The following is a 56,095-nucleotide window of genomic DNA, read 5'->3' as shown; positions in this document are numbered from 1 at the left end:
ACGCGCTATCTCAGAGTGAGGATGCCGTGGGGAGCTGGGGGGCGCTGGCGGGGGGTTGTGGAGGATGCCGTGGGGAGCTGGGGGGCGCTGGCGGGGAGTTGTGGGGGTGTCACGGCACGTGGAGAGTTACGGGGGATGCTGTGGGGCGCTGGCGGGGGGTTGTGGGGGATGCCGTGGGGAGCTGGGGGGCGCTGGCGGGGGGTTGTTGGGGTGTCACGGCACGTGGAGAGTTATGGGGGATGCTGTGGGGCACTGGCAGGGGGTTGTGGAAGATGCCGTGGGGAGCTGGGGGGCGCTGGCGGGGGGTTTTTGGGGTGTCACAGCACGTGGAGAGTTATGGGGGACGCTGTGGGGCGCTGCCGGGGGGTTGTGGGGGATGCCGTGGGGAGCTGGGGGGCGCTGGCGGGGGGTTGTGGGGGTGTCACGGCACGTGGAGAGTTATGGGGGATGCTGTGGGGCGCTGGCGGGGGGTTGTGGAGGATGCCGTGGGGAGCTGGGGGGCGCTGGCTGGGGGTTGTGGGGGATGCCGTGGGGAGCTGGGGGGCGCTGGCGGGGGGTTGTTGGGGTGTCACGGCACGTGGAGAGTTATGGGGGATGCTGTGGGGCGCTGGCGGGGGGTTGTGGAGGATGCCGTGGGGAGCTGGGGGGCGCTGGCGGGGGGTTGTGGGGGATGCCGTGGGGAGCTGGGGGGCGCTGCCGGGGGGTTGTTGGGGTGTCACGGCACGTGGAGAGTTATGGGGGATGCTGTGGGGCGCTGGCGGGGGGTTGTGGAGGATGCCGTGGGGCGCTGGCGGGGGGTTGTGGGGGATGCCGTGGGGAGCTGGGGGGCGCTGGCGGGGGGTTGTTGGGGTGTCACGGCACGTGGAGAGTTATGGGGGATGCTGTGGGGCACTGGCGGGGGGTTGTGGGGGATGCCGTGGGGAGCTGGGGGGCGCTGGCGGGGGGTTGTTGGGGATGCCGTGGGGAACTGGGGGGCGCTGGCGGGGGGTTGTGGAGGATGCTGTGGGGAGCTGGGGGGCGCTGTGGGGGGTTGTGGGGGATGCCGTGGGGAGCTGGGGGGCGCTGGGTGGGGGGTTGTGGGGGATGCTGTGGGGAGCTGGGGGGCGCTGGCGGGGGGTTGTTGGGGTGTCACGGCACGTGGAGAGTTATGGGGGATGCTGTGGGGCGCTGGTAGGGGGTTGTGGAGGATGCTGTGGGGAGCTGGGGGGCGCTGGCGGGGGGTTGTGGAGGATGCCGTGGGGAGCTGGGGGGCGCTGGTGGGGGGTTGTGGGGGATGCTGTGGGGAGCTGGGGGGCGCTGGCGGGGGGTTGTTGGGGTGTCACGGCACGTGGAGAGTTATGGGGGATGCTGTGGGGCGCTGGTAGGGGGTTGTGGAGGATGCTGTGGGGAGCTGGGGGGCGCTGGCGGGGGGTTGTGGGGGATGCCGTGGGGAACTGGGGGGCGCTGGCGGGGGGTTGTGGGGGATGCCGTGGGGAGCTGGGGGGCGCTGCCGGGGGTTGTGGAGGATGCCGTGGGGAGCTGGGGGGCGCTGGTGGGGGGTTGTGGGGGATGCCGTGGGGAGCTGGGGGGCGCTGCCGGGGGGTTGTTGGGGTGTCACGGCACGTGGAGAGTTATGGGGGGATGCTGTGGGGCGCTGGTAGGGGGGTTGTGGGGGATGCTGTGGGGAGCTGGGGGGCGCTGGCGGGGGGTTGTGGGGGATGCCGTGGGGAACTGGGGGGCGCTGGCGGGGGGTTGTGGAGGATGCCGTGGGGAGCTGGGGGGCGCTGGTGGGGGGTTGTGGGGGATGCCGTGGGGAGCTGGGGGGCGCTGCCGGGGGGTTGTTGGGGTGTCACGGCACGTGGAGAGTTATGGGGGATGCTGTGGGGCGCTGGTAGGGGGTTGTGGAGGATGCCGTGGGGAGCTGGGGGGCGCTGGCGGGGGGTTGTGGGGGATGCTGTGGGGAACTGGGGGGCGCTGGCGGGGGGTTGTGGAGGATGCCGTGGGGAGCTGGGGGGCGCTGGTGGGGGGTTGTGGGGGATGCCGTGGGGAGCTGGGGGGCGCTGGCGGGGGGTTGTGGGGGAGCTGGGGGGCGCTCTGGGGCGCCGGCACTCACGTCCGTTTGAAGGCCTGGAGCACATTGTCACTCTCCTCCGTCCGTGGGGCTGGGAAAGAGGGTTGGGGACAGTATGACACCCTGCTCCAGCCCCCATGATCCCCGCCCCCCCCATATACACCTCTGCTCGGGCCTCCATACCTCCGACACACGACCCCCAGTGCTGGGGGGGCACTATATTATGGTGGGTCACATCAAAATGGCCTGCTGGGGGGCGGGGGGGGGAGTTATCGCAGCTCACCAGGTTTTCCGCCATTGGGGGCGGGTCTGTGGGGAGGGCCCCTGGGCTGGGGGGTGTCTGCGTGGGCAGGGGGGTCCTGGCACTGGGGAGGGTCTGGGTGTGTATGCGGGGCAGGGGCTTTCTGGGGGTCTTCTTGGCCTGGGAGGAGTTTCAAGGGGGCTCCATCTCCCAGGGACTTGGGGGTCTCCCCAGCCTGGGGAGCTCTGGGGGGGGGTGTTCCTGCTCTGGGGGCATGTCCCTGCTCGGGGTGGGGGGCAGTTCAGGTCTCACCCAGCCTTGGGGGGGTGCTCTCGGAGGTGTCCCAGCCCTGGGGAGTTTTGGGGTCTCCCCAGCCTGGGGTGGACTCTGGGGGGCGTCCCTGACCCGGGGGTCTGTCCCTGCCCTGGGTTCGGTGTCTCCCCAGCCCAGAGGGTTCTGAGGGGAATGTCTCTGCCCTGGGGGGCTTTGGGGGTCTCCCCAGCCTGGGGGAGCTATGGGGGTCTGTCCCTGACCCGGGGGCTGTCCCTGCTCTGGGGGGTTTGGGGTTCTGAGGGGTATCCCTGCCCTAGGGGGGGTTCAGGGTCTTCCCAGCCTGGGGGGGGGGATCTGGGGAGTGAGTCCCTGACCCAGGGAGTGTCCCTGCTCCGGTAGGTTTGGGGTCCCTCCAGCCTGGGGGGTTTGGAGGGGGGTGTCGCTGACCCGGGGGGGTCCCTGCCCCCCGCTCACCCTCCACGTCGATGTTGAAGGTGCACGTGTCGCTCTTTTCCTTGCTCGCCACCTCGCAGCGATAGTCGCCCCGGTCCCCGATCACCACCTTCCCGATGCGCAGCTCGAAGGTGTACACCTGGGGGGGGCAGTGCGTGGGTGATGCTGTCCGTCCGTCCGTCCGTCCGGGCGGGACTTGAGCCTGCTCCCGCCCCCCTCCCCCCCTCCCGCTGCTGCCCCGGGGTCTGGCGGGCGATCGACCCAGAGGGACACCCACAAAGCCAGGGGACCCCCCAGGCCAGCCGGGGTCTGGCTGCCCAGACAGAACCCATGGGGGACAGAGGGGCTGGGCTAGGGGGCATTGGGGAGGGGCTGGACCTGCACCCGTGAAGCCCCCCGCCCCCCACCCCAGCCAGCCCCCCACCTTCTTCTCCTTGTCGAAGGTCTCCTTGAACTGGAACCGGAGGCCGCTCTTGATGCCGAGTTCCAGCCACTTCCCCTTGAACCACTTGATACTCGGCTTGGTGGGGAGCTGGGATCCGTCCACCTGCACCTCCAAGGCCACTTCCTTCCCTGCGCCGGGGGGGGGAGGGGGGCAGGTCAGTGACCCCCCTCCCGCCACCCCCACCTTCACCTCCTCCGGCTGCAGGCAGTCCACCAGCCCCCACCTCCTCTGGCCGGAACCCCTCAGTCCCCCGACCCCCTCTGGCCAGAGCCCCGCCATCCCCTGACCCCCTCTGATTAGTGACCCCCCAATCCCCTGACCCCCTCTGGCGAGAGTCCCCCCATCCCCAGATCCCCTCTGATTAGTGACGCCCTGTGACAAAGTGGGAATGTTCTTTATGTTTTCTCTGAATAGTGTGTGTGCCTCAGTTTCCCCAATGCAGTTCGTAAGTATCTAGGTGGGGGGATAAGGGGGTGTGATTGTTGCAGAGCCCTAGAGGGCCAGTGTGATGGGGTCTGCACTGAGAATGGCTGACGCCCTGTCTCCTGATGCCCCCCCCCCGGCGCAAGATACCAGCTGAAGGTGTTGGAGAACTGTCACGGCGTCCCCGGGCGATGCTCTGGAGCTGCTCCATATGGAGCCAGGCAGGTCTTGGGGGGGACCCTCCTCTCTCGGTGCTACTGTCCCCAGGGCAAGACGCTGCCCCAGCTTCCACCTTCCTGGGGCTGACCCTGGAGCCTCCAACCTCCCCTGCCCCACCCCACGCTTCCCGCAGCGAGTCCGCACGGGGGGGGGGGTGTTCCTGGGGGAGCCAGTGGGTCCTGCCCCCCGACTCCACAGTCAGATGTGACTCTCAGCCAGCCGGGGACACAGAAGGTTTCTTAGATGCCAGGACCCCTCAGTCAGGTCCGTCTTGGGCGGCAGGGAGCCCAGAGCCCCATCTGGGCCTCCCTCCATTTCCCCAGCCAGCCCCAAACTGAACAACTCCTGCCCCCTGTGACGAAGTGGGGGATTTTCTTGGTTTTTCCAATGGTTTGCATGCCGAGGGGGTGGGACTCAGTTTCCCTCCGTGTTACTGAGGTGATGGGAGAGGAAGTTTCTTGGTACAGGGGACCGGCGAGGGAACTTGGGACCCCAGCCAATGGCCTGGAGAAAGGAGACCCCAGGGACTGGTGGCCAGGAGGCCCAGCTCGGGGGTCACAGCCGGTTCTGGCCAGTGGGAGGACAATGGGCTGCGGAGAGAGGACCCCGGTGACCTGACCAGCCGGTTCCAGCCAGGGGGGCCAGAGGACAGAAGAGGGGAGAGGGGGCTCAGGCGACCCTGTTTACCTGGAGAGAAGACAATGGACAGAGGGGGGCTTGGGGCTGGTGATCTCAGCTGCCCAGCTGGGAAGCAGGGGGGCTCGGGGCTGGAGAGGGGGCAGGCAGAGCCCCCCTGGATGCAGGAGAAACTGGGATGTGCTGGGCTGAGGGAGGCCAGGCCTGCGACCCGGAGAGTTTCCTGTGCTGGGTTCAGACGCTCAATAAACCCTCCTGTTTTACACTGGCTGAGAGTTGCTCCAGGCTAGAGATCAGGGGGGCATTATTCCCTCTGGGAGTGGGGGTCCCGGGGGTCCGGAGCAAAGGGACTCCCTGCGGGGGCCCACGGCAGAGATAGGCGTCCTAAGGCTCAGAGAGGTGCGGTTCCAGGAAGCGGAGGGGCTTAACCCCCGAGAAAGAGAGGACCCCCGAGAAGGGCTGTCACACTGAAGGGGGTTCCCCCAAACGGACCGCACAGGGCCAAGAGTGGGCACGACCTGGGAGTCCGTGACACCCCTCCTCTGGCCTTTGTCTCTTTCCCAGGCCAGGAGGCCACCTGATCTCTTTGTTCTCCAACCCCTTCAGTTGGCACCTTGCAGGGTGGGGCCCAGGCCATCAGGAGACAGGGTGTCGGCCATTCTCTGTGCAGACCCCATCTCCCTGGCCCTCTAGGGCTCTGCAACAATCACACGCCCTTATCCCCCCACCTAGATACTTAAGAACTGCCTAGGGGAAACTGAGGCACCCACCCAGTATTCAGAGGGAACATTAAGAACATTCCCACTTCATCACCCCCCCACACAATCCCCTGACCCCCTCTGGCCAGAGCTTTTCCCAGCCCCTGACCTGCTCTGATTAGTGACCCCCCCAATCCTCTGACCCCCCTCTGCCAGAGCTCCCCCATCCCTCAACCCGCTCTGCCCCGAGCTTTTCCCAGCCCCCGACCCCCCTCTGGCCAGAGCCTTTCCCAGGCCCCCATCATCCCCAGGAGCCCCCGAGATCTGCCCCACCCAGGCGGATGCCCCCGAGTCCTACCGCACTCCACAAGGATATGGCCTGGCTTCTGCAGGAACAGGCTTGGGGTCTCATCCGGCTTGTCCTGGGGCTTGGGGTCTGCAGCAGATGGGGGAGACGGGGGTCAGGACAAGGCACCTGGGGCTGCCGCACAGCGGAGGGGGGGCCGGGGCTATGGGGGTGCTGGGAGGTCTCAGGGGCTGGGATGTAGTGGCGGGGATGGGCTGTGTCCTGGGTGCCAGGTTCCTGGGGGCTGGGATGTAGTGTGGTGGGGTACGGGGCATGTCTGGGTGCCAGCTTCCTGGGGGCTGGGATGTAGTGAGGGGGCCGGGGCAATGGGGGTGCTGGGAGGTCCCAGGGACTGGGATGTAGCGGGGTACGGGGCCGTGTCTGGGTGCCGGGTTCCCGGGAGCTGGGATGTAGAGGGGTACGGGGCCGTGTCTGGGTGCCGGGTTCCCGGGGGCTGGGATGTAGTGAGGGGGGCCGGGGCAATGGGGGTGCTGGGAGGTCCCAGGGGCTGGGATGTAGCGGGGTACGGGGCCATGTCTGGGTGCCGGGTTCCCGGGAGCTGGGATGTAGAGGGGTACGGGGCCGTGTCTGGGTGCCGGGTTCCCGGGGGCTGGGATGTAGAGGGGTACGGGGCCGTGTCTGGGTGCCAGGTTCCTGGGGGCTGGGATGTAGTGAGGGGGCCGGGGCAATGGGGGTGCTGGGAGGTCCCAGGGGCTGGGATGTAGCGGGGTACGGGGCCGTGTCTGGGTGCCGGGTTCCCGGGGGCTGGGATGTAGTGAGGGGGCCGGGGCAATGGGGGTGCTGGGAGGTCCCAGGGGCTGGGATGTAGCGGGGTACGGGGCCGTGTCTGGGTGCCGGGCTCCCGGGAGCTGGGATGTAGCGGGGTACGGGGCCGTGTCTGGGTGCCGGGTTCCCGGGGGCTGGGATGTAGAGGGGTACGGGGCCGTGTCTGGGTGCCGGGTTCCCGGGGGCTGGGATGTAGAGGGGTACGGGGCCGTGTCTGGGTGCCGGGTTCCCGGGGGCTGGGATGTAGTGAGGGGGCTGGGGCAATGGGGGTGCTGGGAGGTCCCAGGGGCTGGGATGTAGAGGGGTACGGGGCCGTGTCTGGGTGCCGGGTTCCCGGGAGCTGGGATGTAGAGGGGTACGGGGCCGTGTCTGGGTGCCGGGTTCCCGGGGGCTGGGATGTAGTGAGGGGGCCGGGGCAATGGGGGTGCTGGGAGGTCCCAGGGGCTGGGATGTAGAGGGGTACGGGGCCGTGTCTGGGTGCCGGGTTCCCGGGAGCTGGGATGTAGAGGGGTACGGGGCCGTGTCTGGGTGCCGGGTTCCCGGGAGCTGGGATGTAGCGGGGTACGGGGCCGTGTCTGGGTGCCGGGTTCCCGGGGGCTGGGATGTAGTGAGGGGGCCGGGGCAATGGGGATGCTGGGAGGTCCCAGGGGCTGGGATGTAGAGGGGTACGGGGCCGTGTCTGGGTGCCAGGTTCCCGGGGGCTGGGATGTAGAGGGGTACGGGGCCGTGTCTGGGTGCCGGGTTCCCGGGGGCTGGGATGTAGAGGGGTACGGGGCCATGTCTGGGTGCCGGGTTTCCGGGGGCTGGGATGTAGTGAGGGGGCCGGGGCAATGGGGATGCTGGGAGGTCCCAGGGGCTGGGATGTAGAGGGGTACGGGGCCGTGTCTGGGTGCCGGGTTCCCGGGGGCTGGGATGTAGAGGGGTACGGGGCCGTGTCTGGGTGCCGGGTTCCCGGGGGCTGGGATGTAGAGGGGTACGGGGCCATGTCTGGGTGCCGGGTTCCCGGGGGCTGGGATGTAGAGGGGTACGGGGCCGTGTCTGGGTGCCGGGTTCCCGGGGGCTGGGATGTAGAGGGGTACGGGGCCATGTCTGGGTGCCGGGTTCCCGGGGGCTGGGATGTAGAGGGGTACGGGGCCGTGTCTGGGTGCCGGGTTTCCGGGGGCTGGGATGTAGTGAGGGGGCCGGGGCAATGGGGATGCTGGGAGGTCCCAGGGGCTGGGATGTAGAGGGGTACGGGGCCGTGTCTGGGTGCCGGGTTCCCGGGGGCTGGGATGTAGAGGGGTACGGGGCCGTGTCTGGGTGCCGGGTTCCCGGGGGCTGGGATGTAGTGAGGGGGCCGGGGCAATGGGGGTGCTGGGAGGTCCCAGGGGCTGGGATGTAGAGGGGTACGGGGCCGTGTCTGGGTGCCGGGTTCCCGGGGGCTGGGATGTAGAGGGGTACGGGGCCGTGTCTGGGTGCCGGGTTCCCGGGGGCTGGGATGTAGTGAGGGGGCCGGGGCAATGGGGATGCTGGGAGGTCCCAGGGGCTGGGATGTAGAGGGGTACGGGGCCGTGTCTGGGTGCCGGGTTCCCGGGGGCTGGGATGTAGAGGGGTACGGGGCCGTGTCTGGGTGCCGGGTTCCCGGGGGCTGGGATGTAGAGGGGTACGGGGCCATGTCTGGGTGCCGGGTTTCCGGGGGCTGGGATGTAGTGAGGGGGCCGGGGCAATGGGGATGCTGGGAGGTCCCAGGGGCTGGGATGTAGAGGGGTACGGGGCCGTGTCTGGGTGCCGGGTTCCCGGGGGCTGGGATGTAGAGGGGTACGGGGCCGTGTCTGGGTGCCGGGTTCCCGGGGGCTGGGATGTAGAGGGGTACGGGGCCATGTCTGGGTGCCGGGTTCCCGGGGGCTGGGATGTAGAGGGGTACGGGGCCGTGTCTGGGTGCCGGGTTCCCGGGGGCTGGGATGTAGAGGGGTACGGGGCCGTGTCTGGGTGCCGGGTTTCCGGGGGCTGGGATGTAGTGAGGGGGCCGGGGCAATGGGGATGCTGGGAAGTCCCAGGGGCTGGGATGTAGAGGGGTACGGGGCCGTGTCTGGGTGCCGGGTTCCCGGGGGCTGGGATGTAGAGGGGTACGGGGCCGTGTCTGGGTGCCGGGTTCCCGGGGGCTGGGATGTAGTGAGGGGGCCGGGGCAATGGGGGTGCTGGGAGGTCCCAGGGGCTGGGATGTAGAGGGGTACGGGGCCGTGTCTGGGTGCCGGGTTCCCGGGGGCTGGGATGTAGAGGGGTACGGGGCCGTGTCTGGGTGCCGGGTTCCCGGGGGCTGGGATGTAGAGGGGTACGGGGCCATGTCTGGGTGCCGGGTTCCCGGGGGCTGGGATGTAGAGGGGTACGGGGCCGTGTCTGGGTGCCGGGTTCCCGGGGGCTGGGATGTAGAGGGGTACGGGGCCATGTCTGGGTGCCGGGTTCCCGGGGGCTGGGATGTAGAGGGGTACGGGGCCGTGTCTGGGTGCCGGGTTTCCGGGGGCTGGGATGTAGTGAGGGGGCCGGGGCAATGGGGATGCTGGGAGGTCCCAGGGGCTGGGATGTAGAGGGGTACGGGGCCGTGTCTGGGTGCCGGGTTCCCGGGGGCTGGGATGTAGAGGGGTACGGGGCCGTGTCTGGGTGCCGGGTTCCCGGGGGCTGGGATGTAGTGAGGGGGCCGGGGCAATGGGGGTGCTGGGAGGTCCCAGGGGCTGGGATGTAGAGGGGTACGGGGCCGTGTCTGGGTGCCGGGTTCCCGGGGGCTGGGATGTAGAGGGGTACGGGGCCGTGTCTGGGTGCCGGGTTCCCGGGGGCTGGGATGTAGTGAGGGGGCCGGGGCAATGGGGATGCTGGGAGGTCCCAGGGGCTGGGATGTAGAGGGGTACGGGGCCGTGTCTGGGTGCCGGGTTCCCGGGGGCTGGGATGTAGAGGGGTACGGGGCCATGTCTGGGTGCCGGGTTTCCGGGGGCTGGGATGTAGTGAGGGGGCCGGGGCAATGGGGATGCTGGGAGGTCCCAGGGGCTGGGATGTAGAGGGGTACGGGGCCGTGTCTGGGTGCCGGGTTCCCGGGGGCTGGGATGTAGAGGGGTACGGGGCCGTGTCTGGGTGCCGGGTTCCCGGGGGCTGGGATGTAGAGGGGTACGGGGCCATGTCTGGGTGCCGGGTTCCCGGGGGCTGGGATGTAGAGGGGTACGGGGCCGTGTCTGGGTGCCGGGTTCCCGGGGGCTGGGATGTAGAGGGGTACGGGGCCGTGTCTGGGTGCCGGGTTTCCGGGGGCTGGGATGTAGTGAGGGGGCCGGGGCAATGGGGATGCTGGGAAGTCCCAGGGGCTGGGATGTAGAGGGGTACGGGGCCGTGTCTGGGTGCCGGGTTCCCGGGGGCTGGGATGTAGAGGGGTACGGGGCCGTGTCTGGGTGCCGGGTTCCCGGGGGCTGGGATGTAGTGAGGGGGCCGGGGCAATGGGGGTGCTGGGAGGTCCCAGGGGCTGGGATGTAGAGGGGTACGGGGCCGTGTCTGGGTGCCGGGTTCCCGGGGGCTGGGATGTAGAGGGGTACGGGGCCGTGTCTGGGTGCCGGGTTCCCGGGGGCTGGGATGTAGAGGGGTACGGGGCCGTGTCTGGGTGCCGGGTTCCCGGGGGCTGGGATGTAGAGGGGTACGGGGCCGTGTCTGGGTGCCGGGTTCCCGGGGGCTGGGATGTAGAGGGGTACGGGGCCGTGTCTGGGTGCCGGGTTCCCGGGGGCTGGTAGTGGCCCGGGGAGGGGGATGTTCCCTGCCAGGCGCGCGTGTGAAGGCAGCGTCCCGTCTCAGACACGCTCACCTGCTGGGTGCTCCTCTGGGGCTTCTGAAAAGAAACCAGGATTTGGATCAGTCAGAAACTCAGTATCCGGCCCTGTCCCATCCCAGCCCCCAGCCCAGCCCCCGATGGGAGGAAGTGTGGGATTTCCTTAGTGCTGTGTATGAACAGTGTGTGTGGGGGTGGGAGCGGCGGTCGGGGGGGGGGACGGACAGGAGGGCTCTGTGTCGGAGGAGGGGGTATTAACCTGGGAATGGTGCAGAGGAGTTTTACTAGTTTACTGTCTTCTGCTAACACGGGGTGTGCCTCAGTTTCCCTGGGGTGCTCCACCAATACTAGATGGGGATGGGAAACAAGGGGGTGACCTCACTGAGGGGTGATACCTGCCGGCCAGCACAAAGGGTGGCGGTTTCCCTGCGTAACCAGAGCCCAGGAGGGGGATGGGGCCAGGTGACACCTTTCTGCCCGGGAAACTGGACAAAGGCTGGGGGGTGGGGGTGGCTGGGGGAGGCGGCTGGAGGGGGTTTCAGTTTGGAGCTGGCTGGGGAGAGGGGCTGAATCCCAGAACAGGGGTCTGGGCTCCCCACCCCGCAAGTGGGACCTGACTGAGGGGTCCTGGTCTCTGTACCTACAAGCTCTGTTTTGGGCTGTGTTCCTGTCGGCTAATAAACCTTCTGTATTACCGGCTGGCGGAGAGTCCTGGGGAATCGCAGGAAGTGCGGGGTGCAGGGCCCTGACTCCCCCACACTCAGTGACAACTGGTGGCAGCGGTGGGATGTACTGCACCCCATGGATGGCGCTTCCTGCAGTAAGTGACTGGGAAGCAGTAAAATGAAGGGGGATTGGCAAGAACCAGGCGTGCTGACGGCTCAGAGAGTGTCACGGAGTCCCTGGGCGATGCTCTGGATCTGCTCCCCATGAAGCCAGGCAGGACTCTGGGGCAGTCGCCTTCCTGTGAGCAGCCTGTCTGCAGGACACGCAGCTCACACAGCTTCCACCTTCCTGGGTCTGACCTCGGAGCATTCAGCCTCCTCTGCCCCTCCCTGCGCTTCCCACAGCGAGTCCACCCAGGCGGGGTCCTGGGGAAGCCAGAGGGTCCTGCCCCCCAACTCCGCAGTCAGACGGGACTCTCAGCCAGCCAGTAACACAGAAGGTTTATTAGACGACAGGAACATGGTCTAACACAGAGCTTGTAGGTGCAGAGAACAGGACCCCTCAGCTGGGTCCGTTTTGGGGGGCAGTGAGCCAGACAACCACGTCTGCACTTTACTCCATGTCCCAGCCAGCCCCAAACTGAAACTCCCTCCAGCCCCCCCTCCTCTGGGCTTTGTTCCTTTCCTGGGCCAGGTGGTCACCTGATTCCTTTGTTCTCCAACCCTTTAGCTCTCACCTTGCAGGGGGGAAGGGCCCAGGCCATCAGTTGCCAGGAAACAGGGTGTTGGCCATTCTCTGTGTCCAGACCCCTGCACACACCTGCCCTCTAGGGCTCTGCAATGATCATACACCCAGACCCCACCACCTAGATACTTAAGAACTGCATAGGGGAAACTGAGGCACCCCCACAATATTCGGAGGAAACATTAAGAACAGTCCCACTTCGTCACAGAGAGGAGCTAGGCTTAACCCCTGGGAGTGGGTGACCAGCGAGAAGGACTGTTGCAGTAACGGGGTCCCCCTGGGGACGGCGGCGAGCGGTTCCAGGGTCAGAGGAGTCTGCTGCTTGACCCTGGGAGAGAGGTGGTGACCTGGAGAAGGGCAGGCAGTCGGGGTTCGAGTCCACAACAACTTGGGAACAGCAGGGAGATGTATAACCACCACCTTAAGAGGGAGCTGGAGGAAGAGGATCGCTCGGAGGAGCTGATTCCTGCCCCGGAGGGAAGCAGCCTGGCAAGGGCGAAGAGCAGAGAGCCCCCCATTGTGGCGAGTGAGTGGGGGACCCAGGCCTGCCCGGAGCTTTGATCAGCGCATCCTGGCCCAGTGGAAGGAAGGGGAGGACCTAGATGAATTCCTGATGGCCTCTGAGGTGGCCTGCAGGCTGCACAGGGTTGACCCTGCCGACAGGCTCCGGTTCCTCACCCCCTTATTGGACCCCAAAGCCGTGGGGCTGTCCGGCCGAATGGAAGGGGCGGAGGCAGGGGACTATGAACTGCTCAAAAAGGCCCTGCTCCGTGGGTTCGGGCTGACGCCCGAGGTGTACCGGGAAAGATTCTGGAGTCAGCGCAAAGCCCCAGAGGTCACATATCTGGGACTGGCCCTCCGGATGGAGGGATATGCCCCCAAGTGGGCAGAGGGGGCCCAGACGAGGGAGGACCTGCTTAACCTCATTGTGCTGGAGCAACTGTACGAACATTTCCCACCGGACCTGAGGCTGTGGCTGGAGGCCCCGCGACCCGCAGGGCGGCTGGCTGAGGAGTTCGTGAAGAGCCGGTCAGGGGCTGGCAGGGAGGAGTCCCAAAGGAACAGACTCGCCCCGCTGCAGAGAGAGACCTGGGACCCCCCAAAGGGGGAAAGTGGAGAACCCCCTCCCAAGGGGAACAACCGGCCTCAGGACCAACCGCCCGGCTCGAGGGGACCAACGGGACGTGACTTGTTATTACTGTGGCCAGAGAGGCCACATACGGACCCAGTGCCCCCATCTCCAGGACAGACTGAGCAGACCGAACCCGCACAGGGTTAACTGGGCAGGGACCCAGTTGGAGGAGGGGCAGGCTTCCCAGGCATGGGGGGCTGGCAGCTTACCCACTGCCTAGGAGGGAGGAGTGACCCAGACCAGCTCTTCTGCGGGGCTTGCTGACCCTTGAGTAGATCTATTCCCACAGACAGGACCTGGCCCCTCGCTGGAAACAATCCCCCTCTCTGATCGGCTCACCCCTGCCCAGCGAGCCGAGATCAGGGGGGTGCGGCATCCGTACCGACAGCTGTTTTCCACCCAGCCTGGACGCACTAATCTGACTGTCTGCCGGGTGCAGACCGGGTCGCACCCGCTGATAAGATGCTCCCCCTTCCTGCGTCACAGGGAAAACTGCTCAGGACCTGGACAGAGAGGTCAGGGACATGCTGGCTTTGCAGGTGATCCAGCCCTGGGGCCTCGCTGGTGGGGTGCTGGTCCCCAAAACAGACAGGTCGATCCGGTTCTGTGTGGACTATCGGAAGCTCAATGCCATCACCGTGTCTGATGCCTACCCCATGCCCAGGCCTGACGAGCTCCCAGACAAGCTGCGGGGAGCTCGGTACCTTACCACCGTGGATCTTACAAAGGGCTGCTGGCAAGTGCCGCTGGGTGCAGATACCCGGCTGAAATCGGCCTTTATCACCCCCTGGGGCTCTAGGAGTTCCTGGCCCTGCCTTTCGGCCTCAAGGGGGCGCCGGCCACCTTCCAGCACGGGGTTGGGGGCGGGGGCGCAAACTTTTTGGCCCAAGGGCCACATCGGGGTTGCGCAATTGTATGGAGGGCCGGGTAGGGAAGGCTGTGATTCCCCAAACAGCCTGCCCCTCGCCCCTATCCGCCCCCTCCCACTTCCCACCCCTGACTGCCCCCCTCAGAACCCCCAACCCCATCCAATGCTCCTTGTCCCCTGACCACCCCCTCCCGGGACCCCAGCCCCTAACCGCCCCCCAGGGCCCCCCCCATCCAACCTCCCCCTGTTTCCCATTCCCTACTGCCATGACCCCTATCCACACCCCCACCCCTAACCGCCCCCCCAGACCCCAACTCCCCCTGCTTCCCATTCCCTGACTGCCCCCACCCCCAGAACCTCCGCCCCATCTAACCACTCCATGCTCCCTGTCCCCTGACGGCCCCTTGGGATCCCACAGTATTCTTGTCAGCAAGTTAAAGAAGTATGGGCTGGATGAATGCACTATAAGGTGGGTAGAAAGTTGGCTAGATTGTCGGGCTCAACAGGTAGTGATCAATGGCTCCATGTCTAGTTGGCAGCCGGTATCAAGTGGAGTGCCCCAAGGGTCGGTCCTGGGGCCGGTTTTATTCAATATCTTCATAAATGATCTGGAGGATGGTGTGGATTGCACCCTCAGCAAATTTGCGGATGATACTAAACTTGGAGCAGAGGTAGATACGCTGGAAGGCAGGGATAGGACACAGAGGGACCTAGACAAATTGGAGGATTGGGCCAAAAGAAATCTGATGAGGTTCAATAAGGATAAGTGCAGGGTCCTGCACTTAGGATGGAAGAATCCCAGGAACCGCTACAGACTAGGGACCGAATGGCTAGGCAGCAGTTCTGCGGAAAAGGACCCAGGGGTGACAGTGGACGAGAAGCTGGATATGAGTCAGCAGTGTGCCCTTGTTGCCAAGAAGGCCAATGGCATTTGGGGATGTATAAGTAGGGGCATTGCCAGCAGATCGAGGGACGTGATCGTCCCCCTCTCTTTGACTTTGGTGAGGCCTCATCTGGAGTCCTGTGTCCAGTTTTGGGCCCCACACTACAAGAAGGATGTGGATAAATTGGAGAGAGTCCAGCGAAGGGCAACAAAAATGATTAGGGGTCTGGAACACATGACTTATGAGGAGAGGCTGAGGGAACTGGGATTGTTTAGTCTGCAGAAGAGAAGAATGAGGGGGGATTTGATAGCTGCTTTCAACTACCTGAGAGGTGGTTCCAGAGAGGATGGTTCTAGACTATTCTCAGTGGTGGAAGAGGACAGGACAAGGAGTAATGGTCTCAAGTTGCAGTGGGGAAGGTTTAGGTTGGATATTAGGAAAAACTCTTTCACTAGGAGCGTGGTGAAACACTGGAATGCGTTACCTAGGGAGGTGGTGGAATCTCCTTCCTTAGAAGTTTTTAAGGTCAGGCTTGACAAAGCCCTGGCTGGGATGATTTAGTTGGGGATTGGTCCTGCTTTGAGCAGGGGGTTGGACTAGATGACCTCCTGAGGTCCCTTCCAACCCTGATATTCTATGATTCTATGACCCCCTGCCCTTTATGGGTCCCCCTTTGGTTTCCTGCCCTTCCCCCCCCCTTCCTGCTGGGATCTCCCCTCTTCCCCAAATCAACATTGGCTTGTTTTCACCATAAAGCGCCCTGAGAGCGGGGCGGGAAGCATCCCCCCTTGGGCATTACGCCCCCCGCCCAGGACCACCCCAGCCCATCCCCAGCTCTGACCTTTTGGAGCTTCTGGGGCCTCTTTCGCCTCCTCTTTCTTCTTCTCCTCTTTCTTCTCCTTCTTTTCAGCAGCTGGTGGCAGACACACGGAAAAAGAATGTCAAATGGTCTGGCTGGGGTCAATGCAGGGGGAGCTGGGGGAAACTGAATGACCTGGGCTATCTGGGAGTCCATCTGGATTGTCTCTTATGGCCTTGAACCCTTGGGCTCTGCTCAAACATGTTCACATTGCCAGGCCCGGCCACCTGACGCCCAAGAGTTGCAAAAGAACCGGCCAACGATCTCTCCTCGCCATGGATGTTAATCTTTACCAAACCCAGGGTGATTCTAATGGGGCCTGCTAAGGGAGCTCCAAAAGGGGGATGGGCTCTTCCGGTTGCCCTGCTGGCAATCCCAGGTAAAATAACAGAACGGCTTATTCAAAACTCTGTCAGCAAAGAGTCGGAGGCTAAAGCTATTATTTCTGCCGGGGAGGGCTGGCCCGCAGCCAAACCAGCTGCTATCTTTGGCCCGGGGTACTGAGCTGGCTGGTAAAGGGGGAATCTGTGTTCCCAGCGTAGACTTGACTTTCTCCGAGGCGCGTGCAAAGACCTGAGTGATCTGGAATGGACACGGCTCAGGGATTGATCCCAGGCTGCCCGTCAGCGAGCGGCGCCGTTTCAAGCTGCAACCCCTGGGGATCGGCTCTGGAGCCATTGCTAGTTATGAATGAGCTGGCTGTGTGGTTTGCAGAGGACACACTGACTGGGGGGCAGGGGGCAGCGAGGCAAACGGGTTGGGGTTACAGCGTGAGCTGAATTGCCGCAAGCCGACAGAATGGGCTTTAACACAGACAAATACGGGGAGGGGGGATCTGGGACAGGGGGATTTGGGGGGCTCCGTGGCCTGGGGTGCAGGTCGGCTGGGAGATAGCAGGGCCCAAACTCCCAGGGAGGGGTGGGGGTCCATCCAGGCCCAGGGCCTGCCCACAGACCATTCACAGTGAGGCTACCCTCGGGGTGGGGCCCTCGCACCAGGACCTGCCCCAGCGCACACGCACACGTGTGTGCAGAGACGCACACACCGGTCCATCCATCCCTGTGCACATGGCCCTCTAGCCAGCCCTCCATGCATGCTGGGACACCTGTATGAATCCTGTGTGTGACTCAGTTTCCCTCTGCACTTTGCCTTGCCCCCTGGTGAGTGCCGAGGGGTAACCGCTGCTCCTGGAGCCGCCCAGAGACGTGCTGGGTGGGGTGTCACTGCTCTGGTTGGGGGGACGATGAGGCGGGAAAGAACTGGCTGAACCGAGCCAAATCAACAGAGGGTCCAGAGAGCGAATGGCAGCCCCCAGGACTGAACAACGGGCCGGGGGCAGTGGGTGGCATGGCCAGTGGGCACTGGGAACTCGGCCTGGCCCTGCTGGGGACCCCGGGATGGGCAGGGGCTAAAAGCCGGCTTTGGGGAGAGGCTGAACGGCTCCCCGGGATGACCAGGGGTCTGGGGCCCTGCAAACCCCGGACAGGGGCCCCGCAGACAGAACCAGGCTCTCCCAGGCAGCTGGCTCTGTCGGATCTGGTGGGCAGAGCTCCCAGGGGCAGCGGAGTGGGGGGCTGGCAGCGGAGTGGGGGCTCAGTCTCCGGGGTGGGGAGGCCACGTGGCCGGTCCTGCAGGCAGAGCGGGACCTCCCGGGGCTCTGGCACTGACGGGGGCTGGTCCAAACCTGGGGTGTAGCCCTGACCCTGTGGATGTGTGGCACAGATACACCCCTTTATCCCTCCCGCCATCCTTCCCTCCATCCATCCGCCTTTACACCCCTCCATCCATCCCTCCATCTATCTGCCCTTCCACCCCTCCATCCACACCCCTCCATCCCTCCATCTATCTGCCCTTCCCACCCCTCCATCGCATCCTTCCATCCATCCCTCCATCTATCTGCCCTTCCACCCCTCCATCCACACCCCTCCATCCATCCCTCCATCCATCTGCCCTTCCCACCCCTCCATCGCACCCCTCCATCCATCCCTCCATTCCTCCATCTATCTGCCCTTCTCACCCCTCCATCCACACCCCTCCATCCATCCCTCCATTCCTCCATCTAGCTGCCCTTCCCACCCCTCCATCCATCCCTCCATTCCTCCATCTATCTGCCCTTCCCACCCCTCCATCACACCCCTCCATCCATCCCTCCATCTATCTGCTCTTCCCACCCCTCCATCCATCCCTCCATTCCTCCATCTATCTGCCCTTCCCACCCCTCCATCCACACCCCTCCATCCATCCATCCCTCCACCTGTCCCCCCTACATCTGTCTATCCCCATCCACCCCCTCTATCTAGCTAGCTAGCTAGCTCCATACATGCCCCCCCCAGCCCCTCTTTGTTAAAACACTGCCAGACCCCACACATGCAGGGACACCGGACACCAGCCCCCTCCTCACTGCGGTGCCCTCCCCAGACCCGCCCCATGTTTGGCAGCATATGCCCCTGGGTGCTGCTCCCGCCCCCCGCCCCGGGGCAGCCGTCCAGCTCCCCTGCCCCGAGGTGTGAACGCGTCTCCCCGGGGTGCTAATCTGTGCAACAGGGGCAATTACCTGCTGTGTAGGGCCAGGAGGCCAGCACAGCAGCCTGGGCCTACCCAGCCCGGGGGGGGGGGGAAGCACCTGGACACCCCCCTCCCATCCCCCCCAGCTCTGCCAGCCCTCCTATGCGCTGACTCTGGCATTCCAGGCCCTTTGACTACCTCCGTGACCCCCTAATATAGCCCTGGCCGGCCCGCTCCGAGCAGGAATAGCCGGCCCAGCTGTCGTCCCTGGGAGCCAGGCCAGGGGGAGCTGCCACTCAGCGCTGCGGGGAGACGCGGGCAGCAGGCCTGGGGGCAGGTGGAGCTCGCTGGGCCTGCCAGAGCCCCCCACACACCTCCCAGGCCACCTTCGAACCCCGCACCACCCCAGAGGCGGCTGCATCACAGGGGGCCTTGTTCAAACAGCCCTCCCGCTGCAGCCCCTGCCCCACTCCAGAGGGGCCACGTCTCAGCCCTGGGTCCCCATATACCCAGACCCCACGTCCCACCCCAGAGGGGGCCGCATCTCAGCACCGGGTGAGCGGTCTCTGTGTACCCAGCCCCTGTGCCCCACCCCAGAGGTGGCTGCATCTCGGCGTCCCTGTTCAAACAGCCCTCCCGATGAAGCCCCTGCCCCACCCCAGAGGGGCATGTCTCAGCCCTGGGTCCCCATATACCCAGCCCCATTGCCCCACCCCAGAGGTGGCTGCAGCTCAACGCCGGGCGAGGGGTCCCCATATACCCAGCCCCCACGTCTCACCCCAGAAGGGGGCCGCATCTCCGCTATATCAATGCACTGTATTCGTCCATCCTCCCCTGTGAGTTTCTGGCCTTTCGCCAGACTTGCCCCCCTGCCCCCAAATCTTTCTCGCTCCCTGCAGGTCAGATGCTAGACCTGGACGCCTGGGTTCAATTCCCAGCTCTGCCCCTGACAGCCTGGGCAAGTCGCTTCGCCGTGCCTCAGTTTCCCCCATGTAAAAATCCATCTTGTCTCGCTAGACTGGGAGCACATCAGGGCAGGGGCCAGGTCTCCCGCCTGGTGTGGCGGGGGCTCTGAACTTGGGGGGGGTCTGTGCAGCGCCCAGCACCACGGGGGCCCCAAACTTGCAGCGCCCACCACCCCCGATCACGGTGGGAAGGGCTGGATCCTGGTGGGTCCCGTCTCCCCCGTGCTGGGGGACTGGGGGGGGGGGCAGACGGGCAGCAAGATTTGATTTAGCACTCGGCACCTGGGCCCCCCCACACCAAGCGTTTGGCTTTTCCCGGCCCCGTCTCACGTTGCAGCTGGGGGGCGCCGTGCCCTAGTAGGGGCAGGGAACGAGCGAGACGTGCTGGGGGGGGTTATAATTAGCCGCTGGCGCGGGACCCCCTGCCCGTGCCGGAGTAGTAACCGGACCCTGCCCGCAGGAAGAGCCCCTGGGCTCAGCACATCGAAAGGCCACGGTGGGGGGGAAGCAGCTAAGCCCCGAAATCCCCACCCCATCACCTGGGTGCGGGGCCCAGAGCCTCACCCAGAGCCCGGGCCAGAGAGACACCTGCCCAGCCCGGGGCGCCAGGAATGGCCCCACAGCCCCGAACACCCCTCCACACACCCCACTCACACCCCCACAGCCCCGAACACCCCTCCACACACCCCACTCACACCCCCACAGCCCCGAACACCCCTCCACACACCCCACTCACACCCCCACAGCCCCGAACACCCCTCCACACACCCCACTCACACCCCCACAGCCCCGAACACCCCTCCACACACCCCACTCACACCCCCACAGCCCCAAACACCCCTCCACACACCTCACTCACACCCCCACAGCCCCGAACACCCCTCCACACACCCCACTCACACCCCCACAGCCCCGAACACCCCTCCACACACACACACACACACCCCCATACACCCCTCCACACACCCCACTCACACCCCCACAGCCCCGAACACCCCTCCACACACACCCCCACAGCCCCGAACACCCCTCCACACACCCCACTCACACCCCCACAGCCCCGAACACCCCTCCACACACACCCCCACACCCCCACAGCCCCGAACACCCCTCCACACACCTCACTCACACCCCCACAGCCCCGAACACCCCTCCACACACCCCACTCACACCCCCACAGCCCCGAACACCCCTCCACACACCCCACTCACACCCCCACAGCCCCGAACACCCCTCCACACACCCCACTCACACCCCCACAGCCCCAAACACCCCTCCACACACCCCACTCACACCCCCACACCCCCATACACCCCTCCACACACCCCACTCACACCCCCACAGCCCCGAACACCCCTCCACACACCCCACTCACACCCCCACAGCCCCGAACACCCCTCCACACACCCCACTCACACCCCCACACCCCCATACACCCCTCCACACACCCCACTCACACCCCCACAGCCCCGAACACCCCTCCACACACACCCCCACACCCCCACAGCCCCGAACACCCCTCCACACACCCCACTCACACCCCCACAGCCCCGAACACCCCTCCACACACCCCACTCACACCCCCACAGCCCCGAACACCCCTCCACACACCCCACTCACACCCCCACAGCCCCATACACCCCTCCACACACCCCACTCACACCCCCACAGCCCCGAACACCCCTCCACACACCCCACTCACACCCCCACAGCCCCGAACACCCCTCCACACACCCCACTCACACCCCCACAGCCCCGAACACCCCTCCACACACCCCACTCACACCCCCACAGCCCCGAACACCCCTCCACACACCTCACTCACACCCCCACAGCCCCGAACACCCCTCCACACACCCCACTCACACCCCCACAGCCCCGAACACCCCTCCACACACACACACACACACCCCCATACACCCCTCCACACACCCCACTCACACCCCCACAGCCCCGAACACCCCTCCACACACACCCCCACAGCCCCGAACACCCCTCCACACACCCCACTCACACCCCCACAGCCCCGAACACCCCTCCACACACACCCCCACACCCCCACAGCCCCGAACACCCCTCCACACACCTCACTCACACCCCCACAGCCCCGAACACCCCTCCACACACCCCACTCACACCCCCACAGCCCCGAACACCCCTCCACACACCCCACTCACACCCCCACACCCCCATACACCCCTCCACACACCCCACTCACACCCCCACAGCCCCGAACACCCCTCCACACACCCCACTCACACCCCCACAGCCCCGAACACCCCTCCACACACCCCACTCACACCCCCACACCCCCATACACCCCTCCACACACCCCACTCACACCCCCACAGCCCCGAACACCCCTCCACACACACCCCCACACCCCCACAGCCCCGAACACCCCTCCACACACCCCACTCACACCCCCACAGCCCCGAACACCCCTCCACACACCCCACTCACACCCCCACAGCCCCAAACACCCCTCCACACACCCCACTCACACCCCCACAGCCCCGAACACCCCTCCACACACCCCACTCACACCCCCACAGCCCCGAACACCCCTCCACACACACCCCCACACCCCCACAGCCCCATACACCCCTCCACACACCCCACTCACACCCCCACAGCCCCGAACACCCCTCCACACACCCCACTCACACCCCCACAGCCCCGAACACCCCTCCACACACCCCACTCACACCCCCACAGCCCCGAACACCCCTCCACACACACCCCCACACCCCCACAGCCCCGAACACCCCTCCACACACCCCACTCACACCCCCACAGCCCCATACACCCCTCCACACACCCCACTCACACCCCCACAGCCCCGAACACCCCTCCACACACACACACACACACCCCCATACACCCCTCCACACACCCCACTCACACCCCCACAGCCCCGAACACCCCTCCACACACCCCACTCACACCCCCACACCCCCATACACCCCTCCACACACCTCACTCACACCCCCACAGCCCTGAACACCCCTCCACACACCCCACTCACACCCCACAGCCCCAAACACCCCTCCACACACCCCACTCACACCCCCACAGCCCCGAACACCCCTCCACACACCCCACTCACACCCCCACAGCCCCGAACACCCCTCCACACACCCCACTCACACCCCCACAGCCCCGAACACCCCTCCACACACCCCACTCACACCCCCACAGCCCCATACACCCCTCCACACACACACACACACACACCCACAGCCCCGAACACCCCTCCACACACCTCACTCACACCCCCACAGCCCCATACACCCCTCCACACACCCCACTCACACCCCCACAGCCCTGAACACCCCTCCACACACCCCACTCACACCCCCACACCCCCATACACCCCTCCACACACCCCACTCACACCCCCACAGCCCCGAACACCCCTCCACACACCCCACTCACACCCCCACACCCCCATACACCCCTCCACACACCCCACTCACACCCCCACAGCCCCGAACACCCCTCCACACACCTCACTCACACCCCCACAGCCCCGAACACCCCTCCACACACCCCACTCACACCCCCACAGCCCCGAACACCCCTCCACACACCTCACTCACACCCCCACAGCCCCGAACACCCCTCCACACACCCCACTCACACCCCCACAGCCCCGAACACCCCTCCACACACCTCACTCACACCCCCACACCCCCATACACCCCTCCACACACCCCACTCACACCCCCACAGCCCCGAACACCCCTCCACACACCCCACTCACACCCCCACACCCCCATACACCCCTCCACACACCCCACTCACACCCCCACAGCCCCGAACACCCCTCCACACACCCCACTCACACCCCCACAGCCCCGAACACCCCTCCACACACCCCACTCACACCCCCACACCCCCATACACCCCTCCACACACCTCACTCACACCCCCACAGCCCCGAACACCCCTCCACACACCTCACTCACACCCCCACAGCCCCGAACACCCCTCCACACACCCCCACAGCCCCGAACACCCCTCCACACACCCCACTCACACCCCCACAGCCCCGAACACCCCTCCACACACCCCACTCACACCCCCACAGCCCCGAACACCCCTCCACACACCCCACTCACACCCCCACACCCCCATACACCCCTCCACACACCCCCACAGCCCCGAACACCCCTCCACACACCCCACTCACACCCCCACAGCCCCGAACACCCCTCCACACACCCCACTCACACCCCCACAGCCCCGAACACCCCTCCACACACACACACACCCATACACCCCTCCACACACCCCACTCACACCCCCACAGCCCCATACACCCCTCCACACACCCCACTCACACCCCCACACCCCCATACACCCCTCCACACACCCCACTCACACCCCCACAGCCCTGAACACCCCTCCACACACCCCACTCACACCCCCACAGCCCTGAACACCCCTCCACACACCTCACTCACACCCCCACAGCCCCGAACACCCCTCCACACACACCCCCACACCCCCATACACCCCTCCACACACCCCACTCACACCCCCACAGCCCTGAACACCCCTCCACACACCTCACTCACACCCCCACAGCCCCGAACACCCCTCCACACACACCCCCACACCCCCATACACCCCTCCACACACCTCACTCACACCCCCACAGCCCTGAACACCCCTCCACACACCCCACTCACACCCCCACACCCCCATACACCCCTCCACACACCCCCACAGCCCCGAACACCCCTCCACACACCTCACTCACACCCCCACAGCCCCGAACACCCCTCCACACACCCCACTCACACCCCCACAGCCCCGAACACCCCTCCACACACCCCACTCACACCCCCACAGCCCCGAACACCCCTCCACACACCCCACTCACACCCCCACAGCCCCGAACACCCCTCCACACACCCCACTCACACCCCCACAGCCCCATACACCCCTCCACACACCCCACTCACACCCCCACAGCCCCGAACACCCCTCCACACACCTCACTCACACCCCCACAGCCCCGAACACCCCTCCACACACCCCACTCACACCCCCACAGCCCCGAACACCCCTCCACACACACCCCCACACCCCCACAGCCCCGAACACCCCTCCACACACCCCACTCACACCCCCACAGCCCCATACACCCCTCCACACACACACACACACACACCCCCATACACCCCTCCACACACCCCACTCACACCCCCACAGCCCCATACACCCCTCCACACACACACACACCCATACACCCTTCCACACACCTCACTCACACCCCCACAGCCCCATACACCCCTCCACACACCCCACTCACACCCCACTCCACACACACACACGGAGCGCACAGCCCCGTACACACCTCCATGCATGCAGCAGTGTGATGGACACACCCCAATAAACACACACCAACACACACAGCACACAGGGCCCTGTGTGATGGACTCACACACACCTGCAGGCAGGGAGCACACGGCCCTGTGTGCATAGACACACCCCCGTACACACACACACACACAGCCGCATCCCACTAGCCCCAGCCACTGCGCCGGGCACACAGGCAACACAGTGCGGCCTGTGCCCCCCCCAGCCCCCCAACACACCAGCTATTCTGCACAGAGGCCCCTCCAGGCTGTGAGACCCCCCCCAACAGAGACATTGACACCCCAGCACACAAACCCTCTGGGCTAAGCCCACCCCAACTTTCCAGCCTGGGGGGGCCCTGCCCCCCAATACCCCAAGGTACCTCTGCCCCCCCCAATGGGGCCACTGCCCCCAACCGCCCCCGATGAGGGCGACTCTGGGGACACAGACCCAGTGGAGTATTTCGGGGGGCACGGGGACGTGCGTGCAGGAATTCACGCAGCAGCCTGCCCCCCTGCTCCCCACAGCGCCCCCCCCCTCCACCTACCACCCGCTGGGAAAGGCCGGGGCCTCAGCAGCTGGCAGCCCCCCCCCCAGCCAGCACGCCCATCCTGCTCCCAGCCCCTGCATGGCCCCCACATCTCCTCCTGGCTGCACCCCCCCAAACCTGGAATGCCAAGGGGGGGCCTCTGCCCTGTCACCCTCCCCCCCCAGCCCTGGCACCATCCCACTCTGAGACAGGCTGCCCCAATGGGGTGTCAGCCTTGGCCTGTGCCACCCCCCCCCCACATCCTGTGTATTCCCCCCCCCAGGTTCCTGGACCAGCAGCTGGGAGTCCAGAGTGGGGGGAACCTCATGCCAATGAGACAGCCAGAGATACTCCGGGGGGGGAGCCCCAAGAACACCCCAGCACCCAGAGCCCGGGCACCCGACTGCGTGCCCTGCAGCAGCCCACCAGGCACCCAGGGGTGCCAGGCTGCAACGGATGGGGGGGCAGGGTCAGTGCCCCCCCCCCGGTGTGGAGGTGTGGGGGGGGGGCACCTTACCGGCTTGCTTTGGCTGAGGCATGGCTGCGTGGCCTGGACAACGCCGTCTCCCCCGGGAGTGCCTGGCTGAGGCCTTTAAAGCAGGGGCCCCCCCCACTCTGGGATGGGGGGGCCGCCAAGGAGCTGTCACCTGACCCCAGGCCCCCGGCCAAATTCCTGAGCCCTGCCATCAACTGCTCTAAATCCCAGGCTTGGCCTTGGGAGAAACAGCCGGGTGGGGGGATGGAGCCTGGGGGGTCGGGGGGACCTGGGGTGATTAGGGCACAGGGGGGTGGAATTAGGACATGCCAGATACACCCCCCACCTCCAAGTCACCAGGCTCGGGGGTGGGGGGATGGGGTCCAGGGCCTGTCCCCTCTAGGGGGTGCTGCTCCCCTCCACCCCCAAAGGTGGAGACTGGCTGGCTCAGGGGGGCAGGGAATGGGGCACGGGCCTGTCCCCTCTAGGGGGCACCGGCTCCCCTCCACCCCCAGGGACGGGGACAGGCTGGCTCAGGGGGGCAGGGAATGGGGCACGGGCCTGTCCCCTCCGGGGGGCCCCAGCTCCCACCCGGCCCCAGGTTGTGGTCCCCGGGGGGCAGGCCGGGGTCCGACCGTCCCCTGGGCACCCCCCTCCCCGCCCCAGGCACTGAAGCCCGTGAAACCCGAGCCGAGCGCCGCGTCCCTTCGTCCGTCAGCGCCGGGATCACGGGCCGGGCCAGGCCGCGCGCTGGTAATTCCAAGGCACCTCGGCCATCTGCTGCCTAATCCCCGGGCCGGGGGCCAGGATACGCCGCATGCCGCAGAGCGGGGGGGGCTCCCCGCACACCCAGCCCCCCGCGCCTCCCCCCCAGAGCCGGCCGCGCCCGGCGAGGGATCCCCGTACACCCAGCCCCCCGCGCCTCCCCCCCAGAGCCGGCCGCGCCCGGCGAGGGGTCCCCGTACACCCAGCCCCCCGCGCCTCCCCCCCAGAGCCGGCCGCGCCCGGCGAGGGGTCCCCGTACACCCAGCCCCCCGCGCCTCCCCCCCAGAGCCGGCCGCGCCCGGCGAGGGGTCCCCGTACACCCAGCCCCCCGCGCCTCCCCCCCAGAGCCGGCCGCGCCCGGCGAGGGGTCCCCGTACACCCAGCCCCCCGCGCCTCCCCCCAGAGGGGCTGCATCCCAGCCAGGCGAAGGGTCCTGAATACCCTGAATACCCCCCCCCCCAATCATCTCAGCACTGGCCCAGGGACCCCTTCCCCATCCCAGGGATTCAGATGAGGTCTGGGGGGGGGGTGGGAGGGGGGAATAAGGGATGGTGTCTCCCTATGGGCTGCAGCGCCCCCTGGGGACCGACAGCAGATGGGGCGGGCACTAGTCAGTTCCCGGTGGGGGTCAGACCTGGGAGGTCTCCTGCTGGCCAGGGCTCTGTGAGCTGGGGGGGGGGGGGCAGTTCCAGGTCAGGAGCCCGGGCGGGGGGGGGCACAGCATCAGAGCAGGATCCTCAGCCCTTGGGGAGCTGGGGGGAGCGTGGGGCTCTGCTGGGAGGGGAAGGGAGTTCCCCCCCAAGCCCTCCTTGCGGGGGTCCAGCAGCAAGGCTGTTAATCCCCCCCACATATGCACCCGGGCCAGCCCCACAGGGAACAGCAATCATGTCTTTCCCCCTCCCGTCCCTGCCCCCTTCTGCCTCACTGCCTTCCCCCAGCCCCCACTCCCCTCCCAGAGCCGGGGAGGGAACCCAGGAGTCCTGGCTCCCCCCGCTCTAACCACTAGCCCCCACTCCCCTCCCAGAGCCGGGGATGGAACCCAGGAGTCCTGGCTCCCGACCCCCACCGTCTCGAACCCACTAACCCCCCTTTCCCCACCTAGGAATTTGATCTATAATTCCAGGGTAACAAGCCATTTTTCACAAGATTTTATTAGGAATTTACAAAATGATACAGACTCAATCGCTTAAAAAACAAACAAACAAAGACCTGATTTTATACAAACTCTGAGGTGCCTGTGCAGAACATTAAATATACGCCCGGCTCTCTGTATTCACCCCCCAGGGGCCGAATCCCCTCAGAGAATATTTAAAACGAGCCCTGGCCAGAGCCAGGGAGAGAACCCAGGAGTCCTGGCTCCCCCCCCCGACATCTATTCAACCCCACTCCCCTCCCAGAGCCAGAAATGGAACCCAGGCGTCCTGGCTCCCAGCCCCCACCCCCACTCTCACCACTAGCCCCCACTCCCCTCCCAGAGCCAGAAATGGAACCCAGGCGTCCTGGCTCCCAGCCCCCACCCCCACTCTCACCACTAGCCCCCACTCCCCTCCCAGAGCCAAGGATGGAACCCAGGCGTCCTGGCTCCTGGGGGAGACCTCGGTGGGGTGGCTTTCGGGGGGCCGGGGGGGGAGAGGGGAGGGCGGCCTGTTCACAGGGCCCCCCCCCCCCCCGCCCCGGGGCCACTCAGTGCACTGTCCAGTCCCGCCGCCCGGGGGGCCTGGCCCCCTACGAGGGGGCCTGGGCGCCCGGCAGCCCCAGCAGGGCCTGGCCGAACTGGTAGGTCAACTTCTTCTTCACCTTGCGGACCTCGCCCGTCTTGCCGTAGTTGCGCAGGGCCCGGGCCATCTTCTGGTAGGTCATGGCCTTGCGATTGCCCTTCTGCTGCCCCCAGCGGTGGGCCAGCAGCTCCTTGTGCTTGGAGGAGAACTGGAAGACGCCGGCCTCACGCTCCACCCACCACACACACTCCCGCATGGCGCCGCGCTGCAGCAGGTCCAGCAGGAACTGGTACAGCCGCAGCTTCCGCCGGGAGCCTGCGGGGGCCACGGGCGTCAGGGGGGGGCCGCAGCCACGGGAGGGGCGGGGCGGGGCGGGGCGGGCGGGGAGGTGCCCGCCGGCTGGGGGTGGGGCCACGGGCGTCGGGGGGGGCCGCAGCCACGGGAGGGGAGGGGCAGGGCGGGACGGGGAGGTGCCCGCCGGCTGGGGGTGGGGCCACAGGCATCAAGGGGGGGGCTTCTGCCACAGGCGGGGAGGGGCAGGGCGGGACGGGGAGGTGCCCGCCGGCTGGGGGGTGGCAACGGGCGTCGAGGGGAGGCCCATCACGGGAGGGGCGGGACAGGACAGGGAGGTGCCCACTGGCTGGGGGTGGGGCTACGGGCGTCAAGGGGGGGCTTCTGCCACGGGAGGGGAGGGGCAGGGCGGGGCAGGGAGGTGCCCCCCAGCTGGGGGTGGGGCCACAGGCATCAAGGGGGGGGCTTCTGCCATGGGAGGGGAGGGGCAGGGCAGGACGGGGAGGTGCCCACCGGCTGGGAGGTGGCCACGGGCATTGGGGAGGGGGCCATCACGGGAGGGGAGGAGCAGGACGGGACGGTGCCCACCGGCTGGGGGGTGGCCACGGGCATTGGGGAGGGGGCCATCACGGGAGGGGAGGAGCGGGACGGGACAGGGAGGTGCCCACCGGCTGTGGGGGTGGGACGGGGTTGTGTCTACAAGCTGGGGGGGTCCAGACAGGATTGTGTCTACAGGCTGGGGGGGGCGGACGAGGTTGTGTCCACAGGTTGGGGGGTCAGACAGGATTGTGTTTATGGGCTGGGAGGGGTGGGACAGAGACGTGTCCACATGCTGGCGGGGGTGGACATGGGCGTGTCCACATGCTGGGGGGGGGCAGAGGGGGTTGTGTCCACATGCTGGGAGGGGTGGGATATAGCGGAGGGGATAGGGCTGTGTCCACGTGCTGGGGGGCGGACGGGGCCGTGTCCACGTGCTGGGGGGGAGGATATGGGGGTGGACCAGGACACTACACAAACCTGGAGGGGGTGGAGCCAGCCCGAGGGACGTGGGCATGTCTGGGGGGGTGGGGGGGACACAGGTTGTGTCTAAGGGTTGCGAGGGGCAGGCCAGCGAAGGCCAAAGGGTGGGAGACACATCTACACACTGGAAAGAGAGGGGTACAGTATGGGGGGGACGGGGTCTCAGGCAGGAGAAGTTGGGGCACATCCACATACCGGGGGGGTACAGGCAGAGGGGAACAGGGTTACGACCGTGTACCGGATGGGATGTGAGGAGGGGGTCATGTCCACGTACCAGGTGGGATGTGGTGGGGGGGACGGGACGGGGTCATGTCCATGTACCGGGCGGGATGTGGTGGGGGGGGGGTCACGTCCACCTTCCAGGCCGGACGTGGAGGGGCAGGTTGGAGTTAGGTCCGTGTCCCGGGCGGGATGTGGTGGGGGGGACGGGACGGGGTCATGTCCATGTACCGGGCGGGATGTGGTGGTGGGGGGGGTCACGTCCACCTTCCAGGCCGGACGTGGAGGGGCAGGATGGAGTTAGGTCCGTGTCCGGGCGGGACGTGGTGGTGGGGACGGGACGGGGTCTCGTCCGTGTCCCGGGCAGGATGTGGGAGGTGGGGGACGGGGTCAAGTCCACGTACCGGGCGGGACCTGTCGGGGGGACGGGGGTCACGATCACCTACGGGCGGGATGTGGCGGGTCCTGCCACTCTCCCCGGGGCGGGTGGGACCGAGCGGGCCGGGACCTGGGGACACGGGGGCACCCCCCCTGCTGGCACCTACCCGCCTCGTAGCCGGGCGACCCCTCTGGCGACAGGTTCTCGTCCGAGTCGCTGTCGGACACCTCCAGGGCCGGGCTTTCCAGGGGGAACTCCTCATCCTCGGAGACCGGGGGGCTGGCCAGGGCGCCGGATGGGGGGCAGGGCCCGTAGGGGGCACAGGGCTGAGGGGAGCAGGAGAAGGGCTTAATGGGCCCAGCAAGGGGAATGCGCCTGGAGCAGATGACAGAAAACCTTCCCTGCCCCCCACCCCAGCCCCCCTCCCTCCACCCCAGCCAGGACCCCTTCAATGAAGCCCCTCACACAGGGCACGCAAGGATTTGCCTCCCACTCCCCGCTCTAACCACTAGACCCAACTCCCCTCCCAGAGCCAGGAGAGAACCCAGGAGTCCTGGCCCCCAGCCCCAGGCAGTGCCCCTCACCTGGGCGCTGTAGTCGTCCAGCGGCAGGTGGCTCTGGGCTGGCAGCGCCCCCTCCAGGCTGTAGACGGCCTCCAGCGAGAGCTGTGGGTAGGGACCATGCGTGTAGGAGACCTGGACATTCTGCAGTGGGGCCAGCTGCCCCGAATCGAAGGCCTCGTAGCCAAGATCCTGCAGCTCCAGCCAGTTCACAACAGGGTCTGCAAAGCAAAGCGGGCGGGGGGACAGCATGAGATAGGGAGAGAACCCAGGAATCCTGGCTCCCAGCCCCCCCTGCTCTAACCACCAGCCCCACTCCCCTCACACAGCTGGGGAGAGAACCCAGGCATCCGGCTCCCAGCCCCCCCCCCCCCCCCGTTCTAACCATTAGACCTCGCTCCCTTCCCAGAGCCAGGCAGAGAACCCAGGTGTCCTGGCTCCCAGCTCCCCTGCTCTAACCACTAGACCCCACTTCCCTCCCAGAGCTGGGCAGAGAACCCAGGCGTCCGGCTCCCAGGTGTGTGGGGGGGGGCCAGGAAGCCCAGAGAAAGGCCCTTTGTGTCCCTCGGGCCTGCAGGGCTGGAAATACGCAAATCCCAGAGCCATGTAATTTGCATGATACGAACCCGCCCCTTCCCTCCCCGGGGGGGGGCAGAAAGAGCCGTGACGTCACGGGGAATCCCTGAGTCCCTGCCCTCTCCCCGCCAGGGGGCGCTGTGACGCGCTGGGGGAAATCAATGGCGCCCCAGGGGGCAGGGTGCTCGGTGGGACATGGGGGGGTCTCACCTGTGGGGCCCTCGGCGTCGATCAGGTAGTGAGGGAAGCTCGGGGTCTGTTTGCAGGAGTCCAGGTCATACAAGCTGCCTTCGGGGAACTGGGGAGGGGCACAGAATGAGAGCAGCCAACCCGCCTTCGAGCACCAGGCCCCACCCCCGGAGAGAGAACCCAGGAGTCCTGGCACCCATCCCCATCCACGAGACCCCACTCCCCTCTCAGAGCCAGGAGAGAACCCAGGAGTCCTGGCACCCAACCCCCCGGCCCCATCCACGAGACCCCACTCCCCTCTCAGAGCCAGGAGAGAACCCAGGAGTCCTGGCACCCATCCCCCCGGCCCCATCCACTAGACCCCACTCCCCTCTCAGAGCCAGGAGAGAACCCAGGAGTCCTGGCACCCAACCCCCCGGCCCCATTCATGAGACCCCAGTCCCCTCTCAGAGCCAGGAGAGAACCCAGGAGTCCTGGCACCCAACCCCCCGGCCCCATCCACTAGACCCCACTCCCCTCTCAGAGCCAGGAGAGAACCCAGGAGTCCTGGCACCCAAGCCCCCGGCCCCATTCACGAGACCCCAGTCCCCTCTCAGAGCCAGGAGAGAACCCAGGAGTCCTGGCACCCAATCCCCCGGCCCCATCCACGAGACCCCACTCCTCTCTCAGAGCCAGGAGAGAACCCAGGAGTCCTGGCACCCATCCCCCCGGCCCCATCCACGAGACCCCACTCCCCTCTCAGAGCCAGGAGAGAACCCAGGAGTCCTGGCACCCAACCCCCCGGCCCCATCCACGAGACCCCACTCCCCTCTCAGAGCCAGGAGAGAACCCAGGAGTCCTGGCACCCATCCCCCCGGCCCCATCCACGAGACCCCACTCCCCTCTCAGAGCCAGGAGAGAACCCAGGAGTCCTGGCACCCAACCCCCCGGCCCCATCCACGAGACCCCACTCCCCTCTCAGAGCCAGGAGAGAACCCAGGAGTCCTGGCACCCATCCCCCCGGCCCCATCCACGAGACCCCACTCCCCTCTCAGAGCCAGGAGAGAACCCAGGAGTCCTGGCACCCATCCCCCCGGCCCCATCCACGAGACCCCACTCCCCTCTCAGAGCCAGGAGAGAACCCAGGAGTCCTGGCACCCATCCCCCCAGCCCCATCCACTAGACCCCACTCCCCTCTCAGAGCCAGGAGAGAACCCAGGGGTCCTGGCTCCCCCCCACCCCCACTCCCTGCATCCAGTAGACCCCACTTCCCTCCCAGAGCCGGTGAGAGAACCCAGGAGTCCTGGTGCCCAGCGCACCCCACGCCTGGGCCCCCATCCCCTCTCACAGCCTGGACAGAACCCAGGAGTCCTGAGGGGTGGGGTTTTCACCACAGACAATGTCTAAGGAAATGGGGTAGTGGGGGGGAGGGTGTCTGGGTTTTATGTAAATGAGGGGTGAAGGGAGCTGGGGGGGGCGGAGCTGTGGGGCAAAGTGGGGACAGACAGGCAATTCGGGGGTGCAGGGGCCGGTCTTACCGTATATCCATAGTGGGACCCATCGAACCTGCAGGGACAGGGGGCAGGCAGAGGTTAAAGTGGGGGGTGAGGAGTGCACCAAACCCAGCCCCCCACAGCTCTATAGGGGCCCACACCCCCACCCCCAGCTCTATAGGGGCCCATACCCCCACCCCCAGCATGTGGGAACAGCCCCAGGCCCAGCCAGGGGGCAGAGCAGACGCTGAGTGTAGGGGCCTGGCTGGGGGGGCAGCAGCCTGGCCAGGGTAGGGGGCGGAAGCAGGCAGGTGGAGCCCCCCCCTTCACATGCAAATGACTCGTCTCTGTTCCACTTTCCCCAGAGAGAGGAAATATTCAAATCCCCCCCCCAAATTTGCATGGGGGGGAGAGAGAAAGTGAAGGGGTGGGGAAAGGGGGCACCTGCCACTGTGCTCGGGGGGGGGGGGCTTTGGTGCATGGGAACAGACCCCCCCCAAAATCCTTCTGCACAGACAGACCCCCACCAGTGCCCCCAACAAGAGCTGCCCCCCCACATCCCTCCTCTGACTCACCCCCCACATACACACACCTCAGGTGCAGGCTAGAGGGGGGAGGGGGCGTGACCTGTCTTTGGGGTCGGGACAGGGCAGGGGAGAGGGGCCAGCCCAAAATGACTTGCACTGTGGGGAGAGGAGCGCCCCCCGCCCCCCACCCCTGCCTGGCAGCTGCCCCACCCCACAGCTCAGGGGCAGACCCGATCAGACACCTCTGTCCTGCCGGGGTGAGGGCCAGGGGCCACCCCCGAAACATCACACCCATCCCCCCACCCTCCGGAGGGGAGCCAGCACCCCCTCGAGGGGACAGGCCCCATCCCCTGCCCCCCTGAGCCAGCTAGGCCCCTGCCCTGGGGGTGGATTGGAGCCAGCGCCCCCTAGAGGGGACAAGCCCTTTGCCCCACTCTGCCCCCCCAACACACACACTTACGGTGCCGATTCAAGTGTGAGCATCCTCGGGGCTGGGGGTGGGGGGCTCCGTGCGCGCCTGGGGGGGGAATCGGGGCGTCTGCACTGGCCAGTGGCTGCCACTCGGTTTTATACGGCACGGGGGGTGGGGGGGGTGAGCTCACAGCAGAAATCCCCCGGCGGGGCGGGGCCGGGCGTTGCACAATCAGACACTTGTGCCAGGAAAGAGACACGGACCAACGTGAGGGGGAGCAGTGGGGGCGGGTATGGGAATGGGACCAGTTCCTCCCCCTGGCCATGAGATGGGGGGCAAGGCCCCCAAGGGGAGTCGGTGCAGAGGGGCAGCCCAGTTCCCCCCGCTGGCCTGTGCCCCCCACCCCAGACACCCCACAAGCATGCCCCATCCGGCAGGAGCCTGTTAACCAGGCTCTGACCCCAACCCCCCCACCCCTCTCCCCCCCCCCCCCCCCAATTCCTGCCCATCCCGGTGAGCGGGGATAGGAAACTCCAGGCCGTGAGGCCTTCCCCCTCCAGGGAGGAATCCATGCAGGTCACGCTGCCCCCCAAGCCTGGCCCTGCCCCCCCTACTTCCAGCTGAACCCCAGCTCTGAGGACTGGGGTGATACCAGGATGTGGGAGTCTCCTTCACTTCCTGTCCCAAACAGCTGTGTAACCAGCCCCCCACACCCCACCCAAGGTGCCGCATCCTGGCACCGGGGCAAGGGGTCCCCTTTTAAAGCAGCCCCCACACCCCAGCCCAGAGGTGGCAGCATCTCCCACGAGCTCAGCCCCCCTCGTGAGTCCACGTGAATCGCTTGCGAAAGGAGCTTATCGGCCGCCCCTTATCTCCCCCCAACATCACGTTGCATCCGGCATGTGGGGGGGCTGCTGGGGGGCATGCGTGAGCCCGTTGCTGCAGCCTGGGCAGGGAAGGAGGGGGAAGTGAGGAGCTCCCCCATTCTCTACAGAACGCCCAGCGACCCCCACTTCTCCAGCAGCCCCGGAGCCAGGGGGATGCTATGGGGCAGGCTGACAGCCAGCTGCAGGCAGAGGGGTGAGGGGGGAAGCTGGGTCCCCAGACTCCCTGTGGGGCTTCACCCTCCTCATGGTATGGGGGAGGGGCTCAGGCAGAGTCCAGAGAGTGAACCCAGGAGTCATGGCTCCCTCCCACCCCTGCCCTAACCACTAGCCCCCACTCTCTTCCCAGAGCCAGGGAGAGAACCCCGGAGTCCTGGCTCTCAGCCTCCTGGTCTAACCACTAGCCCTCCCTCCCCTCCCAGAACTGGGGAGGGAACCCAGGAGTCCTGATGCCCCATAAACCAGGAGAAGTTCCCAGCATTGGAAAGAAGAGTCTTTATTCCCAGTAGAAAATACAAAATTACAAAGCTCCCAATGGCCCCCCCCCAGCCCCCTCCCGGGTGGAACCACCCTTGGTGAGGGAGGGGCTGAGCCCCCGTGTCCTGCCCCCCTGCCAGCGGGGGGCCCCCGGTCACCACGTGGGGGGGCCGAATCGCGCCACCAGCCGCTCCTGGTCATCCAGGTCTTTCTGCACCTTCTTGCGCATGTAGAAGATGGGGCAGTCCCGGCTGTGGGGGGACGAGAGAAGAGGGGGGTCAGTGTGTGGGGGAGAGACGGGGGACAGTCCTGGCTGGGGGGGGGGGGCGGGACATGGGAGAAGACGGGGTCAGGGGGAACAGCGATGACAGGGGGCAGCAGAGACAAACGGGGGCTTGGGGCCGGGAGTGCGGAGGCTCAGTGCAGAAGGGGGACCCGAGGAGGGAGCCCAGAGATTTTTGGGGTGCTTGGGGTGAACTGAGCCCTGCCCCCAGCAGCGTGGGGGGGGGTGGCGGGGGAGGCCGCAGCAGCAGGTGCTGGATTTATAGGGCCATAAAGACGCCAGCCAGGGCAATCAGCGGCCCCGGGGCCCGGCATTCCCACCCCCCCGGCCCCCCCCGTGGGAGCCGGCTGTTTACGCAGCCCGATAAGCGGCTGTAAACGCCATGGGGGGGCGGGGGGGCCGGGGCATAAAACCATATTTCAGCCCCTGGCTCCCGTGGGAACCAGCTGCCCCGAGGGAGGGGCTGGGAGCAGAGCACCCGCCTGCCCCACTCCCGGCCTGGCCAGCCCCCCGACCATTCCTGCCTGCCCCACAGGACCCGCCTGCCCCACTCCCGGCCTGGCCAGCCCCCTGACCATCCCTGCCTGCCCCCCCGGTACCCGCCTGCCCCATGACCATCCCTGTCTGCCCCCCCAGTACCCGCCCCACTCCCAGCCTAGCCAGCCCCCTGAGCAGCCCTGCCTGCCCCACTCCTGGCCTGGCCAGCCCCCCCGCCCCCGGTACCCGCCTGCCCCACTCTCAGGCAAGCCAGCACCCTGGCCAGCCCTGCCTGCCCCCGAGGACCTGGCCAGCCCCCCACCCTGCCCCCCGATGGGCGGGGCCGTACCTGGTGCACAGGACGTCTTCGTGGAGGCTGCCCTGACAGCGCTGACACTGGGTCCAGAGACGGGAGAACTTCTCCTCCAGCCCCGCGAGATGAGAGATCTGGGGGGGATCCGATTGGGGGGGGGGTTAGACGCAGCATCTCCCCCAACACACAGCCCCCCCACCTCAGGACAGGGGCTGGGCCTGAAGCCTTCACCTCACGGCTCCCAGCCCCCCCTGCTCTAACCACCAGCCCCCACTCCCCTCCCAGAGCCAGGGAGAGAACCCAGGAGTCCTGGCTCCCAGCCCCCCCTGCTCTAACCACCAGCCCCCGCTCCCCTCCCAGAGCCAGGGAGAGAACCCAGGAGTCCTGGCTCCCAGCCCCCCCGCTCTAACCACCAGCTCCCAGGAGAGAACCCAGGAGTCCTGGCTCCCAGCCCCCCCGCTCTAACCACCAGCCCCCGCTCCCCTCCCAGAGCCAGGGAGAGAACCCAGGCATCCGGGCTCCCAGCCCCCGCCCCTGTACTTTAACCCCCAGACACGCATCCATCCCAGCCCCACAGCATGTTTGGCGCCCCACCCCCCTGGCCATGGTGAGACCCACACGTCCCCCCAGCTCACCTCCTTCTGGTACAGCTCCGACTGGTGCCCCACGCAGAACTCACACACTGCACCTGTGGGGAGACACGTCAACGACCCACCCGCCGGGCCCCCCTTGGCCCAAGCCCTCCCCAGTGACCCTGGGGCTCCCACTAGCTCCCCATCCCTGGACCGCACCCCTGAGCAGCCTCCCAGCTCTGCCCCTGGTGGGAGGGGCGGGACTCAGATGTTACCTGGGGGGCAGGGGGGCTCAGGGTCCCCCAGCAGGACTCAGAGGTCACCCGGGGGGGGGGCAGGGGGTTCCCAGTGGGACTCAGGCTTGGGGTGGGGTCCCCCAGCGGGGGAGCAGGGGAGTTTGGAGAACCTGGCCCGGGGCTTTTCTCCGGTTACAAAACCCTGGAGACACCCCCCCGCCCCGCCGAATCTTGCGCCACCCGCCACCAGCTCCCCGCCCACCCCACCCGGGCAGGGATGTGGGGGAGGGGTGTCCCATGCTCTGATGGGGGCGGGGGAGGCAGCGGGGGCTCAGCAGGCTGGGGGGTTAACTTGGCATGGGGAAGAGGGGCATGGGGTGGGTCACCATGGTGGGGCACAGGACATGTGTGGGGGGACATGGGGGGGCCACTCACCATAGTGGGGCAGGGGTGCACAGGGGGACGTAGGGGGTACCCCGGGGGGGGGTACAGACTCAGCGTGGTGGGGCAGGGGACGCGGGGGGTACCCGGGGGGGGGTACGGACTCAGCGTGGTGGGGCAGGGGACGCGGGGGTACCCGGGGGGGGTACAGACTCAGCGTGGTGGGGCAGGGGACGCGGGGGTACCCGGGGGGGGGTACGGACTCAGCGTGGTGGGGCAGGGGACGCGGGGGTACCCGGGGGGGGGGTACGGACTCAGCGTGGTGGGGCAGGGGACGCGGGGGTACCCGGGGGGGGGGTACGGACTCAGCGTGGTGGGGCAGGGGACGCGGGGGTACCCGGGGGGGGGGGTACGGACTCAGCGTGGTGGGGCAGGGGACGCGGGGGGGGTACGGACTCAGCGTGGTGGGGCAGGGGACGCGGGGGGGGTACGGACTCAGCGTGGTGGGGCAGGGGACGCGGGGGGGGTACGGACTCAGCGTGGTGGGGCAGGGGACGCGGGGGGGGTACGGACTCACCGTGGTGGGGCAGGGGACGCGGGGGGGGGGTACGGACTCACCACGGTGGGGCAGGGGACGCGGGGGGGGGTACGGACTCACCACGGTGGGGCAGGGGACGCGGGGGGGGGTACGGACTCACCACGGTGGGGCAGGGGACGCGGGGGTACCCGGGGGGGGTACGGACTCAGCGTGGTGGGGCAGGGGACGCGGGGGGGTACGGACTCACCACGGTGGGGCAGGGGACACGGGGGTACCCGGGGGGGGGTACGGACTCAGCGTGGTGGGTCAGGGGACGCGGGGGTACGGACTCAGCGTGGTGGGGCAGGGGACGCGGGGGTACCCGGGGGGGGTACGGACTCAGCGTGGTGGGGCAGGGGACGCGGGGGTACCCGGGGGGGGGTACGGACTCACCACGGTGGGGCAGGGGACACGGGGGTACCCGGGGGGGGTACGGACTCAGCGTGGTGGGGCAGGGGACGCGGGGGTACGGACTCAGCGTGGTGGGGCAGGGGACGCGGGGGTACCCGGGGGGGGTACGGACTCAGCGTGGTGGGGCAGAGGGCGCGGGGGTACCCGGGGGGGGTACAGACTCACCGTGGTGGGGCAGGCTGGCGCGGCAGCCAAGGCACGTGCTGCGTTTGGTGGCGAAGGCCATGAGCCCCCCGACCCGGGAGGTCAGGACGGTTTTGCAGCGCGTGTGCTCCCCTCCTGTGGGGAAAGACGGGTCAGGGCCGGGCCCCCCCAATGCTCAGGGAGGGAGCTGAGCGCGCCCCTGGGGGCGGAGTGTCAATGGGGGGCCCGAGCACGCCCCGGGGAGGGGGTCAGTGGGGGAAACCAGGGAGGGGCTCAGCGGGGGGCCCGAGGGCGCCCCCGGGACAGGGGTCGGGGGGCCACTCACTCAGCAGGACGCTCTCGGCCCGGCCCTCGCCCAGGATGGGCTCGAAGACGCGCAGCAGGGGCTTGGCCAGCTGCTGCTCCAGGTAGTACTGGGTGTCGATCGGCATGTTGTTCTCCAGCACGTAGATGGGGTCCTGCGGGAGGCGTGGGGGGGGGCAGTCAGAGCAGGGGGGCCGCAGGGACCCCCCCAAACCATCTGGCAACGCCCCCCTCCCCCAGCCTCATGGGCAACCCCCCCACACTCACCTCCGATTTCATGTAGGCCGCCACCCCCTTGGCCGCGCTCACGATGACGTAGGGGACGCGGTCGCCCAGGCTGGGGGCGCTGCCCGGATCTCGCCGCCGCATCCTGCGGAGATTGGGGGTGAGAGCAGGACCAGGGCTGGGCTAGCAGGGGCTGCGGGGCGGGAGTGAGGGGCGCCGGCCGGGCTGGGGGTGGTGGTCCGGGGCTGTTAGCAGGGGGCTGCGGGGCGGGAGTGAGGGGCGCCGGCCGGGCTGGGGGTGGTGGTCCGGGGCTGTTAGCAGGGGGCTGCGGGGCGGGAGTGAGGGGCGCCGGCCGGGCTGGGGGTGGTGGTCCGGGGCTGTTAGCAGGGGGCTGCGGGGCGGGAGTGAGGGGCGCCGGCCGGGCTGGGGGTGGTGGTCCGGGGCTGTTAGCAGGGGGCTGCGGGGCGGGAGTGAGGGGCGCCGGCCGGGCTGGGGGTGGTGGTCCGGGGCTGTTAGCAGGGGGCTGCGGGGCGGGAGTGAGGGGCGCCGGCCGGGCTGGGGGTGGTGGTCCGGGGCTGTTAGCAGGGGGCTGCGGGGCGGGAGTGAGGGGCGCCGGCCGGGCTGGGGGGAGGGTTTCACTAACGAAACGGGTTATTTTAACAACTGCTATTAGCATATTTCCTTTGAGCAGAGTCAGGGTGGAGGAAACCCCAGGGCCTGCACGTCCCCCTGCCCGGCGCCCCCAGCCCCCGACTCTTTCCAGACACCCACTAGTTGAGAAGCAGGGAACAAGCCTAATGAAAGAGACTTGGTGGGGGAGCCCAGGGCTGGGCTGGCAGGGGGCTGTGGGTCGGGAGTGAGGGACACCGGCAGGGCTAGCAGGGGGCTGCAGGTCAGGAGTGAGGGGCACCGGCAGGGCTAGCAGGGCTGGGCTGGGCTGGGCTAGCAGGGGGCTGCGGGTCAGGAGTGAGGGACACCGGCAGGGCTAGCAGGGGGCTGCAGGTCAGGAGTGAGGGGCACCGGCAGGGCTAGCAGGGCTGGGCTGGGCTAGCAGGGGGCTGCGGGTCGGGAGTGAGGGACACCGGCAGGGCTAGCAGGGGGCTGCAGGTCAGGAGTGAGGGGCACCGGCAGGGCTAGCAGGGCTGGGCTGGGCTAGCAGGGGGCTGCAGGTCAGGAGTGAGGGGCACCGGCAGGGCTAGCAGGGCTGGGCTGGGCTAGCAGGGGGCTGCGGGTCGGGAGTGAGGGGCACCGGCTGGGCTAGCAGGGGGCTGCGGGTCAGGAGTGAGGGGCACCAGCAGGGCTAGCAGGGCTGGGCTGGGCTGGGCTAGCAGGGGGCTGCGGGTCGGGAGTGAGGGGCACCGGCTGGGCTAGCAGGAGGCTGCGGGTCGGGAGTGAGGGGCACCGGCAGGGCTGGGCTGGGCTGGGCTAGCAGGGGGCTGCGGGTCGGGAGTGAGGGGCACCGGCTGGGCTAGCAGGGGGCTGCGGGTCGGGAGTGAGGGGCACCGGCAGGGCAGGGCTGGGCTGGGCTGGGCTAGCAGGGGGCTGCGGGTCAGGAGTGAGGGGCACCGGCTGGGCTAGCAGGAGGCTGCGGGTCGGGAGTGAGGGGCACCGGCTGGGCTAGCGGCGGGCGGGTTGGGAGCCCGTTTGGTGCTGCCCCGCCCCAGAGATGCTGCGGAGGCCACAGGAAGTCCCAGGCGGGGGGGGCTGTTTCCAGGGGGCGGGGCTGGTGCAGGTGGGCCGCGGTGGCTATTTCTGCCTTTCCCCTGGGTCACGCCTCGCCGCCCCCCCCAGGGAGCTCAGCTGCAGAGCTAGGGCCACAGCAGCCGAGCCGGGGACCCAGCGAGGCCCAGCACCGGGGTAGCACCCGCCTGGCCCTGGGGGGGTCCCCCGCTGCCCCCCATGTCCCCTCACCTCTCGGCCAGCTCCACGTGGGCCTGGTGGCCGGCGTACTCGTGGGCCGTGCGGGTCAGCTCCTTGGTGATGACCAGCTGGGAGATGTCCACCCGGTTACACAGCAGGTCCGAGATCACCTCCTTGGCATGGGCCACGGCGCCCGTCGGGTCCCTGACGGAGACACCCCTGTCAGTGCAGGACGCCTGGGTTCCCCCCCAGCAACCCGGGGGGTGGGGGGGGTGGGAGGGGTTTGGGGTTAGAGCAGGGGGGCAGGGAGACAGGACTCCTGGGTTCTCCCCCCAGCTCTGGGAAGGGAGTGGGGTGTAGCGGTGAGAGCAGGGGGGCTCGGGGAGCCAGGACTCCTGGGTTCTCTCCCAGCCCCACCTGTCGATGAGCAGTTTCTGCAGGCAGGTGTTGATGAGGTTGGCCACCAGGGGGCAGTTGTCACGCCGCACGGTCTCGATGCCCTTGCAGTCCATCTTGTCGTGGGTGCGGGCGCTGGAGGAGAAGTACAGCCCGGCGTAGCGCTTCTTGTTGATCAGCAGGTAGGGGAAATACACCTGGGGGGAATGGGGGGGGTGAGGGGCTGGAATCCTGCCCCCCCCACTGCAGAGCCCTGCTCCCCCCATACCCGCCAAGCCCCACCAGTGCCAACCCGGTCCCCTGAGGGCCATGCACAGATCCAGCCCTGGGCTCCTGGCCCCCCAGGGGCGCTGCACTCTGTGTGGTGGGGGGTTAGACAAGGCGCCCCCCGCATCACAACCCCCGACCCCACTCACCTTCTCAAACTCCAGCTTGATGGGAGGCGGGAAGTGGCTGGAGACCCAGGTGGCCGCTTCCCGCCCGATCCGCATGGCCTCGGCCACCGAGGGCACCCCCAGACGGCACATCACCGAGTCCGTGTCCCCATAGACCACCTGGGGGGGCAGACGGGGTTAGAGAGACCTGCCCCCCCCGGCCCCACAACCCAGCCCATGTCCCCATAGACCACCTGGGGCGGCAGACGGGGTTAGAGAAACCTCCCCCCCAACCCAGCCCGTGTCCCTGTACACCACCTGGTGGGCGGGGGGAAGAGACCCAGCCCCCCATCAGCCAGCCCATCCCCCTTACCTTGGCCTGAGCCCTGCCCCTCACCTTGGCATCGGCGCTGTACCCGTTGGCCATGGTGTATTTCGACTCTACCAGTTGCTTTGTTTTCTCAATCATCTGGCGCCCAAAACCCGTCACGCTCTGGGGGTGGGAGAATCAGGGGTAATGGGGTTAGCGGGCGGGAGAGACTGCAAGTGCTCCCCCCAGCCCTGCCGGTGCCCCTCACTCCCAACCCACAGCCCAGCCCTGCCCCCCACCCAGTTCTGCCAATGCCGCTCCCCCGACCCACAGCCCCCCGTTAGCCCGGCCCTGCCACTGCCCCTCTCTCCCGACCCGCAGGCTCCGCAGGCTCCGCAGCCCCGCCCCCCTCACTCCTGACCCCTAGCCCGGCCCTGCCCATGCCCATGCAAGTGGCGCACAGCCTGGCCTGACAGACACAAAAGGCTCCTGTCCTGGTGCCAGCCCCTGCCCCCGCCGCACAGAGCAGCGGTACCCACAGGAAGCGGGGCGGGTGGTGCTGCCCAGCCGCACGCCCAGCCCCGAGCGGAGCAGGGATAGGCCAGTGCAGGGGCAGGTGACCCACGGGTTCAGTTGGGGGTACTCTGCCGGACCAGGGGCCTGGCCCCAATGCCCCAGGGTGGCGCTAGGGCGGCTGGCTGCAAGGGGGTGGGCAGGGGGCCAGTAGGAAGCGCTGGGCACTGGAAACTTGCTACCCCAAAGCTCAGCACCGGGCGAGGGGCCAGCCCCCGCACCCCAGCCCAGAGGGGCCACGTCCCAGCACCAGGCGAGGGGCCCCCATGGACCCAGCCCCCGCGCCCCAGCCCAGAGGGGCCCCCATGGACCCAGCCCCCGCGCCCCAGCCCAGAGGGGCCACGTCCCAGCACCAGGCGAGGGGGCCCCCATGGACCCAGCCCCCGCGCCCCAGCCCAGAGGGGCCCCCATGGACCCAGCCCCCGCGCCCCAGCCCAGAGGGGCCACGTCCCAGCACCAGCCCAGAGGGGCCCCCATGGACCCAGCCCCCGCGCCCCAGCCCAGAGGGGCCCCCATGGACCCAGCCCCCGCGCCCCAGCCCAGAGGGGCCCCCATGGACCCAGCCCCCGCGCCCCAGCCCAGAGGGGCCACGTCCCAGCACCAGGCGAGGGGGCCCCCATGGACCCAGCCCCCGCGCCCCAGCCCAAAGGGGCCACCTCCCAGCACCGGGCGAGGGGCCACCATAGATCCAGCCCCTACGCCCCACCCCAGAGGTGGCTGGTGGGGGTGGGCAGAGCTGCCAGCTGTCGACGTCTCACAGCCTGGCATTCGGAAACCCCAGGGCAGGAGCAATGCTGGGGAGGGGCAGTGGCTCCAACCCTGCCCGGGCTGGGGGTGGATTGAGGAAGTGCCAGGGAAGCCCCTGGAGCGGGGCTGGGCACAGAAAGTCCCTGAGTCCCCCCAGCTGGACAGACAATGGGGCAACAGTGCCAGCCCCACCTGGGAAATCCCCCCCGAGCCCAGCGACCCCTCCCCCCCAACTCACCTGGGAGATCTCCAGGCAGGGCAGCTTGCCCACCTGGGCGCCGGTGAAGCCGTACACCGAGTTGGCGCTGACCTTGAGCGCCAGCTGCCGGCCGTCCAGCACCTGCCGCTTGAAGGGGTCGGTCTCCTGCTGCAGCTCCACCTTGGCCCTGTGCCCGGGGAGGGGTCAGTGACATCAGCATGGGGGGGCCCCATCCCGAGTCCCTGCGAAGCCCGTCCCCCCCACGCAACCCCCATCCTCCCCCCCACCCCACCCGGCCACCTTCCCAACACCTCCTGCCCCTCGCAGCCGCGAGGGGGGCTCAGACCCCCACTCCACTCAGGGCCCCCCCATACCTCTTGCGGGCAGCCAGCAGGTTCTCCAGGATCTCAGGGAGCAGCCCCTTGCGCACAGAGGCCTTGACAAAGAGGTCCCCCGTGGGGGTGCGGATGAACTCCTCGGGGGACAGCCTGCGGGGGGAGATAGCAGGGCGGGGGGGCTCAGGGACACCCCTGGCGCCTCCCACTGTCCCATCCCTTCCCCCCCACAGAAGGGCTGCACTTAACCCAAGCCCAGACAGTGCCTGGGGGGTGACCCCAGCTCCTCTCTGTCTCAGCCCCGCCCAGAGCTGCTGGGTGTGTGTGTGTGTGGGGGGGTCTCCATCTCTACCCTGCTCCCCCTCCCCCTGGGGCACAGCCCTTCCCCCCATTTAGCATAGGACCCCCCACTTCCTGTCCCCACAGCCCAGCCTCCTGCATCTCCCACACTGCCCCCCCCATGCAGCCCAGCCCCCCACATGGAGCACAAGAGCCCCCTTCCCCTCCCCCATGAAGCACAAGGACCCATTTCCCCCGCCCCCCCTCACCCATAGCGCTCCGGCGCCCCTTGCTGCAGCAGCGTGGTGTAGCACAGGTTGTGAGCCATCATGATGGAGGGGTACAGGGAGGAGAAATCCAGGGTGGCGATGGGCACATCATAGTACCTGGGGGGGGAGGGGGGAGGTCACTTTCTCCTGGTGCCAGCACCGCCCCCCCCGAGACCCTCCCAGCACCATTCCCCGTGGGGACCCCACCCCTGCCCCCAGCTCATCCCAACCCCCTCACCCCAGATCATTACCTTCCCCCCCACTCAGCTCCCTACAGGCTGCTCCCCACTGCCCCCCCCACCCCCACTCACCCCTTCTGAGGCTCAATGACCGTGGCACCAGCGTAGTCCTCGCCCCCCTCTGACTTCACCACGGGCATCACCAGGTCCTGCTTCATGGCCTGTAGGGAGCAGGGGCATCAGGGCCCAGTTTGTGGGGGGAGGGGGGGGTCCAGCCACAGGATCCCCAACCCCCTCAGGTTCCCCCCACACACAACAGGTTGGGGCTCACCCCTTCTAGCCCCCTCCCCTGCCTGGGCAGGAGCCGCCCTGGGACAAAGCAGGGGATTTCCTTAGTGCGGTGCATGAACGCGATGCGTGCCTCAGTTTCCCTGTGCGCTGGGTGTGTAACGGGGGGCGGCAGAGGGGGGTTGCTGCTGCAGGGGGCCAGGTGTGACCTCACCCGGCAGCCGGGACCCCAGCAACGGCCTGCAGATGGGGGACCCAGCGACTGGTGCCCGGGAGGCCCAGCCCAGCTTGGGAACAGCTGGGTCGGGCCAGTGGAGGGACAAAGGACGGAGGAGAGGGGCCCAGATGAGCTGTTCACCTGGGACTGAAGGCAAAGGAGGTGGTTGTGGGGAGGGGAGATAGGGGACCCGGCTGGAAGGGGCGGCTGGGCTGGGGACACGGACACGGCTGGAAGGGGCGGCTGGGCTGGGGCGGGACAGACTCAGCTGGCCGGGGCTGGGACATGGGGCCGGACCCCTGAAAGCTGCCTGGGCTGGGGTGGGACGTACAATAACCCCCGTTTGCACTGGCTGAGGGTCCCTGCGGGTTGGAGCACAGGGGAGGGAGGGGCTGCTCCCTCTGGGGGCGGCCCCAGAGGGCCAGAGCGAGGGGACCCCCAAGGGGCCCACAGCAAAGCCAGGTGCAGGGGGCTCAGAGGTGTGGCCCCAGGAGGCGGCGGGGCCCAGGGCTGGACCCCCTAGAGCGAGAGCAGCCCCAGGAGGCAGTGTTGCACGGATGGGGGCTCCTCCCAGGGGCCACACGGAGCCGAGCAACCCCGGGAGCCCCCCACACCCCGGGCCCCCCTCACCTGGCGAAGCAGCTGCGACACCACCTTGACCTGCTGGCCCCGGGAGAGCAGGTAGCCCAGCGGCACCCCGGTGACCCGCGCCATCTCCATGTAGTTGATGACACACATCAGCTTCTCCAGCAGACGCAGCGGTAGGTAGGCGTCCTTCAGGCAGTACACGGCCAGGCGCCGGCGTGTCTGCTCCGACCCGTTCTGGGGGGACAGGACACAGTGTCGGGGGGCTGGGGAGGAGCAAGCCCCAGCAGGGGGGGGCAGGCCGGGCCCACGCCAGGCTGGGAGGACACAGCACAGGCCAGGGAGGCGGGGCCGAGCCTGGCCAGGTGTGGGAAGCACACGGGGGTCCCATCAGGTGGGAAGGGGAGAGCAGGGGGAGGGGCCTATCCCACACAGAGGCGGGGCATGCCAAGGCCCCGCCCTCACCTGCAGGTCAGTGATGATGGAGTGCTGCACATCCTCCTTCTGCTCCTGCAGGAAGTGGAAGCTGACGGCGTTCAAGGTGTACGAGCGCAGCTTGAACTCACGCAACAGCACCTGCCGGGGGGCAGGACAGTGAGACCCCCGGTGCCCCTCACTCCTGACATGCAGCCCTTGCCCGCCCCTCGCTCCCATCCTGCAGCCCCCACCCAGCATCTCTGTGATGAAACAAGACTGTTCTTAACGTTTTCTCTGAATACTGTGTGTGTGTGCCTCAGTTTCCCGTTTCAGAGTAACAGCCGGGTTAGTCTGTATTCGCAAAAAGAAAAGGAGGACTCGTGGCACCTTAGAGACTAACACATTTATTTGAGCACAAGCTTTCGTGAGCTGCAGCTCACTTCATCAGATGCATGTGTTCCCCTGTGTTACCTAAGTATCTAGGTGGTGGGACAAGAGCGTGTGAGCAGTGCAGCGACCCCCAGAGGGCAGGTAGGATAGCGCTGCCTGGACACAGACAATAGCCCGACACTCTGTAGCCTGGCAAGTCACGGCCGGGCCCATCCTCTGCAAGAATCTGGGGGGGGGGGGGGGGGGAGAGAGAGAGTTGGAGAACAAAGAGACCAGGTGGCCTGCTGGCCCAGGAAAGGGACAAAGGGCTGAGGAGAGAGGAACCCGGTGACCTGACCAACCGGTTCCAGCCAGATGGAAACAAAGGACAGGAGAGAGAGGGCCCCTGCGACTCATTTACCTGGGACAAAGGACGGGGGAGGAGCTGTTGGGGGAGACGAGACGGGATGATCGGCTGGAAGCAGAGGGGCTCTGGACTGGGGAGAGGAGCAGGCAGAGCCCCCCCTTGCCGCAGGAGAGACCTAGATGTGCTGTGCTGAGGGAGGCCAGGCCTGAGGCCTGGAAAGTTTATCAGATGCTCAATAAACCCTCCTGTTTTATGCTGGCTGAGAGTCCCTCGGGGCTAGAGAACAGGGGGGCATTATTCCCTCTGGGGGTGGAGGCCCCGGGGGTCCGGGGGTCCGGAGCGAAGGGACTCCCTGCGGGACCCACAGCAGAGACAGGCGTGCTAAGGCTCAGAGAAGTGCGGTTCCAGGAGGCGGAGGGGCTTAACCTCCGAAAAGGGCTGTCGCACTGAAGGGGGTTCCCCCAGGGACCGTACGGAGCCGAGAGAGCACGCGTCCCGTCCTGTGAGTCCCGGACAGAGGGGAACTGGGCAGGTCTAGGGCTGGGCTGCGGGAAGGGGTCAGTCTCCTGGTTTGGGATGGGGGGGTGGGGGAGAAAGGAGTCCAGGGCTCCATGCTCTGGGTCCCCACAACTTTGCTGTCCATGCTCACCAGCTCTGCCCTACGCTGTGTTACCCGCTGGCTGGGAGTCCCGGCTGGCTGTGGGGCAGGGCCCTTTGGGGGCAGGGTGAGGCTTCCCCAGGGGTTCCATCTGGGTGGGCTTGCCACGGGGAGCTCATGGGGTGCTTGACACGCCATGGTCAGACCCACGAGGGACTGAAGCCGAGCCTTGACTGCCTTCACGGTTCCCAAGCACCCAGACTGTGACCCCCGCCGTGACATCCTTACCCCTGCCCCGCAGCCCCACCAACCAGCCCCCGTCGCCCCGGCCCCGCAGCCCCACCTGCAGCAGGTCGAACTGGATGCGCCCCTCGATGTTGATGACCTTGTTCTCCCGCCGCCCCATCTGCTTGGACTGGAAGGACGAGTCCCGGATGACGGATTTGCGCCCGAGGATGCGGCCTAGGAAGGGGAAGGTGGCAACCTGCCGGAAGGAGGGTGGGGGAAGGGGGCGAGATGGGTTGTCAGGCCCGGAGGGGGCAGCTCTGTTCTCCTTGGGGAACACTGGGGTGAAGCAGGGCCAGGAAACGCCCCAGCACTGTCATGGGCTGTGCCTGGCTCTGGGGCGTAGGAGGGAACCCTGACCCCCTGAACTGGCTGGGAGGTGGGTGAGAAGTCCCATGCTGCGGGTCAGGCAAGCTCAGGAGCGGGATCCCCGTTACCTTGAGGGCCTGCGTGCGCTACAGCAGATAGGACAGGTCGGTGGGGGGTCCTCGCAGCTCAGGGAGGGGGCAAGGGCTGTTGGGGGCCAGTGGAGGGGTCAGGGGTCAATGGGGGGCAGGGTCCCCGCTACCTTGAGGGCCTGGGAACGCTGCAGTAGGTAGGGCAGGTCGAAGTTCTGGATGTTGTAGCCTGTGACGATATCGGGGTCCACGATCCGCACAAACTCTGCCCAGGCCTGCCACAGACAAGGGGGGTTAAGAGGGGACACCCAGAGCCCCCCCAGCTCCGGGCCCCTCCTGTTCCTCCCCCACCGCTGGGATACAGACCCTGGGCCCATGTTCCCCGGCTTTCCCCACCCACTCCCCACTGTGCCCCCCACACCCCCCTACTCCCACCCCTAGTACCTTGAGCAGCTCGGCCTCCTGGGAGTAGCACAGCACCTGGGAGCCCACAATGGGGGCGCAGCTCTGCAGGGTGAAGACGTTGCGGATGAAGGGGTCGCGCTCGCCCTGCCGCAGCACCATGTTGGCCACCTGGATCACCGGGTCCTTGTCCGGCTCCGGGAAGATCCCTGGGGACGAAGGGGGCTGTGGATAGGCGGGCGGGTCTGCAGCGAGCCTGAAGCTCAGCGTTCACTCTGGCCCCTAATGATGGCAGCGCCTCTTTCGCTGCTGACTGCGGAGGCGCCTGGCTGGAGCCACCATGCCCTCCAGCTCACTCGTCCCTCCACCCCCACTGCAGCCACCCTCATCTCCTGCTGCCCACCCACTGGGACACAGTGGGTATTTTCTGTAATATTTTGATGAGGCCTGTGCATGCCTCAGTTTCCCCATGTGCTGCGTTGGTTCCTAGCAGGTGGCAGAGACCTGTCTGCCTGCAAGGCAGGCGGCGCTCCGCTGCCTGGGCCCCATACCCAAGCCTTGGGCACAGGACCAGCCGCCCCGACTGGGTGAGGGGGGCATGGCTCCCCCACCCCCAGGGGCCAACTCAGCAGGACTGGCTTGCCGGAGCCCACGGGGGCTGTAGTCCAAGAGGTCCAGCCTAAGGATCCGTGGCAGCCCCCTCCCCAGCTTCCTCCACACACACACCAGCTGCCCCCTTGCCCCGATGCCACCGGGCTGCCCCTCACCTTTGCGGCCAGCGCACTCGATGTCGAAGCTCAGCACCCGCAGTGGGGCGATGCCCTGCCAGTCGCCCTCAGGGGGGTGGCTGATGAAATCTGCCCAGCCCACATCAGCCTCCAGTTGGCACAGCGAGGCCTTTGGGGGGGGAAGAGAGGGAGGTCAGCTGGGGGGTTCTGCACCCCCACCCCAATGCATGCTGGGAGGGACTGCCATCCCCACCCCAGCCCCCATGATCCCCCACACTGTGCCCACCACACCTCAAACCCCAAACCTTCCATAGCCCCGCAAGTGCTGGGGAGAGACCCCCACCCCACAGGGACCCACCCTGATCACAGAGCCTCCCACCCTGGCTGCAGCGCCCCCACCCCTAACTCCACCCCAATGAGCCCCCTGTGCCCTACACCCAGGCCAGAGACACACTCACATTCCAGAGATCCCACCCCCGCTCATAGATCCACCCCATGGGGGTACCTTGGCCAGCTCCTTGGAGGGCTCCCCCATGAGCTGCTCGGGGCGCAGCCGGTATTTGCCGGGGGGCAGCTCGATCCAGTTACAGCCCACAACGTCTCGGTCCACCATGAACCTGGGTGGGGAGAGCGAGTGAGCAGGTGGGGGAGGTAGGGGGACAGGACTCAACCCTGTGGGAGGGGTCAGGACCCAGGCCGGGGAGCAGATGGGGCAGACAGGGGCCAGAGGGTAGCATGGGGGGGGCCAACCTGAGGGGCCCCACCCCAATGCAGAGGGGCGGGGCCAAAGGAGGACGGGGCCAGCACTGGGGGCCCAGCCCAATACAGAGGGGTGGGGGAAAGGAGAAGGGGCCCCACCACAACACAGGGGGCGGATGAGGAGGGCCCAGTGCTGGGGGTGGGGGGGGAGGGGGAACTGGGACCCAGCGCGGAGGGACCAATCCCAATGCAGGAAGCAGAGGGGCCAGGACTGGGGCCCAGCGCAGCGCGGGGGGGAAGGCGGCGCGGGGGCCCTACCGGATCTCGAAGTCAATGTTGGCCTCATAGGCCGGGTAGCCCAGCACACCCAGCCCCTCGCAACGCAGCCCCTGCTCCAGCAGCCGCTTGGCAGGTGCCACCAGCCGCGGCAGAGCCAGGGTCACCTTCAGGAAGGGCAGGCGGCGCTGCCCGTGGTACCCGTACATGCCTGGGGGGGGGAGAAGAGAGTCACCACATGAGCACCAGCCCCACCACGCGCACACACACTCCCACATCCCTCGCCCCTCCCAGCCCCACACCCCTGGGGGTCAGCTCAGACAGGCACCAGCCGCCCCCCACTCCCCGGCCAAGCCCAGGGACCCCTCACGGCAGCCATGACTGGGGTGAAGCCCACAGCCTGGCCCCCATCCCAGACCTGTCCACCCCCCAACCCCTCCCACACTCACTCTCCTTGTTGCACATCTCCACGGCCAGCACGGCCCGGCTCAGTCCCTCCCGGTTGGAGCGCAGGTCCCGCAGCACGGCCCCGTTCAGCTCCCGCTGGAAGTCGCTCAGGTGCTGGGGCTGGAAGCCTGGGGTCAGGGATGGGGCAGAGGGTCAGGGGGGGCTCTGCCAACTGCCCGCTCCCCTCCCCACACCAGGAGGCACTCACCAGCCGGGGCGGGCACGTAGAAGTAGGGGGCGAAGCCGTGGATGTGGCAACAGACGCTGTTCCCGGCCGCCGTGACGCCAAACATCCGGAGAACAGGGACTGGGCCCTGGGTGGCGCCGGGCATGCCTGGCACGGGGACACCTGGGGGAGCGACAGGGTCAGAGACGTAGCCCCCCAACCTCCCACCCCCAGCATAGCCACCTGGGTGGCGCCAGGCCCACAGTCAGGGAACAGCCCAGCAGCCCCCCTGGCTCCCCAGCTGGAGGAGGGGAACTGGAAGGTCCCAGGGGAATTCCAGGCCATTTCCCCCCCCCCTCCTCCATTGGGGTGACAGCAGGGACAGACAGGCCCCATTGTGCCTCTCCAAAGCAGCCTCACCCCATGGCACTGATTAACCAGCCCAGCCAGACTGGAGCCAGGGAGCCCCTCTCCTGGCCATGCTGAGGCAGGAAACGGGGGTCATAATCCCCACTCCAGGGGGGAAGGGACAGCCAGGGCAGAACCAGCAAAGGAACCCAGAAGTCCTGTCTGCCGGGCCCCCTTCCCCAGCCACTCTAACCCACTAGACCCGCCTCCCCTCCCAGAGCTGGGGAAAGAACCCAGGCGTCCTGGCTCCCTTCCCCCTCACCCTCAGCTTCTAACCCACCAGGCCCCCATCCCCTCCCAGTACCAGGGAGAGAACCCAGGAGTCATGGCTCCCAGCCCCCCACCCCGCTCTAACTCACTACTGCCCCCCCACCGCTCCGAGGGGGGAGGGGTTGACAGTGGCTCACCCACATAATAGTCCAACTCCACCTGCTGGAAGCAGAGCACATCTTGGGCGGGGTTTATCCTGGGGGGCGGCGGCCTCTGCCACTTGGGGTTCCCCACGGAAGAGATCAGGCTCCCTGAGGGGGAAGGAAATGGGCATCAGAGACGGGGCTGAGCTGTCCCCCACTTGCAGTGCCCCCAGCCAAGCCATCTTCTGCCTACAGCGCCCCGCTTCCCACCCCCTGCAGCACCCTCTTCCCGCCTCCCCGGCACCCTGCTTCCTGCCCCTCTCCCCACAGCACCCCCGGCTCCTCATGGCGCCTCCCGCCAAGCCCCCAACCCTGCTGCACCCCCATCCTGCTCCCCACGGCACCCTTGCCGAGCCCCCTCTCCCCCCAGCACAGCACCCCCGAGCCGCCTGCTCCACACCCTGCAGCACATCGCCCCCTACGAGCCCCCATCCCACAGCACAGCACCCCCTACTGAGGCTCCCCGGCACTTCACTGGGGTCAGCTCCCCACTGCCAGGGCAGAGAACGCGCCTCACCCAGGGGCACCGTGTCGGGGGCCGGCTGAGACTCCTTCATCTCCAGCGCGATCTCGGCCTCCACCTCGTCCAGCAGGGCCAGCTCCTCCTCGAAGTGCGAGGGGCCATCGTCCTCCCAGTCACCCCCCTTGGGCCGCTTCCGCGGCGCTGAGGCGGGGTCCCCCCCGCCAGCCCCCACCCCAGGAGCCTTCCGCTTGAACTCCATCCTGGCTGTGGGAGCAGGGAAAGGGCGTGAGCGGAGACCCTCCCCAGGGTGCGCCCCACCCCTCCAGCCTTGGCCACCCCTCACCCAGTCGTCTGTCCCACCCCATACCCAGTCACTCTCCCCCCCAGCCATCCCCCCACCCAGCCTTGCCCTCCACCACTGCCAGCCCAGCCCAGCTCCTGTCGCCCCCTGGTTTATATCCCAGCCACCAACCAGTAACTTCCCCCACCACCAATCTGCCCTACTCCATAGTTCCCCCCTTCCATTGCCCTCCCTCCCCTCCACTGCCTGCCCTACTGCTAATCCCGTTCCCCGTTCCATGGCTCCCCAAAACCTCCCCTCTCCCGCCATGGTCACCGCAACCACCTCCATGGCTCCCCAGCACCCTCCCCACACCCCCAGTGGCCTCCCATCAGCCCTCCATAGCCCTCACCACCTCCTCCCCCCCGTGGCTCCCTCCAAACTTCCCCACCCCCCCTTAGCCCTCACCTCCTTCCCCTGCCCCCAATGGCCCCCCATTACCCCTCCACAGCCCCCACGGCTCCCCCTCAATAGTCCCCCACCCCAATGGCCTCCCCAGCCTCCCCTCCATAGCCCCCACCTCCTCTGCCCTCCCCCCATGGCTCCCCCCAACCTTCCCCCCACCCCCATGGTCCCTCCAACCTTCCTGTTCCACCATAGCCCCCACCTCCTCCTTCCTTCTCCCATGGCTGCCCCCCAACCTCCCCTCGCCCCCCATGGCCCCCACCTCCCTCCATCCATGGCTGCCCCCCAACCTCCCCTCGCCCCCATGGTGCCAACCTCCTCCATCCTCCCATGGCTGGCCCCCAACTCCCCCTTACCCCCCATGGTCCCCATCTGCTCCTCCCTCCCCCCCACAGCTGCCCCCAACCCCCCCTCACCCCCATGGCCCCCACCTCCTCTTCCCTCCCCCCACGGCTGCCCCCCAACCTCCCCTCGCCCCCCATGGCCCCACCTCCCTCCATCCATGGCTGCCCCCCAACCTCCCCTCGCCCCCATGGTGCCAACCTCCTCCATCCTCCCATGGCTGGCCCCCAACCCCCCCTCGCCCCCCATGGCCCCCACCTCCCTCCATCCATGGCTGCCCCCCAACCTCCCCTCGCCCCCCATGGCCCCCACCTCCTCTTCCCTCCCCCCATGGCTGGCCCCCAACCTCCCCTCACCCCCATGGCCCCCACCTCCTCTTCCCTCCCCCCATGGCTGGCCCCCAACTCCCCCTTACCCCCCATGGTCCCCATCTGCTCCTCCCTCCCCCCCACAGCTGCCCCCAACCCCCCCTCACCCCCATGGCCCCCACCTCCTCTTCCCTCCCCCCATGGCTGGCCCCCAACTCCCCCTTACCCCCCATGGTCCCCATCTGCTCCTCCCCCCCCCCCACAGCTGCCCCCAACCCCCCCTCACCCCCATGGCCCCCACCTCCTCTTCCCTCCCCCCATGGCTGCCCCCCAACCCCCCCTCGCCCCCCATGGCCCCCACCTCCTCTTCCCTCCCCCCATGGCCGCCCCCCAACCTCCCCGCCCCCCATGGCCCCCACCTCCTCTTCCCTCCCCCCATGGCTGCCCCCCAACCTCCCCTCACCCCCATGGCCCCCACCTCCTCTTCCCTCCCACCATGGCTGCCCCCCAACCTCCCCGCCCCCCATGGCCCCCACCTCCTCTTCCCTCCCCCCATGGCTGCCCCCCAACCTCCCCATGGCCCCCACCTCCTCTTCCCTCCCCCCATGGCTGGCCCCCAACCTCCCCTCACCCCCATGGCCCCCACCTCCTCTTCCCTCCCCCCATGGCCGCCCCCCAACCTCCCCGCCCCCCATGGCCCCCACCTCCTCTTCCCTCCCCCCATGGCCGCCCCCCAACCTCCCCGCCCCCCATGGCCCCCACCTCCTCTTCCCTCCCCCCATGGCTGCCCCCCAACCTCCCCTCACCCCCATGGCCCCCACCTCCTCTTCCCTCCCCCCATGGCTGCCCCCCAACCTCCCCTCACCCCCATGGCCCCCACCTCCTCTTCCCTCCCCCCATGGCTGGCCCCCAACCTCCCCTCACCCCCATGGCCCCCACCTCCTCTTCCCTCCCCCCATGGCTGCCCCCCAACCTCCCCGCCCCCCATGGCCCGGCCCCGCTCACCTCAGGCCCCCGCTCAGTCAGTCTCCGACTCTCCCGCCAACACAGGCGGGGGGGCGGTGACAGTTGAGCCCCACCCCCCGTTCCCATGCCAACCCTCCTCCCATTGGCCGCCGCCGCCCCCACGCGCCAACCCGGAGCCGGGCGCTTCCTGTCGCCACCTTGAGCGTGGCACGGGGAGCGAGGAGAGCGCACGCGCGACAAGGCGCCATGGCGAGTGTGGCGCGCGGGGTGAGGGGGTGTCAAGAAACATCAAAGCGCATGTGCAAAGCCTCGGCCATATTGAGAGCGGCGGCAGACGCGCGCCCCGTGTGCTGACTACGCATGCGCAACAGGAGGCACCGCCATAGCGAATGCGGCACGCTGAGGGGACAATAAAGCGCATGCGCCGAAGATCAACCATGTTGGGTGTGGCCCATGAGTATCATGTCGATTGCGGCAACCGAGCCAGTTGATATCAACCGCACATGCGTAGTACGGTCACCCCGCCTGACGGCCATGTTGAATGTGTCAGCCACTGGCTACGCAGGCGTAACTGTCCGGCATCCGCTAGACGCCATTTTGAGTGTGGCGAAAGTTGGGGTGCCCATTTTGGTCCATTGCGAGAGAGGACACCTCCCACAATGCACCTCACCATCCCCCCGCAACACGGGAGAGTCACTCCCCCAGCCCAGCCCCCCCATCGGGGAGTCACTGCCCCCCCAGCCTGGCCTACCCAGCCCCCCCATCGGGGAGTCACTGCCCCCCCAGCCTGGCCTACCCAGCCCCCCCATCGGGGAGTCACTGCCCCCCCAGCCTGGCCTACCCAGCCCCCCCCATCGGGGAGTCACTGCCCCCCCAGCCTGGCCTACCCAGCCCCCCCATCGGGGAGTCACTGCCCCCACAGCCTGGCCTACCCAGCCCCCCCCATCGGGGAGTCACTGCCCCCCCAGCCTGGCCCAGCCCAGCCCCCCATTGGGGAGTCACTGCCCCCCCAGCTTAGCCCAGCCCCCCCATTGGGGAGTCACTGCCCCCCCAGCCTGGCCTACCCAGCCCCCCCCATCGGGGAGTCACTGCCCCCCACTCCACAACCTAGCCCAGCCTCGTCCATCTGCCAAGCCTGCCCAAATCCTGGCCCCATAACTCCCAGGACTGCTGCCCTGCATGGGACCGATCCCTTGCTCGAGGGGCCAAGCTGGGGCTATTGGGGATAGAGGGGGTTCAGCCAGCCCCGAGTTCCCTCCATGTATCCCTTCTCCCCACCCCCGCCCCACTTCTCTCCTAGTGGGCGATTGGGCACTGCCCGCGTTCCCCCCCTCTTTGGATCTCATCTGGACCCAGCTGCGAGCCAGGGAGAGAACCCAGGAGTCCTGGCTGCCAGCCCCCACCCCTGAGGCAGGAAAGTCCCCCTGCCCATCCAGGCCAGGCTGCCCGTACCCTGCTGGCGGGGAAGCAATTCCCAGGAACAGAGATTTCTCCCCCCTCCCCTGCAACTCCACCCTCCTGGGATTTCCAGCTCCTAGCCCCAGAGACGGGGATTCCCCTCTTCCTGGTGCCAGAGCTTTGGGGGGCAGGCAGAGGGCACTCCATGGGGTAAGGGAACCTAGGATGCCAGCCGCCAGCCCCCCAAAACCAGCTAGGGTTGGAGTGGCTTGGTGCTCCCCCCAGTGACCTCTGCACCCTACATTTCCCCCCAAAGCCAGCACCCCTGCCCTTCCCCCCAATGACCCCTGCCCCCCAGAGACCTCTGCACCCCCCTTTCCCCTCACAACCAGTGCCCCCTCCCTACTCCCCATAATGCCTGCACCCCCCAGTTCCCCTCACAACCAGCACCCCAGCCCTTCCCCCAGTGACCCTGCACCCCCACAGCCAGTGCCCCCCTTTTCCCAGTGACCTCTGCACCCCCCAGTTCCCCT

At 67.6% G+C, this 56,095-nt stretch overlaps 3 protein-coding genes across 3 annotated transcripts; all 3 read right to left on the bottom strand.

The window, feature by feature from the left end:
* Window positions 1-2,092: 2,092 nt before the first annotated feature.
* LOC140904580 (myosin-binding protein C, fast-type-like) lies at window positions 2,093-25,429 on the bottom strand (the record flags this gene model as incomplete). The annotated part of the gene is made up of 7 exons (XM_073327008.1): window positions 25,388-25,429; window positions 15,484-15,555; window positions 10,385-10,408; window positions 5,797-5,874; window positions 3,442-3,590; window positions 3,039-3,156; window positions 2,093-2,141 (listed from the first exon to the last, which is right to left on the bottom strand). Coding segments are annotated over exons 1-7 (512 nt in total), but the record flags the coding sequence as incomplete, so codon positions are not given.
* Window positions 25,430-27,634: 2,205 nt separating this feature from the next.
* SPIB (Spi-B transcription factor) lies at window positions 27,635-33,579 on the bottom strand. The gene is made up of 6 exons (XM_073327006.1): window positions 33,522-33,579; window positions 32,580-32,607; window positions 31,084-31,171; window positions 30,322-30,518; window positions 29,904-30,063; window positions 27,635-28,143 (listed from the first exon to the last, which is right to left on the bottom strand). The coding sequence occupies exons 1-6, from the start codon at window positions 33,542-33,544 to the stop codon at window positions 27,836-27,838; spliced, it is 804 nt and encodes a 267-aa protein (XP_073183107.1). The 5' UTR covers window positions 33,545-33,579; the 3' UTR covers window positions 27,635-27,835.
* A 1,258-nt stretch (window positions 33,580-34,837) lies between these two features.
* POLD1 (DNA polymerase delta 1, catalytic subunit) lies at window positions 34,838-54,250 on the bottom strand. Its single transcript, XM_073327007.1, has 27 exons — window positions 54,204-54,250; window positions 51,858-52,067; window positions 51,335-51,448; window positions 50,562-50,702; window positions 50,356-50,481; window positions 49,949-50,117; window positions 49,437-49,548; window positions 48,971-49,100; window positions 48,246-48,412; window positions 47,972-48,076; window positions 47,462-47,602; window positions 45,833-45,943; window positions 45,413-45,604; window positions 44,410-44,498; window positions 44,099-44,215; window positions 43,590-43,703; window positions 43,255-43,402; window positions 41,784-41,879; window positions 41,429-41,566; window positions 41,034-41,209; window positions 40,668-40,820; window positions 38,799-38,901; window positions 38,554-38,686; window positions 38,250-38,363; window positions 36,543-36,595; window positions 35,944-36,041; window positions 34,838-35,085 (listed from the first exon to the last, which is right to left on the bottom strand). The coding sequence occupies exons 2-27, from the start codon at window positions 52,060-52,062 to the stop codon at window positions 34,989-34,991; spliced, it is 3,342 nt and encodes a 1,113-aa protein (XP_073183108.1). The 5' UTR covers window positions 52,063-52,067; window positions 54,204-54,250; the 3' UTR covers window positions 34,838-34,988.
* Window positions 54,251-56,095: the final 1,845 nt, after the last annotated feature.

Source organism: Lepidochelys kempii, unplaced genomic scaffold (genome assembly GCF_965140265.1).
Source record: "Lepidochelys kempii isolate rLepKem1 unplaced genomic scaffold, rLepKem1.hap2 scaffold_294, whole genome shotgun sequence".
Classification (NCBI taxonomy): Eukaryota; Metazoa; Chordata; order Testudines; family Cheloniidae; genus Lepidochelys; species Lepidochelys kempii.
This window is presented reverse-complemented; position numbering and strand designations above follow the sequence as displayed.

What these genes read in the sequence shown, in the direction of transcription:
- SPIB (XM_073327006.1), bottom strand. Translation starts at nt 33,544, where the DNA reads ATGCTCACACTTGAATCGGCACC. An exon ending in CTCACACTTGAATCGGCACC is followed by an intron (nt 32,608 to 33,521) that starts GTAAGTGTGTGT and finishes CTGTCCCTGCAG; the next exon opens with GTTCGATGGGTCCCACTATG. An exon ending in GGTCCCACTATGGATATACG is followed by an intron (nt 31,172 to 32,579) that starts GTAAGACCGGCC and finishes GCCCCTCCCCAG; the next exon opens with TTCCCCGAAGGCAGCTTGTA.
- POLD1 (XM_073327007.1), bottom strand. Translation starts at nt 52,062, where the DNA reads ATGGAGTTCAAGCGGAAGGCTCCTGGGGTGGGGGCTGGCGGGGGGGAC. An exon ending in GGTACAGCGCCGATGCCAAG is followed by an intron (nt 41,567 to 41,783) that starts GTGAGGGGCAGG and finishes CTGCCCCCCCAG; the next exon opens with GTGGTCTATGGGGACACGGA. An exon ending in CGCCAGCCTGCCCCACCACG is followed by an intron (nt 36,596 to 38,249) that starts GTGAGTCTGTAC and finishes GTCTCCCCACAG; the next exon opens with GTGCAGTGTGTGAGTTCTGC.